This window comes from Lactuca serriola, chromosome 5 (genome assembly GCF_051521515.1).
Source record: "Lactuca serriola cultivar US96UC23 chromosome 5, Lser_US96UC23_V15, whole genome shotgun sequence".
NCBI lineage: Eukaryota > Viridiplantae > Streptophyta > Magnoliopsida > Asterales > Asteraceae > Lactuca > Lactuca serriola.
This window is the reverse complement of record NC_136412.1, coordinates 265,946,586-266,018,674: the sequence shown is the minus strand read 5'-3', so window position 1 is coordinate 266,018,674 and position 72,089 is coordinate 265,946,586. Positions and strand designations below refer to the sequence as shown.

The following is a 72,089-nucleotide window of genomic DNA, read 5'->3' as shown; positions in this document are numbered from 1 at the left end:
TAGTAAGAAACAAAAGTAAAAGACTGATATGACTTAGTTAGGATACATACTTGGATAAGGTACTAAAGCGTTTTAGTATGGAAAATTCCAAGAAAGGGGAGTTGCCAATCCAAAGCAATACCAAGTTGAGTAAGACTCAATGCCCAAGTACGGAGGCAGAAGTAGCTTATATGAGCCGAGTACCTTACGCTTCCACAGTTGGCTCTATCATGTATGCTATGACTTGTACTCGCCCTGATGTGGCCTTCGCTTTGAGTATGGTCAGCAGATATCAAGGGAACCCTGGTAGAGCGCATTGGATTGCTGTCAAGAATATTCTTAAGTACCTACGAAGGACCAAGGAATGGTTTCTAGTCCTCGGTGGGAGTGATGACTTAAGGGTACGAGGGTACAGTGACGCTAGCTTTCAAACATATCGGGATAATTATCGATTGCAGTCGGGTTGGGTCTTTACCCTTAACGGAGGAGCAGTGACTTGGAAAAGTTCCAAGCAGGAGACTGTGGCTGATTCAACGTGTGAATCAGAGTACATTGCAGCAAGTGAAGCGTCGAAAGAGGAAATATGGTTGAAGAACTTCATTGGAGACCTTGGAGATGTGCCATCCATAAAGGAGCCCATGGAGATTTTCTGTGATAATGAAGGAGCGGTTGCCTTAACCAAGGAACCAAGGGATCATGGCAGATCCGGACATATCAACAGAAAATACCATTTCATTAGACATCGAGTAGAAGAGGGACTCCTGATAGTGAAGAGGGTATCGTCAAAAGATAACCCAACAGATCCCTTTACAAAGGGACTGAGCAGGGTTAAGCACTTACAGCACGCTAGGAGCATTGGGCTGAAGGACAATATGAGTTTAGATTAGATAAATAGGAAACGTGTACTGGATATATTGTACTTGACATTTGATGAATGAATAAAGGTGTGTTATTTATAAGTAAAGATACTATCTTGTGTTGATTATTTATCTATTGTTTCAAATTTTGCATGTTTTGATTTCCTGAATGATAAGATTATTCAAACAGTCCACAGTTGCTCATATGTTGGAAGTAGATATGAAAGAAGATTGTCATGAATTTGTTTGTAAATTGTCTAAAAGGTTTTAGACATAGCAAAGGATTGCTACAAAGTTCATGTGTGCTTATGAAATATGATTTGAGCATTGGAATAAACCTGCGCTTGCTGGTATCACTTCATGGAATTTATCACGAGTGATTGCTACAAAGTTCATTTGTTGTTCTTCAAAGAAATCTTCGCACTTCTGTAGCCAAGCCAGGGGGTCGTCCTTGCCATCATAAGTCGGAAACTCCATCTTTGTAAATTTCGGCACCCTAGTTGCTTTATACCCATTGACTTCATCAGTTTCGTCCCATATTTTGAACCCCTGTTCTGGTTCTGTCCTCCTTTGATACATAGGCTCTTGATCAACTTTTCGATTATGTGTTGACGCTTCACCTTTTAAAGGATCCCACTTATATTTGAACTTCGGTTGGTAAGTACTCCTCCATGATTCTGATTCATGTGCCTTCCCTGTGCCGTTAGGGTTTATTCCAAACCCCTTCCCTGCGTTGTTAGGGTTCATCCCAAACTCTCCTCGTCCCCGTCCTACCCCCGTTGAGGATATGAATCCCCTTCCTTCTTGCACGCCCAAATTAATATCATTGCCTCTACCCTGGTTGGGTTCGTTGTTGTCTTCAAATTGTTGTTCACCTTCTTCCTCCACGCTAGCTTCTGATCTGTTTTTAGAGTTTGTCTGTTTTGACAAACCTTCCTCCAGGGACACATATTTAGCTTGTAAGTCTGCAATCGCCCCTTTAATCTCGTTATTGCTCTGTTCCTGTCGAATCATGAATTCCTCCAACTTTTTCATCAAATCTTCTGCAGGAGTTGCCATCACGAGTGGCTCTCATACCAAATTTGTTATGACCCGGGATCTAGATCTCGTGACAGGATCTGTTGTGCTTCCTACAGCCGTGAGTATTACTAACACCTAATCTCCTATTGAGAGGAGACTAGGTTAAACTATTCTAAGATATTAAAAACAATTGACTTCAAGCATAATTTTATTTCATGAACGACTACCCTTTAAATAGGGATAAACCAAGGACTCTAATAAGGAAACAAGATCACCCAAATCGACTCAAATACTAAATGATCCTAATTACCAAATTTAAAAACTGAAACAAGATGATTTCCTAAAATAAGATACTTTCCAGAAATCAAAATACTTATTATCCGTATTATCCGTATGATTCATAACAATTCACTTGTCACAACAGCTGTACATATGGAATTGTAATGGAAGAGATAACATGTGGTGAAAAGGTTTTGCTTAGTGGTGGTACTGATGGCCCTCCAACAACACCGAGTGGCACAAGAAAAGACCGAATAGTATTAGCACAATTAAATGTTACAAGAGACACCACCAAGTTTGTAAATGGAGCATTTGTTGGTGCGAGGGATGTATTTGAGGTCAATTTTTTCTAATCTATAACCATCATTAAGTAAGTGTGTTTACTCTGTTTTGGAATATATCTACCGACATGGAAAGGATTGTATCTTAATTGTAGTTTGATCCGGGGGTGAGAATTGGAAGTGACTTGCAGTTTTTCAGTTGTTATCAAGTATCGTCGACACAATTCATCCAATTAAAGGACGTTGAAGAAGGTGCTGGCAAAGTCCCACCACCGGTGCTTGTTCTTCATGGTCATTTTGGTGGCAGTGTGGGAGATCATCGTAGGTACGATGCCTTCACTCTTGGAGGGCCTTACTCTTTGAGGGGTTACAACAGGGGCAGGATTAGTGCTGCCCGAAGTATCCTTGAGGTATGTACATGTTCCTTTCATGTTATTATTGGGTTAAATACAACAAGTAGCAGCATAATTCTATTGATTTGTTTATAATCTCTCTCTCTCTCTCTCTCTCTCTCTCTCTCTCAATATGCAACATTAGACTTCCCACATCGTCCAAAACTAACTGACCACATTGCCTCACTGCAGCTGGCAACTGAATTGCGCATACCAGTGAAGAAATCATATGTATACGGGTTTGCAGAGATTGGGCTTGATTTGGGGAGCTCAATGGAGGTGCAACGGCGAATTGCTCATGGTTTCTCGTATGGTGTCGGTGCCAAAGTTGGTTTAGTAAGTGCAGAGTATTCTGTTAAGCACAACTCAGGGACTGGTGCCTTGTTTTTCAGGTTTGGAGATAGCTAGGTTTTGATTTGTGGTTTTTGTTAACATGTTATCCGGGATTTGAAATTCTTTTTTTTTTTTTTGGTTTTTGTTTCTATCCCCGGTTTTGCAATCTGGCTACAAGGATCTCATGTTTGAGATGTATCGAGAGTAGAATATCTCTCTCTGATTTTATTTGGACTTATTTGGGATGTATCTACTTACTATTTGCAAACCGACGGCCTGCACCTGAGGGATGAATTATGTGTTGCTTGTTGTATTTAACCCATGAAGCCAAAGGAACTTGCAGTAGCATTTTATTCTTGTTCTGCATTTACTAGACAAAGGCATTAGATTGGGATTAGTCTCAATGGAACAAAAATTCCAACTTTTTGTTGTACCTAAAAGGATTTGCTATTGATTTGTTTGTACAAGAAACGGTAATTGGAACCTAAAAAGTCAATTAGACTCTCTCGCCACAATCGTAACATGCTTGCTTTCTTTAGGTACTAAAACCTAAAAAGTCAATTAGACTCCCTGTCCAAATGTAATTTTTATGAATCAAAATAACTGTCACTAGCGAATTTTCAAACGAATGAAAATCTTATAAAAGGAATAAAATATTTAAAAATAATATAAAACAAAATAGAAATTGTTCATACCCGAAACAAAGGTGCAAATGATAGGTGTGCTCTTATCTATGGGTTAATGTCATTATTACGTAACTAACTTTCGCAAAAGGATGGGTAAGCCGGTATGTATTCATCCACGTGGGCAAATCCAATTATTTTTTTTTTAAATCCATGTGTTTAAATCAACATGACAGTATTTATATATAAACAGTGAATTGCTCTTGATGACTGCTAGCATTTTTTGGGATGAAATATCGTAGGAAAAACAAGACACGAGAGATCAAAATGCTCCGATTCAATCTCCTTTTGTCCATGAACAATGTCAAACCTAATAAAACCTAATCACAATACCATTCTTAGTTTTTTTTTTCCTTCTAAATGCTAATTCCTATCAATCCATAAATACTCGCTGTAAATCAAGATACACCACATACACATACAATTAAGCAGAACAACTGTACAAAACCCACACTATCGATGCATCAAATTCACTTTTGGGATTTATTGCTGCACCATTTGTCTTCTCCAACGACCACTGTTCACCCACCCATAAAACTACAGTCAAACACCATCGCTGCAACTTGTTCCTTCATTCTTATTCCAGATCTCTTTCAAATAACACTTAACTATCGCATTCCATTTTCTTCATGATACTATTAAACAATCAAACAGGTCAAAAAAAGGCTTGCTTTAAATTCATGATTTAGAGAAAAGAGAAAAAACAGGAGAATCAGATTGGAGTTGGGATACGTAAGGCGTGAGAAAAAGGAGGGTGAGTGACCTGAGACTTTTTATTTTATTTTATTTTATTTTATTTTATTTTATTTTATTTTATAAAAACAAAAGGTGTCTTTTCCGGATAATAGTATTATTTAGTTTAATTTGTAGATACAAAAGAGCACAACTTGTTGTTGGTAAAGGATATGAAGATCTTGCACGTGAAGCTTTAAAGCGGCGTAAATCTAATGTAATTGTAAGACTTCATTTTATCTTATTATGGGAAATTTCTTAGATCTATAAATCATAATGTCTTGGGGAGGTGATTCTTCCACATATTTTTTTTATTCATCCACGTAACTTGATAGTTATTTGACAATTATACCCTTTATTAAATATAAACTATATTTAGAAATTTAATTATTTTTAAACCCGACGCTTCTTCTTCCTCACAAACCTCGTTCTTCCACTTTCCTCCTTAATTTGATGTTGCAATCTTCAACCATCTTCGGCCCTATGTGTGTCTGAAGGACCAGAATGCAGTGACCGGAGAGATTTAGTCTTAACACGACTGACTATAAACATTTTTCGTGAAGATTTTGTGTGGCCCTCGAGAACCCGTTGAACTACGCCCTAAATTATTTGGGTGATATACTTGAATCGAGTGTGTTAGGCGTGTTATCTACCTTGACACAGACGCCATTTTAAACTACTGAACATCAATCTGCTAAACAATTGCATCATCGGGGCTCCGAAATAAAGTCCTACAAACTTAACAAACTACTTCACAGACAACTTCTGGTCCAATCCGGAAATGTCACGCACATTCAGGTTACTTGTAAACCAGCGTAATGGTAATGGATCTGAGAAATCGGCGAAAAGGGAAAAACCGTCGGAAAATCCAAATCAGAGAAAAAGGGGGATCTACGAACTGGTTCGTTGCTGCCGGTTCTGCTAGTGTTTGCCGGAAATATTGAACCGATTGATCACCGGTGGAACCAACATAGTTTCGGAAGGAAAATGTGAAGCATAGCTGCTGGTCACTACATTCCAGGTGAATTCATTAGATTGCAGCGAAATGAGGAAGATTTGAGCCTCATGAACGTGTTGTGGGTTGCGTCTTCGTTTGGAAACTGAAACAACCCTAAAAAGCCTAGGAATAATTAAATTAAAATACACTATACAATTAAGTAAAGGGTATAATTGTCAATTATTAATAAAGTCTGTGGATGGATGAAAACAAGCGGTGGAAATATCAGCGCCCTTATAAATAAGGCTATTGCAGCAAATTAGACACTGTTCGCCAAGCAACCTATTCGTTCGTTTTTGTTCTTTATATTCCTTTGTTTTTTTTTTTCTTTGTTCGGTTTTTTCCTTGGCCATTAAGGTATCATCAGATTGATAGATTACAAAAACCTACGTCTCTCTTGAGTCTCCTATCGCTCTGCTCCCGCCATCCATAAACACACGTACTCCTTCATTCCTTAAAAACCATTGTGCAGACACCAAAACCCTCAGTGGCGATGGCAAATCTTTTGTTGAACCCGCCGATGATGATTGCGCATACACTAAAAGCTCCCATGCCGATGGCAAACCTTTTATTGAACGCTGCGCAGACACCAAAAGCCTCCATGGCGACGACGGGAAACCTTTGGATGACCACTCCACTTTTGTTGATCCCTCCGGTGATGATGATTGCCCTAAAATCCACTCAACAACCTCCTCCTCGATTTAAAAGTAGTTTCTCGAGTACTTCTCGCTTGAAAAAGAGTTTCTCATATACTCCACCAACATCCTCCCCCACGCATCCTCTGTCTCTTCGTCGTTCTTCGAACCATGTTGCAGTGCCTATCTCTCCAGTCCTTAAAAAGGTCAACTGGAATATACTATTTATTTTTCTTTTTCATATGCATGCATGCTGCATCTCCTAATCTTATGCAGTCATATACACCATGTTCTTACTCTTAGATTCCGTTTTTTTTTCACGATTTTCCTCAGGAACACAAGGGTTTCGGTGGCAACATGAACTGCGCGGATTTTTGGGGCCTTTTGTCGGGTTGGGATGATGTGGTGCAAACGGATAAAAAGGTTCGTGGACTGATTTTTATTGTTAAATTAATTTCTTCTTCATATATATAGTTGTGGTAAATATTTGTTGCAAGTATATGGGTATTTTGTTTATGTGTGATTTATATGTACGGTAACATTACTGACTATCTACATCATCTGTGAAGTTCGTGTGTCAATGGGCGGCCAAAGACGACAGTACTACTGTTGTTGCAGAGACCGAAGATGGTATGCAACATTTTTTTTAATGCGTGATTACATTACATTGACAACTGGAGTTCATTGCATAATTTTCTTTAGTTACATTACAGACACACAAGACGTGAAAAGAAAAACTCCTAAAACAACAAGGATGTTTGATGGCAAATTGAGTCGAAAGATATTCATGGTTGTAGTCGGAGCTTCTTTTTGTGTATTTGTAGCATTTGTCCTACCAAAACTACACGCATCGCCTTGGGTAGTTGAGTCTGAGCATTTATCCAGAATAATGAAGGATATCTATTTTCGTGTCATCTTCTCCTGTCCAATGACACAGCAGCTTTTATACGAATCAATGAAAGAGTTTTTGGGTGAAATGTTTAATTTTGCCCCTACCTTGCTCAATATCTGGTATCATTGGTATCACCTATACAGTTGGCAAAATATTGGAAAAATTAAAAATAAAAAACCGAGTGCAAAACAATTCATAACTTTCGCTGATGTGGAAGGAGTTGATGCTGCGAAAGCTGAACTTCTCGAGGTAATTTACTAATGTGTCCCCTTGCTTATTAATTATTATGAATTTGGATATGATGAAAGAAAGATTATAAATCCTGCATGCATGTTGAGCTTTTGTAGATTGTCTTATGCATTAAAGGAGATAGTAAATATATGAAACTTGGGGCCAAATTACCACGAGGGGTTTTGCTTGCGGGTCCCCCAGGAACGGGAAAAACATTGTTGGCCCGTGCAGTGGCCGGAGAAGCTGGCGTGGCGTTTTTTTCGATGTCTGCTAGTGAATTTGTTGAGATTTTTCCTGGTAACGGAGCTGCGCGTGTTCGAGATCTTTTCCATGATGCCAGAAAACATTCACCGTCTATTATTTTCATTGATGAGATAGACGCTGTTGGAGGGCAACGTGGAACATCTTTTAATAGTGAACGTGACCAAACTTTAAACCAGGTAAATATAATTTTAATTTAATTCTCATGGTCAAAGTCAAACAATCAAATAGTTGACATAGAATCTGGTCTTTTGATGTATTAGCTTTTAACAGAGATGGATGGGTTTGAGAAGGGTGCAACTGTGGTGGTTATAGCTGCTACTAACAGACCCGAGCTGCTGGATTCTGCTTTGATGAGACCGGGTCGGTTTTCCAGGAAAGTGGTTGTGGATAAACCGGATGAAGATGGAAGGAGAACGATTTTTGCTTTATATTTACAAAGGGAAAATGACTTAAAAGCCCAACGAAGTTTCCAAACCATTCAAAAAACCCCAATCTTGTTTTGATTGTTTGAAAAAACCTAACGAACTTAACATTTTGTCTAAAAAGTCCAACAAAGTTTCAAACCGTACAAAAAATCCCAATTTTGTTTTGTTTAAGTTCGTTGGGTTTTTTTTGAACAGTCAAAACATGATTGGATTTTTTTAAACGTTTTGGAAACTTCGTTGGCCTAACAAGTCACTTTTCCAATACGGTAATAAGTCACGTCATCTGTTTCTCTTATTTGACTTTCAGGAAAGTGTAACTTCGTTGGGCTTTTTAGACAAAATGTTAAGTTTGTTGGGTTTTTTTGAACAGACAAAACATGATTGGGGTTTCTTGAACGGTTTGAAAACTTCATTGGGCTTTTAAGTCATTTTCCCATTTACAAAAGGTACCAATGGAGGAGGACAAACAAGTCATTTGTGACCTTGTTGCTTCACGTACACCAGGGTTAGTTGGGGCTGATCTTGAAAATATAGCTAATGAGGCTGTAATGCTTGCTGCTCGTAGAGGTTTGTGCTAAACTTAACATTTAATTACTTAAGTGTTTAGACATAGCAATGTCTTGATTGTGTTTGGGTATGTTGTTAGGGGGTGATTTTGTGATCAAGGAGGATGTTCTTCAAGCTCTTCAGAGGGCCACAACGAAGATTTGTAATGATGATACTACTACTACTGAAGCTAAGTCACCATATTTGTTTGGACAAATGGCACTAGAAAACGTGTACGCCAGGGGATGTTGATGGAGAATTCTATTTTGATTTTACTATTAGATTTCTCATTCCTAGATTGAAAGTATATAGATCTTTTGGCACTGTGGAGATAGGTTGTCAACAGTGTTAGGCTAAATTTAATTAACCAAATTGACATAAAGTGAATAAAATTATTGCATATGTTTATTTGTTTGGGATGAGACCATATTAATATATATACTTTGAAGGTATAACACTAAGATTGTAAAGGTCGAGATTCTATATACGATAGTTTCCACTTTGCAAAATTGTGATCGTGAGATTCTATCAAAGACAGCATATTTATAATTTTCCGACATTTGGTCTCGTATCTAATGTTGAGTCGTTGAAGCGCAATGGAACATACTGTCACATTAACATTAATAAACACTTAGCACCTAAGAACGCCAAAAAACAATAGCACCCAAGTACACTAAAAATAAACAATTTTGGAAACTCGTTAACAATAGTGCCACCCTTTTGCTCACATTTTACATAAAATCTTAGGTTTTCTTTAACCTTCAACCATTTCTCAACATTAATATATCAAATTAAAATGACTTTCTTATAAACTGAATTCAACCATCAACTACTTTCAGGCCATTGATTTTAGGATAATTTCGTCTATATCTTTTTAAAATTTTAAATTATATGTATATCATTATAGAACCTATAAACTCACGTGTATAATCAAATATTTAATTTAATTATAATTAATCTACTTCAAAAATTAAAAATACTATTTTTAAATTGATATTTTTATTATTAAAAAACTAATTAACTTGTAACATTATAATATTACACTCCTCCCATAAAAATCCCAAGCATATAAATAGATATTTGGATGTAGTCGATCGTAGGTCTCATGGAACTGAAGAACCCGAAAAAGAACAAAATTGTTTAGTGGTGAATAATCGCAAATTGTTTAGAGGTGAATAATCGCAGGTCTGCTAAATCAAGTATAGGAGATGAAATATATTGTTTAGCAATTGATTAAGAATAACAATTTATTATGATGAATATGAAGTGGCAAAAATCAGGTCATGAATAATCATATCGTGAATAAGGAGATCAATTATGGGAAAAAATGCAAATAAATATTTTACTAATTTAATTATAATCTAATTTGAAGATAGTGTTTTTTAATTTTAATATAAATTAATTAGTGTGCTACTACAAAAAGTGTTTTTTTGGGGGTGGGGTACATATAGAATTAGTCATTAACTATAATTAAATTGAGTATTTAAGTATATACGTGAGTTTATAGGTTTCGTACAAATATACATGTAGTTTAAAGTTTAAATAATTATTAAGGTTACAAGGATATAAGTGAAATTCTTCAGAATTTATACATATTGGTAGAGTTGGTATCATGTATGAAGAAATCCATGGGAAATGCATTAATGGTTGATAATTGAATTTTTTACTTCAAGATTTTAGGAAAAAAAACTCATCATTTTTATCTGTTGAAGAATCATAAAAATAAAACTATATTAAATATTTTTATAACGACTGATATACGTACATCCCAGGGATCGAAAAAAACTTAACGTTGGGGAACCCGAAACTCGCACCTGTTTTGACTAATGAATCCTCAGTTGACCGGTGATTGGGAATCCACGAATAAAAATGTGGGGATGAGGATATCCCTAGTCACCGACCCTAGACTGGCCCCAGTATATATTAATATTTAAAAATAATACAAAGAATATATTTATAGTATAATTTAAAGTATATAAAATTTTATCCAAATAACCTAACTCATTACTAATTACTTAGTTAAAATTGTACTTTTACTTATACTTTTATCTACTTTAACCTTGTGTATAGTTTTTTTTTATCTTATATATATATATATATATATATATATATATATATATATATATATATATATATATATATATATATTACCTCAAATATCACTCTGATAATTTTTTCTACTTGATTTTTCATGTATGTATTTAAATTTGGTAGAAAAGTTGTTTATAATTTTTAGAGTTATTGTCACTGTAGCTCAACCATGTTTAATATATTGGTTTAAAAAGTCCCTCATTTTTTTTTGCGTTTTAAGGGTACGTACTTGTATTTTACCGATTTAAAAGGCCATTATGAAAAATGTGAAGGGTCATCCGGTGAACCCCTATTCATAAGGTCACATATGCCACATAATGCCACCTATATTAAAAATAGTCACCTCAATTTCCATGTAGGAATAATTAATTCACCTACTAAAACACTTGAAGAACACTCAACTATGTCTTTCGTCTCATTCTTCTGCTTTTTTTGTTCCTATCCTTTCTTCAAATGTTCTTCTCCTAAATCGCTCAACTCGATCTTTGCAATGATCGTACACATGAAGATCGATCTTCATTTTGCAGGTATTTTTACGAGGTACCTTGTTATCACTTACTCAAATGGAGCGGAGCAAAGGTTTGAGGATGTCGATTTTGCTGGGATGGATAAGAACGACTTTGTGTTGTTTGTTGAAATATTTTCCACTGAAAGATGTGTCAATGTTTATTGCTGCATGCCCAACATTAAGTTTCTTAATGGATTGAGGATAATAGCCAATGATTCCAACTATATGGATTTCATCGAAATAGGGTACGCTTGCGGCTGTGTAGTTACTATATACATAGATCATCTTGGTGTCTATCTTCCTGAATGGCTTAAAGATGAACAAGATGAAGTATGCAGTCATGAAGACAAATTGTCTGGTGTAGGTGAATGTTAGATGCATTTCATGCACCCATTTTGTAACTTTATTTCAAGAAAGTACATTGTATTGTAACATCCCAAAAATACGAGCCAAAAATTTCATTTTTAAAACATACAATTTGCAAAACATTACAAATAAAACATTCACGGATCATGACATTTCATAAAAGATGTTGTTTGTCTGGAAACCATTTAGTAAAACATAATACTATCAGAGTACAAAACCCCAGGCGGATCCCATAGCGCGGAATACAAAGCGTGTGTGTGATGTACCGCTACCGTGCCGGCTCCTTCCCCTTCGAAGAAGAGGTACCTGAAACCAAAACTGAAAACTGTAAGCACGAAGCTTAGTGAGTTCCCCCATCTTACCACATACTATACAATCACATATCATACACACTGCCGGGCAATTCTGGGGTGCTGACTACCCACCGGTCCTAACAACTGTAATGCCCGTAGATCCGGGCTAGTCAAATTAGAGGCAATAGGGGTCGAAAACGACTTTTCGACAAAAGATTATTTAGAATAAATAATCTTAACCAAGTTGTAGAATATCTCTCAAGGTTTCCGTGCATATAATTAAAGAACGCCGAAATCCGAGTTATAACGAAGAAGTTATGGCCCGTCGAAGTTTTAAGGCAAAACCGGCACAACACCGGGAAGCGTAAATAGTAAATTTATGATAGAGCGAGATTTAGCCTTAGCAATCTAAACAAAAGTTTTAGAATATGTTAAACTAAGAGCGTCGATAAAAAGAACGCCCAAATCTGACTTCGTATGAGGAAGTTATGATTTTTCTAAGATTCGGCTTAGCAGTGCACGGCCCGAAACTCGAATTTTAGTTCGAGCGGTTTTTGGCTTACGCGACCTAAATGAGAGTTGAAGATATCATTAATAGGAACTCAACGGTAAAACTATGGACGAAAACGGAGTTCGTATGAAGGAGTTATGAATTCTTCGCGGTCATTTAACAATCTAAACGCCTCCTACTGTTAACTTTGAGATCGGTAAACGAAAGTTGTAGATCTTGATTTTACCTACGCGTGGATATAAAGATCGTCGAAAACGGAGCTCGTATGCGAAAGTTACGGGGTTTAGAAGTCGGCAGGGTGCTGCTGCAAAAGGGGTGACGTGGCTGAATATGGGCCAAGGCTTTCTCCCCAAGGAAAGCCATCAGATGATGACACGTGGCACTGACTCGGCGAGTCAGTGAACCGACTCGGCGAGTCCGTCAGGAATTCACCCTATAAATAGAGGTGTCGGGCATTCACTTCTCTTCATCCCAAACTCACTTTCTCTCTCTAGTTTCTCTCTCTAGCCTCCCAAACCCCCCCCCCCCTAAAGCCTAGGTAAACCCCCTAGCACCCGAAGGAAGCCCTGAGGCTCTCGGATTCCCGAGAAAAAGGGTCTTTCGGCTCGGAAACGCTGCTCTAGCGAAGCCCGGTTTTCGAGAAAACTCGCTGTAAGTGAGCTACGCCTACCCTATCTTTAGCATAGCTTATGTTTCGATATAGTAATGTTATTAGGACTTTAAAATAATTATTTGGGCTATTATTATGAGTTATATTGAGTGTTATTTAACGCTTATATAATAATAATAATAGCTAGACTATAAATTAGTCACGGTTAACGTCAGACTAAACCCTCGTCATATTGATACTAGGTTTTGTCAAGGAAATTGTTTTAAGAGCAACGAAGTGATGTCCGAGTGCCGACTCACCACCTAATCAGGTGAGTGCATAGTCCCTTTCATCTTACACATAGATATGAAGTATTTTATATAAACTACGTGCTATGTGTGCATATTATCTGAATACTTGCTGTCTATGCTGGATGAACGTTTTATACATGTTTTAAAGAATTTAAACTGTATACGTATTTTATATATACGAATATGTTGGGTATGAGATGGGTAGATGAATGATGAGAGATAGAATATGATGAGAGCATACATTGGCAGCTATAGACTTAGTGCCTATGGGACAAACGCCGGTAGCTATGGACTTAGTACCTGTTAGACGTTGGTAGCTATGGATTTAGTACCTATTAGGAATTGGTAGCTATGGACTTAGTACCTATTGAACACTGGTAGCTATGGATTCAGTACCCGATGAGTAGGATATAGCAGCTATGGACTTAGTGCTTTACGAACGAACATCGACAACTATGGATTTAGTGCCAGTCCTATAACCCTGGAAGTAAGGGACTTCGGAATAAATGAATGCAGGATAGATGACTCTTATGTTAAATCCTTAAGAGTAAGAAGATAATGGGGATGGGTAATTGGGTTAATTGTTTGATGATTGAACATAATAATTATATTATTGTGGGTTGAAAACCTTATGTACTCACCAGGTTTCCCAACCTGACCCACTCAGTTTATTTATATCACAGGTGACGATACGAAGTGACATTACACTGAGAGATTTAAAGAGATGTAGACCACTAGTGTAAATAATTGTAAGTTCTGTTTATGCTTATGTTTCTGTATTAACGATGACATCCCAAACGTTTTAAAATGAAATAAATACGTTCCTTCGAAAATGTTTTAATAATGTATTTACCATGTTTTTCTGGGAACAAATTCCGCAACCATTTTATGAAATGAAGTACTCTGAATTTTATAAAGCATAAACAAAATCGGTCTTTTCTGGCCGTGAAAATTGGGGATGTCACAGTTGGTATCAGAGCATTAGTTTAAGCGAACTAGGAATATGGATTTATTTCTAGACTTAAACTTAGAATGCTAAGTGATGATTGTGAGGTGTGAGCACTAGCTTATTTTAGGAATTGTGCCTAAAATGCTTTTATGTGCTAAATGCTTTGTGCATGATATGTTGTTAATTGTTCGGATCTATGGTCTGTTGCCGACCGGATCTGGAAACCTTATGTGTTTAGGATTCTAAACGTACGACTACGATATTAGAACTAGCATGTAAACGTTTCGGAGTGATAAGGATGATTTAAACGTCAAGTAAAGGTCTAAATTCATCTTATTCGGTGTATAGATCGAGATGGTAAGGACCCGTAGCAGAAACATAAACGCAAATGGGAACAGGAACCAACCCCCAGTGGTTCAGCAAATACCTGTTGTAGAAGAAGTTGCGCCTGAGCCAGTCACCATGGCTGGAGTTCAAGCCATGATTCGGGCTATGTTGGTTGAACAAAGGGAAGAAATGAGATGGATGTTGAATAGGGACGAACCTACTATGCCCATTGAGCAACCCGAACTAATTCCCGAGCAATCTGAGGAAGGGAACTACAGCCGCCAAGTGAGTCAAGTTGGGACTCAAGGTGAGCAAACGGATGGCCCGGAAGGGAGAAACAACAAGGATGGGCAGATGTACAAGAATTTCTTGGGTGCGAAACCACCAAGCCTCTCAGGAAGCCCAAAGCCGGTTGAGATTATGGATTGGATCTCCGAGATGGAAATGGTGTTTGAGAGCTGCGACTGTAGCGAGAAACAGAGGACCGTCTTCGCCGTAAGACAACTGAAAACTAGAGTCTTGAGCTGGTGGAAGCTATTGGCAGATACGATGCCACGAGGAGAAGCCATAAGGATGTCATGGGAGGAGTTCCTGGAACAGTTGAAAATGCAGTACTGCTCGGAGATAGATCTGATAGACCTAAACAACGAGTTTCAGAACCTGAAGAAAGGGAAGATGAGTGTTGATGAGTATGCCACCGCATTCACCGAGAGGATGAAGTTATTCCCCTACTTGGTGCCTACTGAACTCTCCAAGATTGATAGGTTTGCTAACGGACTTCCCACTGACTTTGGCCCAATGGTCAAAATGGCAACTACCTTGAAAACAGCTGTTAGGGCAGCTAAGAACGTAGAGGCCCAGATAAGAGAAAAGGGTCTAGAAAAAGATAAGGAAGGAGAGAAGCGGAAGTTTGAAGGATCTTCAAGGTCCAACAAGGAAAGCAAATTCTCAAAGCTTGGAGGAGGAGATGGAGGTGAAGCGAGATGGTGTGATAAATGCAAGAAGAAGCATGGTGGGAAGTGCAACGAAGAAGTGAGTTGTTACAAGTGTGGGAGGACGGGTCACTATTCCAAAGACTGCACACATAATGACAAAGTATGCTATGGATGTGGAGGCAAGGGGCACATGTCCAGAGACTGCCCAAGGAAAAATAAAGCAGCAAGACCAGAAACGCCACCAAGGCCAAGGGCATTTCACATGATCCTCGACGAAGCAGAGAACCATGCAAGGAATCAAGAATGAGGACTTCTTACCCGAAGATCGGATTATGCAGTAGCCATAGTTTCGTATGATGTAGCCTAGTAGAGGCATAGTCTAGGGTAAACTTGAACACCTATGTAATCGTTTCAAGAAATAATATAAAACCTTCATTTTGTTATCTGATGTGTTGAATGATTATGTGATTTGCTGCATAGTGACTTGGGAAACTGCAAGACAATACTTGGGACGAGTATGAGTAGGTGTGAATGGTAGTAGAGGCCTATACTACCGGAAGCACAAGACTCACACTTGGATCAGGGAAAGTCACAAGGTTACCAAGAAGCTAGTAATTGATTTCGTTTTATTCAAGTGTGTTGTTACCATCGTTTCGGTAATGACTAAGAACATTGTTGATATTCTAACCCTAGTGGTCATATCGAATCGAGTCCGACTACGATGAGTATGTTGTGTGGTTCAGAGAACCAAGTTTGATGTAGCGTCCGACTTAAACCAAACTATTGAAATCAAAGCGATCAATAGAAATATCGTGCTCGTTGTTAAAGGAGTTGATAGCTAGAAATGCCAAATGTTAAAGTGTGATTATATCACATTAGAACATGAAGGAAGGCATAGCTTGTTTTAGAATTTAACTCTAAGAGACCTAAGTCTAAGTGTTGCAACATACGATGATAGGTCATTAGAATATGATACATCGATCCATAGTAGTAGTAAAAAGAAATCATCTCAAGTTCGTATCCAGTAAGGATAGAGATTGTGACTTGAAGGACATAATTGGGAGTCTAGCCTGAGGGAGAGAGCAGGTGCACGATCGAATACTCTTACAACCAATGAGTTTAAGAGAGACTTGAAAGAATGTAGAAATTATAATTATTACCTAGGATGAAGAGATGACGTATGGAGTCATTATAAGACCCTGTTTCGTTGATGATTCCGGGACATAATCATCCTAAGGGGGAGATAATTGTAACGCCCGTAGATCCGGGCTAGTCAAATTAGAGGCAATAGGGGTCGAAAACGACTTTTCGACAAAAGATTATTTAGAATAAATAATCTTAACCAAGGTGTAGAATATCTCTCAAGGTTTCCGTGCATATAATTAAAGAACGCCGAAATCCGAGTTATAACGAAGAAGTTATGGCCCGTCGAAGTTTTAAGGCAAAACCGGCACAACACCGGGAAGCGTAAATAGTAAATTTATGATAGAGCGAGATTTAGCCTTAGCAATCTAAACAAAAGTTTTAGAATATGTTAAACTAAGAGCGTCGATAAAAAGAACGCCCAAATCTGACTTCGTATGAGTAAGTTATGATTTTTCTAAAATTCGGCTTAGCAGTGCACGGCCCGAAACTCGTATTTTAGTTCGAGCGGTTTCTGGCTTACGCGACCTAAATGAGAGTTGAAGATATCATTAATAGGAACTCAACGGTAAAAATATGGACGAAAACGGAGTTCGTATGAAGGAGTTACGAATTCTTCGCGGTCATTTAACAGTCTAAACGCCTCCTACTGTTAAATTTGAGATCGGTCAAGAATTAACCGACGGAGTCTAAACGAAAGTTGTAGATATTGATTTTACCTACGCGTGGATATAAAGAACGTCGAAAACGGAGCTCGTATGCGAAAGTTACGGGGTTTAGAAGTCGGCAGGGTGCTGCTGCAAAAGGGGTGACGTGGCTGAATATGGGCCAAGGCTTTCTCCCCAAGGAAAGCCATCAGATGATGACACGTGGCACTGACTCGGCGAGTCAGTGAACCGACTCGGCGAGTCCGTCAGGAATTCACCCTATAAATAGAGGTGTCGGGCATTCACTTCTCTTCATCCCAAACTCACTTTCTCTCTCTAGTTTCTCTCTCTAGCCTCCCAAACCCCCCCCCCCCTAAAGCCTAGGTAAACCCCCTAGCACCCGAAGGAAGCCCTGAGGCTCTCGGATTCCCGAGAAAAAGGGTCTTTCGGCTCGGAAACGCTGCTCTAGCGAAGCCCGGTTTTCGAGAAAACTCGCTGTAAGTGAGCTACGCCTACCCTATCTTTAGCATAGCTTATGTTTCGATATAGTAATGTTATTAGGACTTTAAAATAATTATTTGGGCTATTATTATGAGTTATATTGAGTGTTATTTAACGCTTATATAATAATAATAATAGCTAGACTATAAATTAGTCACGGTTAACGTCAGACTAAACCCTCGTCATATTGATACTAGGTTTTGTCAAGGAAATTGTTTTAAGAGCAACGAAGTGATGTCCGAGTGCCGACTCACCACCTAATCAGGTGAGTGCATAGTCCCTTTCATCTTACACATAGATATGAAGTATTTTATATAAACTACGTGCTATGTGTGCATATTATCTGAATACTTGCTGTCTATGCTGGATGAACGTTTTATACATGTTTTAAAGAATTTAAACTGTATACGTATTTTATATATACGAATATGTTGGGTATGAGATGGGTAGATGAATGATGAGAGATAGAATATGATGAGAGCATACATTGGCAGCTATAGACTTAGTGCCTATGGGACAAACGCCGGTAGCTATGGACTTAGTACCTGTTAGACGTTGGTAGCTATGGATTTAGTACCTGTTAGGAATTGGTAGCTATGGACTTAGTACCTATTGAACACTGGTAGCTATGGATTCAGTACCCGATGAGTAGGATATAGCAGCTATGGACTTAGTGCTTTACGAACGAACATCGACAACTATGGATTTAGTGCCAGTCCTATAACCCTGGAAGTAAGGGACTTCGGAATAAATGAATGCAGGATAGATGACTCTTATGTTAAATCCTTAAGAGTAAGAAGATAATGGGGATGGGTAATTGGGTTAATTGTTTGATGATTGAACATAATAATTATATTATTGTGGGTTGAAAACCTTATGTACTCACCAGGTTTCCCAACCTGACCCACTCAGTTTATTTATATCACAGGTGACGATACGAAGTGACATTACACTGAGAGATTTAAAGAGATGTAGACCACTAGTGTAAATAATTGTAAGTTCTGTTTATGCTTATGTTTCTGTATTAACGATAACATCCCAAACGTTTTAAAATGAAATAAATACGTTCCTTCGAAAATGTTTTAATAATGTATTTACCATGTTTTTCTGGGAACAAATTCCGCAACCATTTTATGAAATAAAGTACTCTGAATTTTATAAAGCATAAACAAAATCGGTCTTTTCTGGCCGTGAAAATTGGGGATGTCACAGGTGGTATCAGAGCATTAGTTTAAGCGAACTAGGAATATGGATTTATTTCTAGACTTAAACTTAGAATGCTAAGTGATGATTGTGAGGTGTGAGCACTAGCTTATTTTAGGAATTGTGCCTAAAATGCTTTTATGTGCTAAATGCTTTGTGCATGATATGTTGTTAATTGTTCGGATCTATGGTCTGTTGCCGACCGGATCTGGAAACCTTATGTGTTTAGGATTCTAAACGTACGACTACGATATTAGAACTAGCATGTAAACGTTTCGGAGTGATAAGGATGATTTAAACGTCAAGTAAAGGTCTAAATTCATCTTATTCGGTGTATAGATCGAGATGGTAAGGACCCGTAGCAGAAACATAAACGCAAATGGGAACAGGAACCAACCCCCAGTGGTTCAGCAAATACCTGTTGTAGAAGAAGTTGCGCCTGAGCCAGTCACCATGGCTGGAGTTCAAGCCATGATTCGGGCTATGTTGGTTGAACAAAGGGAAGAAATGAGATGGATGTTGAATAGGGACGAACCTACTATGCCCATTGAGCAACCCGAACTAATTCCCGAGCAATCTGAGGAAGGGAACTACAGCCGCCAAGTGAGTCAAGTTGGGACTCAAGGTGAGCAAACGGATGGCCCGGAAGGGAGAAACAACAAGGATGGGCAGATGTACAAGAATTTCTTGGGTGCGAAACCACCAAGCCTCTCAGGAAGCCCAAAGCCGGTTGAGATTATGGATTGGATCTCCGAGATGGAAATGGTGTTTGAGAGCTGCGACTGTAGCGAGAAACAGAGGACCGTCTTCGCCGTAAGACAACTGAAAACTAGAGTCTTGAGCTGGTGGAAGCTATTGGCAGATACGATGCCACGAGGAGAAGCCATAAGGATGTCATGGGAGGAGTTCCTGGAACAGTTGAAAATGCAGTACTGCTCGGAGATAGATCTGATAGACCTAAACAACGAGTTTCAGAACCTGAAGAAAGGGAAGATGAGTGTTGATGAGTATGCCACCGCATTCACCGAGAGGATGAAGTTATTCCCCTACTTGGTGCCTACTGAACTCTCCAAGATTGATAGGTTTGCTAACGGACTTCCCACTGACTTTGGCCCAATGGTCAAAATGGCAACTACCTTGAAAACAGCTGTTAGGGCAGCTAAGAACGTAGAGGCCCAGATAAGAGAAAAGGGTCTAGAAAAAGATAAGGAAGGAGAGAAGCGGAAGTTTGAAGGATCTTCAAGGTCCAACAAGGAAAGCAAATTCTCAAAGCTTGGAGGAGGAGATGGAGGTGAAGCGAGATGGTGTGATAAATGCAAGAAGAAGCATGGTGGGAAGTGCAACGAAGAAGTGAGTTGTTACAAGTGTGGGAGGACGGGTCACTATTCCAAAGACTGCACACATAATGACAAAGTATGCTATGGATGTGGAGGCAAGGGGCACATGTCCAGAGACTGCCCAAGGAAAAATAAAGCAGCAAGACCAGAAACGCCACCAAGGCCAAGGGCATTTCACATGATCCTCGACGAAGCAGAGAACCATGCAAGGAATCAAGAATGAGGACTTCTTACCCGAAGATCGGATTATGCAGTAGCCATAGTTTCGTATGATGTAGCCTAGTAGAGGCATAGTCTAGGGTAAACTTGAACACCTATGTAATCGTTTCAAGAAATAATATAAAACCTTCATTTTGTTATCTGATGTGTTGAATGATTATGTGATTTGCTGCATAGTGACTTGGGAAACTGCAAGACAATACTTGGGACGAGTATGAGTAGGTGTGAATGGTAGTAGAGGCCTATACTACCGGAAGCACAAGACTCACACTTGGATCAGGGAAAGTCACAAGGTTACCAAGAAGCTAGTAATTGATTTCGTTTTATTCAAGTGTGTTGTTACCATCGTTTCGGTAATGACTAAGAACATTGTTGATATTCTAACCCTAGTGGTCATATCGAATCGAGTCCGACTACGATGAGTATGTTGTGTGGTTCAGAGAACCAAGTTTGATGTAGCGTCCGACTTAAACCAAACTATTGAAATCAAAGCGATCAATAGAAATATCGTGCTCGTTGTTAAAGGAGTTGATAGCTAGAAATGCCAAATGTTAAAGTGTGATTATATCACATTAGAACATGAAGGAAGGCATAGCTTGTTTTAGAATTTAACTCTAAGAGACCTAAGTCTAAGTGTTGCAACATACGATGATAGGTCATTAGAATATGATACATCGATCCATAGTAGTAGTAAAAAGAAATCATCTCAAGTTCGTATCCAGTAAGGATAGAGATTGTGACTTGAAGGACATAATTGGGAGTCTAGCCTGAGGGAGAGAGCAGGTGCACGATCGAATACTCTTACAACCAATGAGTTTAAGAGAGACTTGAAAGAATGTAGAAATTATAATTATTACCTAGGATGAAGAGATGACGTATGGAGTCATTATAAGACCCTGTTTCGTTGATGATTCCGGGACATAATCATCCTAAGGGGGAGATAATTGTAACGCCCGTAGATCCGGGCTAGTCAAATTAGAGGCAATAGGGGTCGAAAACGACTTTTCGACAAAAGATTATTTAGAATAAATAATCTTAACCAAGGTGTAGAATATCTCTCAAGGTTTCCGTGCATATAATTAAAGAACGCCGAAATCCGAGTTATAACGAAGAAGTTATGGCCCGTCGAAGTTTTAAGGCAAAACCGGCACAACACCGGGAAGCGTAAATAGTAAATTTATGATAGAGCGAGATTTAGCCTTAGCAATCTAAACAAAAGTTTTAGAATATGTTAAACTAAGAGCGTCGATAAAAAGAACGCCCAAATCTGACTTCGTATGAGTAAGTTATGATTTTTCTAAAATTCGGCTTAGCAGTGCACGGCCCGAAACTCGTATTTTAGTTCGAGCGGTTTCTGGCTTACGCGACCTAAATGAGAGTTGAAGATATCATTAATAGGAACTCAACGGTAAAAATATGGACGAAAACGGAGTTCGTATGAAGGAGTTACGAATTCTTCGCGGTCATTTAACAGTCTAAACGCCTCCTACTGTTAAATTTGAGATCGGTCAAGAATTAACCGACGGAGTCTAAACGAAAGTTGTAGATATTGATTTTACCTACGCGTGGATATAAAGAACGTCGAAAACGGAGCTCGTATGCGAAAGTTACGGGGTTTAGAAGTCGGCAGGGTGCTGCTGCAAAAGGGGTGACGTGGCTGAATATGGGCCAAGGCTTTCTCCCCAAGGAAAGCCATCAGATGATGACACGTGGCACTGACTCGGCGAGTCAGTGAACCGACTCGGCGAGTCCGTCAGGAATTCACCCTATAAATAGAGGTGTCGGGCATTCACTTCTCTTCATCCCAAACTCACTTTCTCTCTCTAGTTTCTCTCTCTAGCCTCCCAAACCCCCCCCCCCCCCCTAAAGCCTAGGTAAACCCCCTAGCACCCGAAGGAAGCCCTGAGGCTCTCGGATTCCCGAGAAAAAGGGTCTTTCGGCTCGGAAACGCTGCTCTAGCGAAGCCCGGTTTTCGAGAAAACTCGCTGTAAGTGAGCTACGCCTACCCTATCTTTAGCATAGCTTATGTTTCGATATAGTAATGTTATTAGGACTTTAAAATAATTATTTGGGCTATTATTATGAGTTATATTGAGTGTTATTTAACGCTTATATAATAATAATAATAGCTAGACTATAAATTAGTCACGGTTAACGTCAGACTAAACCCTCGTCATATTGATACTAGGTTTTGTCAAGGAAATTGTTTTAAGAGCAACGAAGTGATGTCCGAGTGCCGACTCACCACCTAATCAGGTGAGTGCATAGTCCCTTTCATCTTACACATAGATATGAAGTATTTTATATAAACTACGTGCTATGTGTGCATATTATCTGAATACTTGCTGTCTATGCTGGATGAACGTTTTATACATGTTTTAAAGAATTTAAACTGTATACGTATTTTATATATACGAATATGTTGGGTATGAGATGGGTAGATGAATGATGAGAGATAGAATATGATGAGAGCATACATTGGCAGCTATAGACTTAGTGCCTATGGGACAAACGCCGGTAGCTATGGACTTAGTACCTGTTAGACGTTGGTAGCTATGGATTTAGTACCTGTTAGGAATTGGTAGCTATGGACTTAGTACCTATTGAACACTGGTAGCTATGGATTCAGTACCCGATGAGTAGGATATAGCAGCTATGGACTTAGTGCTTTACGAACGAACATCGACAACTATGGATTTAGTGCCAGTCCTATAACCCTGGAAGTAAGGGACTTCGGAATAAATGAATGCAGGATAGATGACTCTTATGTTAAATCCTTAAGAGTAAGAAGATAATGGGGATGGGTAATTGGGTTAATTGTTTGATGATTGAACATAATAATTATATTATTGTGGGTTGAAAACCTTATGTACTCACCAGGTTTCCCAACCTGACCCACTCAGTTTATTTATATCACAGGTGACGATACGAAGTGACATTACACTGAGAGATTTAAAGAGATGTAGACCACTAGTGTAAATAATTGTAAGTTCTGTTTATGCTTATGTTTCTGTATTAACGATAACATCCCAAACGTTTTAAAATGAAATAAATACGTTCCTTCGAAAATGTTTTAATAATGTATTTACCATGTTTTTCTGGGAACAAATTCCGCAACCATTTTATGAAATGAAGTACTCTGAATTTTATAAAGCATAAACAAAATCGGTCTTTTCTGGCCGTGAAAATTGGGGATGTCACAATAACCGATCCTCGGGGACTATTTCATCCCCTACTGCTACTATCACATATATCATAACATAACATATTATCAGACATATATGGGGTCTCCGATCTAACCTTTGGTCCTAACGACCGAACTTGGGGACTACTCCCCTCCTACTACCACTATCACATATAACATATCATCACATACTGTCAGACTTTTTTTGGGTGTCTAACCTACCCTTCGGTCCTAACAACCAAACTCTACTACTATCACATATACATATCATGCCAGCATATAACATATCAGGTAATAGCAAACCTAGATGATATCACAAAGACAATCATCTAACATACAACTCCTACTGGTGGGCCAGCATTGTGGCCGTAGACCCACCGCTACTGGAAGGTAACTCACCTCAAAGTAGCTGCTGATCTGCATGGGAACTGACTGTCTTCTGCTGCTGCCGCTCCGAAAATCCTCCGGCTATAATTCCCACAAAACCCTTAGTCAAATACTGCTAACCGACCTCAGGGTAAAATGACCATTTACCCCTTACCAATCAAGATTCAAAGTCAAAGTCAACTGTCATTGGCCCAACTCACCGAGTTGACTTGCCAACTCGCTGAGTCCCTATCCATTTGTCCAACCATAAACCCGTCTCTACTCGTCGAGTTAAGCATTGACTCGATGAGTTCTCCTTCTAAACTAAAGGCCAATAGTCCTTCATCCTACTCACCGAGTTGTATGAACAACACGCCGAGTTTATCTTCATCTGAAGAACACTCTATGCTGAGACTTGCCGAGCTGTATGAACAACTCGGAGAGTCTGTTCTTGAGGCAAGAAGATTTCCTAGAGCTCACCGAGTCATGGCATTGACTCGCCGAGTTACTTCATGAGTGAGTCTGGCTTCCGACCCAGTGAGTCACACCCCATGACTCACTACTCCAACCCACAACATGAAAAAAAGGGGGAAAACTCGGGGACTTGCGACTCGACTCGCCGAGTCGGCCATATGCAAATATTATACACGCGATTCTGCTTGAATCCAACTCATGCCATACATAGATATGGGTTTCTAGGGCCTGATTAACACGTAAAGTTTCCAACATTACGTGTAAATAAACACCTATGAGGGTTTTAGGGCTCAAAATGCACCAAAAGAGTAGATCTAGGGCTTTCATGCAATATGGCTCCATAAAGGCGGTAGATTCAAGCTCCTGGAGCTCAATCATGCCTAGATCTAGAGGCTAAACAACTTATTACCAACCCTAATACACAAACAAGCTTGGGGAAAGGCTCAAGAAGGACTTTCATGGAGATACAAGGGACAATAAGCATGAAAACAGAGGGAAACTGAGTTATACCTCAAGGAAATCACTAAGATAACCCAAATATGCCTGGCCTCCTTCTTCTCTTCTTGATCTATTCTCCTTCCCTCTCCAAATCTTCAAGAAAACACACCAAAACGCTTCAATCTCACAAGGAACAAGGCTTGAACGAAGTATAGAGCTCTGAGGATGAAGGGGACGAGCTTGGGGCGGATAAGAGGGTTTAAATAGGGTGCAAGCCCTTGAAATTTAGGGTTTCATCAGACAGCGGGGACTCGCCGAGTCCAGAATGTAGACTCGCCGAGTCACCAACTTAAACGTGCTCCCAAACCCGTCTCTACTCGGCGAGTCGGGCCTACAACTCGCCGAGTCTAAGGCCAAAATGCAAAATACTTAGATAAGTTTTTACGTACCAGGAACCAGGTGCTACAAATCTCCCCCACTTATTTTAGACTCCGTCCTTGAAGTCTGCTGCTCGATCCTGAAACAGCTCGGGGTAGTGCTCCATCATTTCTTCCACCGGCTCCCAAGTCCATTCCGAACCCTTTCGGTGCTGCCATTGCAACTTTACTAATTCCACCCTCTTGTTCCTCAGATCCTTCGACTTCCGGTCGAGGATTGCGACTAGGCGCTCAATGTAATTCAGGCTGTGATCAACCTGTATATCCTCCAACGTCTGGATGGTCCGCTCGCTCTGACCATCCGTCTGTGGGTGAAAGGCGGTGCTAAAATGCAGACGAGTGCCCAACTCATCATGAAACCTCTTCCAAAACCTGGAAGTGAACTGCACATCTCGATCTGATATCACTGACACTGGCACCCCATGTCGTGCCACTATCTCCCTGATATAGATATCGACTAACTTTTCGGCCGAGACACTCTCCTGAATCGGAATAAAATGGGCGCTCTTGGTCAACCGATCCACGATGACCCAAATTGAATCCACTCCTCGCGCCGTCTAGGGAAGTGTCGTGATAAAATCCATCGTAATATCCTCTCATTTCCATAACGGGATATCCAATGGCTGCATCTTGCCGTGCGGCCTCTGATGCTCGGCCTTGACCTTCCTGCAGTTCAAACATCACTCGACGTACCAAGCCACATCCCACTTCATGCAGGGCCACCAATAGTCTAGAAGAAGATCCTGATACATCTTCGTTGCCCCTGGATGAATAGAGAATTGGGATTTGTGCGCCTCCTCCATCAAGATCTAGTGCATGCCTCCGTGATACGGCACCCACACCCTACGGTGTAGTGTCAGTAACCCTCGGCTATCATAATCGAAGGAGGTGACTTGACCCACTATTTGCTCACTCTTCCGATGTTCCTCCTTCATAGCCTCCTGCTGGGCTTCCCGAATCTGCTCTAACAGTGGTGTCACCACCGTCATCCTCATACACGCATCCCTGATCGGTGCCGCCTTACGGCTAAGCGCATCAGCCACCACGTTGGCCTACCCCAGGTGGTAAAGGATCTCGCAATCATAATCCATCACCACGTCCAACCACCGACATTGCCTCATGTTCAGATTCGGCTGATCCATGAGGTACCTCAAACTCTTGTGGTCCGTGTAAATGGTACATCGAACCCCGTAGAGGTAATGCCGCCAAATCTTGAGGGCGAAGACCACCGCCCCCAACTCTAAATCATGTGTCGGGTAGTTCGCCTCATGAGGCTTCAGCTGCCTCGAGGCATAAGCAATGACATGACCCCTCTGCATCAATACCGCGCCTAAGCCCGACATGGACGCATCATAATATCCCACAAAATCCTCTACGCCCTCGGGCAGGGCTAAGATTGGCGCCTCGCACAATCTCTGTCTCAGAATCTCGAATGCTGCCTGCTGCTCAGGCCCCCATCGAAAGACCACGGCTTTCCTAGTCAACTGTTTCAGGGGTAGGGCTATCTTGGAGAAATCCTGAATGAATCTCCGATAGTAGCCTGCTAATCCTAGGAAATTCCGAATCTTTGATGGAGACTTCGGAACCTCCCATCTCATCACAGCCTCCACCTTGGTCGGGTCTACTGAAATCCCGTTCTGGTTGACGAGGTGCCCAAGAAACTGCACCTCGCGCAACCAAAACTCACATTTGGAGAACTTGGCGTACAAGCTCTCCCTCCTCAAGGTCTCCAAAACCTCTCTCAGATGGTCCTCGCGCTCCTCCTGCATCTTGGAATAAACCAAGAAGTCATCAATGAAAACTATCACAGACCGATCCAGCATCGGTCTACACACGCGGTTCATGAGGTCCATGAACGCGGCAGGAGCATTGGTGAGCCCAAACGGCATCACCACGAACTCATAATGGCCATAACGCGTACGAAACGCGGTCTTTTGTACATCCTCCTCTCTGACCCTCATCTGATGATAACCTGAACACAAATCGATCTTGGAGAACCAAGATGCTCCCTGCAACTGATCAAAGAGGTCATCAATCCTCGGGAGTGGGTAACGGTTCTTCATCGCTACCTTATTCAGCTCCTGGTAATTTATACACATCCGATGTGACCTGTCCTTCTTCTTTACAAACAGGATTAGGGCTCCCCAGGGTGAACTGCTCGGTCGAATAAATCCCTTGTCTAGCAGCTGCTGCAGCTGCATAGACAACTCCTGCATCTCGGGAGGAGCCAACCGATAAGGTGTCTTGGCTATCGGAGCCGCACCAGGAACTAGGTCGATTCTGAACTCTACCTGACACTCCGGAGGTATTCTAGGAAGCTCCTCCGGGAACACATCAGCGTAGTCTCGCACCACTGGAACCTCGCTCATCGTCATCTTACCCGCATCCCGGGTATCCATAACATACGCGGAATATCCCGTGCAACCCTGCTGAAGGTAGCGCCTAGCTCTCACTGCTGAACATACTGTGGGTCCATGTTGTGGCCTTTCGTCGTGGATCACCAACTCTCCCCCACTTGGGGTCCTGATCCGCACTAGATGCTGTGCGCAATCTATCATCGCCCCATTAGGGCTCAACCAATCCATGCCTATAATCACCTTGTTCCCCCGCAATGGGATGGGAACCAAATCCACCAAATAGCGCTCCTCAAATAACCTTAGGACACAATCCCTGAATACTGTCGACGCTCGCACCCATCGATCATCGGCAATCTCTACTTCTAAAGGGCAATCCAACATGCCTGAAGACTCTGTAAACCTCTTGATAAGCGCAAGGGAAACAAAGGATCGGGTGGCACCTGAGTCAAACAACACCTGAACAGGAATACCGTTCACATGGAACGATCCTAATGCATATACACAGAGCACATATCAATATCATAACATCGCAAAAATAAAGTAAAGGGAAAGAATCATACCCGTCACCACATCGGGTGCGGCACGTGCCTCCTCTGTCGTCAGCTGAAATGCCCGGCTCCTCACCACTGGAGCCTCTGTCTTGACCTGCCGGACATCTGTAATCCGAAGGGTAGCTGGAGCTGGCGTCTTAGCCGGCGCTGATGTTGTCAATTGGGGGCAATTGGCCTTCTTGTGGCCCCTCTGGTTGCAGTGGAAACACAACAACTCCGATGTCTGAATCACAGGTGCAGGGGCGGTACAATCCCTGCTGAAATGCTCCGTCTTGCCGCACTTATAGCAGCCCGACGATCCCAACCTACATGCCCCCTCATGAGGCCTGCCGCATTTCTTGCAGCGGCTCGGTCCTGACTGGCCTTTCGGCCTACCATCTGGTCCCTTGGGCTTCTTCCCCGAAGCCCCTCCTGCCTGACCCTCCTCTGTCTTCCTCTTCCGGATGTGCTCCAGATCTATCTCCCTCTCCCTTGCCCTGGTAATCATAGAGTCGAGGGTAGGGCAAGCTGAAAAACTGACATGCTCCCGAATATCAGCTCGTAGCATGTCATGATAGCGGGTCCTCCTCATATCCTCATCACCCGCGTACTGGGGTACCAGCAACGCTCTCTCCTGGAACTTGGCGGTGATCTCTGCCACAGTCTCCGTCGTCTGTCTCATATCCAAGAACTCCCTGGCCAGCTACTGAAGCTAGACAGCCGGCGCAAACTCTGCCTTGAACCTGGTCGCGAAGTCCGACCAAGTCATAGCCTCGACAGCCGAGGCTCCCAATAACTCACCCACGAACTCCCACCAATCCCTAGCTCGATCTTGCAAACACCCTGCTGCAAACCTCACCTTCTACCCCTCAGGGCAGAAGCTAATCATCTGTGCAGACTCAATGTCTACAATCCATCGCCTAGCAGCTATGGGGTCCTTCGCGCCATGAAAATCCGACGCACCACTACCCCGGAAGTCCTTGAAGGACAGTGTGCGAGATCCCGACTGGCCAGATGCCATGTCGCTCCTGAATGCCCTGAGGCGATCTTCCATCAACTCCAATATCCCTTCCTTAATCGACCCGAAGATAATGGGGGTCGACTCAAGGATGGCCCTGGTGATCTCTGACGTGATGAACTCGCGTAGCCCCTCATCTATTGGCTCGGAACCTGATCCCGAACCCGATCCCTCTCCTGAACTGCCAACTGCTGGCCTCGAGCATAGTACCGCCATTCTGAAATACAAAAAATAATAATAATTAGCGATACTGACACCTCTGGAGGGATCACACTTACTACAAGTTCCCTGGTCTTATCTTGGCCTTCCTTAGTTCGGGTACGGATCCTCTGCTTTCAGTAGTACGGGCCCATACTACCTTCCACATCTATCCGTACCCTATCCAAGGACTGCCTCGACTCCACCAGGTCCCTTTCACTACCGCTGATCACTGCTATACTCATCCTAGGCTTGCCCCAGGAAATCTCTAACTCCACCCTACCCGGTCCTCAGTTGCTGAAGGCCTCCTTGTAATGCCAATTAGTCATTACCTAAATACCATCACATGTGGTGAGGCTCAGATAATCCTTCGAGTACAGACTCGGCTCTACACGGTTAGACTCAAACAAAAGCCGCGCAGTAAGGCCAAATCCAGCACTCTAAGATTATTCAACCCTGATCACATGTGACATGGCGTATTCATCTAATGTCTAACTCCCATCACTCAGAGTCCCCACGAAGCACAAAGCAAGCAGCATTCAGACACAAGGAAACAATCTCAGGCAAATCCGTCCTCATAGAGGAAAGCTATACTAGCATACAATGCTAAACACATACTATCAGGCATAACCCTAACAGGCTATCCTACTGCTGTCTATTCTAGCATGAAATTTTTCGTACACTAAAGCACATAAGACAGGCACATAACGCATCACTCCTAGATCCTTAGTCCTATTCTAGCATGTTGTTCTACTGAAACTGATAAACATAACATAAGCTGGTATAGGTACTTTGGGAAATACTTACTTGAGCTCGGCCGGTCGCGCACATCACACACTTCGTTCCTTCTTAAACTCTTTACTTAGCTTCTCGGAAAAAATATTTTCTTCCATAAAATCTTTTAAATCCCTTGATTTGAGTTCAGACACCCCGAAAAGGGCTCTGATACCAACTTATAACATCCCAAAAATACGAGCCAAAAATTTCATTTTTAAAACATACAATTTACAAAACATTAGAAATAAAACATTCATGGATCATGACATTTCATAAAAGATGTTGTTTGTCTGGAAACCATTTAGTAAAACATAATACTATCAGAGTACAAAACCCCAGGAGGATCCCATAGCGTGGAATACAAAGCGTGTGTGTGATGTACCACTATCGTGCCGGCTCCTTCACCTTCGAAGAAGAGGTACCTGAAACCAAAACTGAAAACTATAAGCACGAAGCTTAGTGAGTTCCCCCATCTTACCACATACCATACAATCAAATATCATACACACTGCCGGGCAATTCTGGGGTGTCGGACCTACCCGTGTCAAGCCGTTCTGGGGTGCTGACTACCCATGTCAAGCCATTCTGGGGTGCTGACTACCTATCGGTCCTAACAACCGATCCTCGGGGACTATTTCACCCCTACTGCTACTATCACATATATCATAACATAACATATTATCAGACATATCTGGGGTGTCCGATCTACCCTTTGGTCCTAACGACCGAACTTGGGGACTACTCCCCTCCTACTACCACTATCACATATAACATATCATGCCAGCGCATAAACATATCATCACATACTGTCAGACTTATCTGGGGTGTCTGACCTACCCTTCGGTCCTAACAACCGAACTCTACTACTATCACATATACATATCATGCCAACATATAACATATCAGGTAGTAGCAAACTTATATGATATCACAAAGATAATCATCTAACATACAACTCCTACTGGTGGGCCGGCATTGTGGCCGTAGACCCACCGCTACTGGAAGGTAACTCACCTCAAAGTAGCTGCTGATCTGCGTGGGAACTGACTGTCTTCTGCTGCTGCCGCTCCGGAAATCCTCCGGCTGTAATTCCCACAAAACCCTTAGTCAAATACTGCTAACCGACCTCAGGGTAAAATGACCATTTACCCCTTACCAATCAAGAGTCAAAGTCAAAGTCAACTGCCAGTTGGCCCGACTCGCCGAGTTGACTTGCCAACTCGCCAAGTCCCTATCCCTTTGTCCGACCATAAACCCGTCTCTACTCGTCGAGTTAAGCATTGACTCGACGAGTTCTCCCTCTAAACTAAAGGCCAATAGTCCTTCATCCTACTCGTCGAGTTTATCTTCATCCGAAGAACACTCTATGCTGAGACTCGCCGAGCTGTATGAACAACTCGCCGAGTCTGTTCTTGAGGCAAGAAGATTGCCTTGAGCTCGCCGATTCATGGCATTGACTCGCCGAGTTACTTCATGAGTGAGTCTGGCTTCCGACCCACTGAGTCACACCCCATGACTCACTACTCCAACCCGCAACATGAAAAATAGGGAAAACTCACGGACTCGCGACTCGACTCGCCGAGTCAGCCACATGCAAATACTATACATGCGATTATGCTTGAATCCAACTCATGCCATACATAGATCTGGGCTTCTAGGGCCTGATTAACACGTAAAGTTTCCAACTTTACGTGTAAATAAACACCCATGAGGGTTTTAGGGCTCAAAATGCACCAAAAGAGTAGATCTAGGGCTTTCATGCAATATGGCTCCATAAAGGTAGTAGATCCAAGCTCCTGGAGCTCAATCATGCCTAGATCTAGAGGCTAAATAACTTATTACCAACCCTAATACACAAACAAGCTTGGGGAAAGGCTCAAGAAGGACTTTCATGGAGCTACAAGGGACAATAAGCATGAAAACAGAGGGAAACTGAGTTATACCTCAAGGAAATCACTGAGATAACCCAAATATGTCTGGCCTCCTTCTTCTCTTCTTGATCTATTCTCCTTCCCTCTCCAAATCTTCAAGAAAACACACCAAAATGCTTCAATATCACAAGGAACAAGGCTTGAACGAAGTATAGAGCTCTAAGGGTGAAGGGGACGATCTTGGGGCGGATAAGAGAGTTTAAATAGGGTGCAAGCCCTTGAAATTTAAGGTTTCATCAGACAGCAGGGACTCGCCGAGTCCAGAATGTGGACTCGCCGAGTCGCCAACTTAAATGTGCTCCCAAACCTGTCTCTACTCGGCGAGTCGGGCCTACAACTTGTCGAGTCTAAGGCCAAAATGCAAAATACTTAGTTAAGTTTTTACGTACCAGGAACCAGGTGCTACATGTATATAGGCTTAAACTCATGCATTTTGCATGTTTTTCGAGATTTTCCATGATACAATTTCACTCGCACACTTTTGTGATATTTCAGGGACTTTTGGAGGTGGGATCTCGCTTAAGGAGGTGAATAAAAGATGTGGACAAGATTTCAGGACTTACGGAGCACCAGGAATGAAGATATTCAAGAAATGAAGATTTTGGCAATTGAGGGATTTACACGACCGTGTAAACGTAAGGCATAAGTTTACGCATGCCGCGGATTTGAATCTACAAACACAGTTTGAGCATTCTGTTTTTTGCGTTTATGCGGGCCGCATAAACGACAATGTTAATTTACGTGGGCTGTGTAAAGGTGGTTGTGGGTTAAAAAGTAGTTTTTCTTCTCTCTTAAAAGGTGTCACCGATTTCATACTTTGGTCTGTCGATTTTTGGAGCAGAGAAGGCGATTTTCTTGAGGATTTTGGAGTTGATTAACACTTCGGAACATTTGATTTCATTTTGTAAGAACTTTAATTTCATTTTCGAGATTTGTGATCTTGTTCTAGTCATGAGTGGCTAAAACCCTAGTTTCTCAAACTTTATGTCTTGACTTCTTAGTTGTGATTTCAATCTTGTGACTTGATGTTTTCTTTAAATTTCTATCTAGTGGATTTGATTTCATCTCAATCGAATGTTTGATTTAATTGTGGTTCTTATTGGCCATTTGAATTAGGGTTACGTCATTCAAGTTATCTAATTGCAAAATCCGTAATTGTTTTGTGAATTGGACTAAGTAACAAGCACTAAATTGATTCCATTGAATAAATTTAGTGTAAATCTTATACACACTCTTACATTCCCGAGCTTGTGAGGAGTATTGGGTGTTGTTGGGAACATTTACATAAATTTTAATGGAATCTTTCAACCTAACTCTATGACAATCATCAATTTCTGGTCAAGTCAAAGTCAAATAAAGTCAACAAGTCAAACCGGTCAACTCAATTAACCCTTGTATATTAGGGTTTACCTTATGTTTACTATTGTACAACGCACCATCTTAATACAAAGCATCACTTAGAAGTTTCACGTGTTCAGAAAACCTACACCCAAATTAGGGTAAGTGATGAAACTACGTAGTAAAACACTATCCCATACCCCTCGGGGGCATATAACATTCATAACAAGCCTTAACGGGGTTTACACACCTTGCATAACGAAGCTAAACATCGAAAAAGGTCTCAAACAAAGTCTCTCTCAAATCTCTCTCGCTCTATCTCTCGCTACCACAAATCTCTCTAAGTATGTGAAATCTCTTCCAAATCTCTTCAAGTATGTGAAATCTCTCCCAAATCTCTCTAAGTATGTGAAATCTCTCCCAAATCTCTCTAAGTATGTGAAATCTCTCCCAAATCTCTCTAAGTATGTGAAATCTCTCCTAAATCTCTCTAAGTATGTGAAATATCTCCTAAATCTCTCTAAGTATATGAAATCTCTCCCAAATCTCTCTAAGTATGTGAAATCTCTCCAAGTATGTGAAATCTCTCCCAAATCTCTCTCAACTTTTTATAATAACTTGGGGCATCCCGACCCGCGAATTAGACGAAAACGGAAGTCTACGCGAAAAACAGCCTTAGGGAGCCGAAACCTCTTAAGGAGCCGAACCCTCTTAGAGGCGAAACCCTAAGAAGCGAAACCCCAAGAAGCCTCCTGGACCGAACTGCTGAAGGACCGAAGCCGAAGACTAGGAGGACCGAACCTCGCATAGGACCGAACCTGAACTCACCCATTGGTCCAAGATGCTACCTTCGGGTCCGAAGCTACCTTCGCTCCATTTCGCTTCCCTCCCCAGGCTCGCATGCGAAGCTGCCCAAAGACCGAACCTCTGGCCCAGACTTCGGATTTTCGCAACTTTTACCCGGTTTTCAATACTTTTAGCGTTTTAAGCCTGTTTTTCGTGATTTTAACACGGGATTTTCTCCCAAACTCATATTTTAGCATATAAGACCCTAAATATTCATATTTTAATCACATTTTGAGGAAAATCATTGCCTAAGAATAAAATCTATTTGATGAGATATTTAGGTGGAGTGTTGACTTATCCTTTGGACAAGGACATAAGCAACCTCCTCATACCTTCATAGTACAACCCCCAGTCACTATTTACCCATACCTAGTCAATCATTGTCCTTTTTACAGTCTTTTTTCAACCATAATCTTGAACAAAAGCTGGAGAAATCTTTATCTCTCCTCCCACTTTATTCACCCTTTCTCAAGGAGAACAAACACATTCTCTCTCACTTCCTCTCACCAATAATTCAAGATTCAAGCTAATTTTTGAGTTCTTCATCCACCTTTGGTAAGTAAATTTCATCATTCACTTGATTTTCATACATCCGTTCATTCAAATCATGGGTTCCTTACACGAATATCCTCATAATTATCGCTAGATCTTCGAATCTTAAAGCATCTCCCAAGTGTTCTTGACTTGGAAACTTCTTCTATTCATCATCCATCCTAAGAAATCACTCAAGGTGAGTTCATACCCCCTATCTTTTCATGTTTTTCTTAAGTCTTAAGGGGGGAATACAAGTTAAAACACCAAGAACACAACTAAACTCATCTAACAACTTTCATCAGAAAAGTTTAACTCCATTCACGGACTGTTTTGGTCAACTTAAACATTTTAGTTTTCAAAACTGTGTTAGGTGCAAATATTTCAGGTTTATACCTTTAAAATGACTACTTGCACATCCCCATACGATTTTTCTACAATTTATGGTGAATTTTACAAAACTTTCTATCATTGTAGCTACGATTTTGGACCAGTATGTGAATATGGACATTTTCACACAAGTTAGAAGTCACTAAAAATCATAATAAAATTTATGAATTAACTAGACACATTTTCTAAACTCTCAGAATTTATGGATTCTGATTTCGACTTTTCATCATTTTTCTATAATTTTCCTAAGAACAGGAACATTAAAGCTAAAACTAGAAAAATAGTTAACAAATTCATTTACACTTTGTAACTTGTTGAGCAAGGTGTGTACTTTTATGTAAATACATGATGCTATATTACATGTTATTTCACCTTAGTAAAAGGTATATATCAGTAAACAAAAGGGTTTTTACCTTTACAAATATAGTAGTTAACTATAACAAACAAAGTTATAACAATTACATTTAAACGTTTTGATAAACTATAATAGGTGTAGTTTATGTGTCCATTAATACAACAAACACATTTCGTAAGGTTTTGTAGAAGTTGACGCATCAGCACTATGATTTTGGAAAAGTCTTTGATGAACCGCCAATAAAAACCTGCATGACCAAGAAAAGAACGCACTTCCTGAACATTTGTCGGGTATGGTAAGCTCTTAATAACATCGATATTTGCCTTGTCAACTTCTAAACCTTTTTGTGACACTACATGTCCAAGTATCAAGCCCTTGTCAACCATAAAATGACATTTTTCATAATTAAGGACTAGGTTTGTGCCAATGCACCTTTGTAAGATTTTGGTGAGATTTTGCAAACATTCATCAAAAGAATTTCCATAAACAGTAAAAGCGTCCATGAAAACCTCTATGATATTTTCAACATATTCTGAAAATATGCTCACCATACATCTTTGGAAAGTCGTGGGTGCATTGCACAAGCCGAAGGGCATGTGTCTATACACAAAGGTGCAAAAGGGCATGTGAATGTAGTTTTCTCTTGGTCTTCCGAGGCAACCGAAATTTGATGAAACCCAGAAAAACCATCAATGCAACAATAGTGAGATTTTCCGGCCAATCTTTCCAGCATTTGATCATCGATGAATAGCAAAGGGAAATGGTCTTTGCAGGTGGAAGCATTCAACTTCCTATAATCGATACAATCCCTCCACCCGTTTTGCACACGGGTGAGTACCAAATCCCCTTCGGAGTTTTTAACAACTGTGACTCTGGCTTCTTTCGGGACAACTTGCACAGGACTTACCCATTTACTATCAGAAATGGGATAGATTACACTTACATTCAATAGCTTCATGATCTTCTTTTTCACCACCTCCATCATAGGTGGATTCAATCTCCTTTGGGCTTCGCGGGTTAGCTTAAAGTCCTCTTTCATCAATATTTTATGCATGCATAATGATGGGCTCAACCCCTTTATGTCTGCAATGACCCAAATCTCATGATATGAAAAATAGGAAAAACTGCCAAAAGGCAGTTTTTAGGTCGAACACGGCTTGTGTCAATATAGAACAAATCAACACGAGTCGTGTTCAGTGTAGTCAACAGCTCCCTTTTCTGGTCAACACGGATGGTGCTCCTTTTGCAGTGTGAATCCAACACGCCCTGTGTACCCCTCTGACTCCAATTTCAAACTTCATTTTTTCAACTTTTCCACTCTTCGCCCGATCATCCCGAAATCTTCACCAATGCATCCCGGCACCTCCCAAAGTGCGTCCCAACCTCCAGTTTACTTAAAAAGACATGAAAGTGTGCAAATAAGGTTGTTCTAGAGACTAACATGAATATGATGAAATGCAAGAAAAATGAAGAACAATTATGCTAAATAGATGTATGAAAATGGACTAAAAGGTGTGCAAAAAAGTGCACAAATTACACCTAACAATACGTGTTATACATGAAGGATTATTACGACGTAAAAATCATAACAAGCGCATTTAGAAAAGCTTTTCATTGTTATACTATCTTCAAAAGATACGAGATAAAAATCAAAACAAGCGCATTTAGAAATTAGAAAAGCTTATCATTGTTATATTATCTTCAAAGGATATACGAAACTTCTTGGGAAATCTCTAAAAAACATAATATTTTACCCTAATTTATGAAAAGAATCTCAAACTAAATTTTTTTATGGAAAAATAAGAATTACCGGTAAAAATAACGATTGGATCCAATTTTCTCGGTTGAACAATTTCATTATGTATCCGGTTTTGTTAAAGTCTCATTATTTTACTATAATTTACGAATAAGTCTCAAATTAAAATTAAGTAATGATTTGACAATTTTATCTATGTAGGATACATATTACCGATTTTATTTCTAAACTCGACGCCTAGTCATTAAATACACTGATGAGATTGATATGTTGGGTTATATAATATTATGTTTACCATAAAACTTGATATCCTTATGTATTGTATATTTTTTGGAATATAAAATTCATCCAACGAAGACTTCAATAATTACATAAACTAGCAACAACTCGTCATTTTTAAGTTTATAAAATTTTTCAAATTGTCAGTCTAGTCTTATGTAACTCAATATATTCATCCCATCAGTTCATTTCCCGCATTTTCTTTTGCGGAAATACACATTTTACCGTTTTTATTATTAAACTAAATACATAATAATAAATGAGCCCATGAGATTGGTATTAAATTTTATGGTAATCATAGTATTATATAATCAATCGTATCCATCTTATTAGTTCATTTAATAACTAGGCGTTAAGGTCAGCAATGAAACCAATAAAATATATATTAAATGGAGAAAATAATCAAATCATTATTTAATTTTAATTTGATATTTATTCGTAAATTATGGTAAAATAATGAAACTGGATAATTATATGAAACCAATAAACTCGGAAAATTTGATCAAAACATTTATCAGTAATTCATCTTTTTTAATAAATAAATTTTAGTTTGAATTTTTTTTAAATTAATATATGATTTTCTGTCGGATATGATTTTCTTTGATTAAGAAAATTTTACTTTATAACTTTTTATTTGACCTAGTGATTTGGAAAGTAAATCCCACCTTACGATATTTCATTATTTCCCGATCCTTATGATATTTCATTATTTCCCGATGGATATTTTGGTGCACTCAAAAGGTTATCTAACCGAAGAATGTAACGGCCTCTTCCGGCCACCGCGTCCTCCCTCGTCCTCGTGCGTATTTTATAAACTACAGCAAATCCAACGCTCTTAGATATGCAGGAGTTAATTTGCGCAACGTCTTCGGTTTCTTTCAACTCCCTTCCTTCCTCACCCTTCAATCACACATTCTATGATACTACTCGATTCACTTTCAGATTCCTGAAGAACAAACACATCGCCTCATTTCCTTGTATGCGAGCTCAACAGGTAGATTATCTATGATCTTTCCAACTTCTTGCGTTCTTTTCTTATTACTGTTAATTAACCTCAAATGCCATTGTTTCGTGAGGGTAACGATCAGGGGGATGGGTGACCATGTACTCGTGCCCTAAACTATTTCGCGCCCTAATTAGAGAATGAAATCTGATTGATAGACCTTTACACAACACCCAAACTTCAAAATTCTTTGAAACATCAAATTGATTATAGTAGAACTTCATTTTTTTTTACTGATTTGTAGTCTGAAGCTACTGATGGATCTGCCATCAATATTGCATCGGATGATTCCAAAGTTGATGCACTCGATATTAAGGAATCAAAGGTTAAAAATTCCCAAATCGACATAGCTGCTACACAAGGGATAAAAATTAGAAGACGACCACCAACAGGGCCTCCATTACATCATGTTGGTCCTTTTGAGTTCAGGTTACAGAACGAAGGTAATACTCCCCGCAACATACTTGAGGAAATTGTATGGAACAAGGACACCGAGGTTGCCCAGGTCTGGTTTTTTCTTTACTCTTATACACAGTTTTTCATACTACATTTCTCTTCTCATTCCCTAACAAGGATCAGTTTTCAGATGAGAGAGAAAAAGCCTCTGGGTTCACTGAAGAAAGCTACTGACATCGCTGCTCCTCCTAGAGACTTTATAGGAGCTCTTAAGGCATCATACGCAAAAACAGGAATGCCTGCTTTAATTGCTGAAGTGAAAAAGGCTTCACCCAGTAGAGGAGTTCTAAGAGAAGATTTTGATCCTGTAAGTTGCCACTTCCATGATGTAATTACCACTATATACTTAGTGCTTAGTTAGTGTAATTATTTGATTAATGAATATACAATTCTTGTTGTGACAGGTTGAAATTGCAAAAGCCTATGAGAAAGGTGGAGCAGCGTGTCTGAGTGTTTTAACAGATGCGAAATATTTTCAGGTACAATCTTTTTGATTGATTATTCAATTTAATTAATCATATAATAATTTTGTTTGTCAATTCAGGGAAGCTTTGAAAATCTAGTGGCGATACGTAATGCTGGAGTAAAGGTATAGTTTTCCTTATCTTTTCACACATCATTTCAGTTTAATTGATTAATTATTATTATTATTATTATTTATCTGCATTCTACAGTGTCCTCTATTATGCAAAGAATTCATTGTAGATGCATGGCAACTCTATTATGCACGTGCAAAAGGTGCTGATGCTGTTCTGTTAATCGCTGCTATTTTACAAGATCTTGACATCAAATATATGACAAAGATTTGTAAGATGATTGGGTTGACAGTGCTTGTGGAGGTTTGAAGTTTTTTATTTATTCAAATGATTTTCAGTTTGGAGTAATTAAATAAATCATTTTGGGTTTTTTAAGGTGCATGATGAGAATGAAATGGATCGAGTGCTTGAAATCGATGGGATTCAATTAATTGGTATCAATAATCGTAACCTCGGTAAGCAATTTTTTTTTTCATATATCATAATCTTTTTATCCTTTTTCAAGTCTTATGGTATGTTTGTAGAAACGTTTGAGGTTGATATCAGTAACACAAAGAAATTGCTGGAAGGTGAACGTGGTGAAAAGATTCGCCAAAAAGGCATAATAGTAAGATTATATATGTTGTAACCATTTAGTTTTTTTTTTTTTTTTTTTTTTTTTTTAAGAATTTGATAAGAGGAATGAATGATTTTTGATGTTTGAATTCTGTCAGGTGGTGGGGGAGTCTGGATTGTTCACTCCTGCTGATGTGGCGTATGTACAAGAAGCCGGTGTTAAAGCAGTAAGTGATTTGATTATGTATTTGGTGCCCTAAATTGTTTGATATCAAACTTGATGCATTGATGCACTTTTGTAGATCTTGGTAGGGGAGTCTCTTGTGAAACAAGAAGATCCCACGAAAGGAATTGCTCTACTTTTTGGAAAAGACATTTCGGCATAACTCTTGAGACATCAAAATGTGGTTTAAGGGGTTTTAATCAAGATATATAATTACAAAATCGACTAAAATTTTGTTCAAGTTTTATGCAATATTGATATGAAATATGAAGTTGGGAGTTCATTTTTTTGATCATTGGCATTTGTTGCTATTATGTTATATTGAATGAACTTTAACTACATGGTGTTGTAAATTGTAAAAAGAGGCCGTGGTTACTATTAATTGTTCATCATTATGGTACAGAAATTGTTTGTTATTATGGAATTTTGACACACATATTTTGCTTTTTATTGTGAATGTCATTGCGTATTGATGACAAATTTTCACCAACACTTATATTGTTCTGAAACGATTAAAATATTTGGGCCTGAGTCTGGTCCAAAAGCCAATTAAAAATTTCCGACCCGTTTATAGAAAGCTAAACTGGTCACTGGTCTAATTATGCTAATTTTAGAAAGAACCAGTTATCCAAAACTTGTTAAAAAATTCTGGATTTTAGCCATTTTGTCTGAATCTTGAGTATCGAGCATGCGGAGAATAACAATTGGGGCAAACTGAAGATGGGCTGAACTTTATGGACTCGTAAGAAAGTTTTTTAAAATATACTTTAAAGCCCATGAGTCTTGAAAGTGAGAAGTTTAACCTTATCGAAGTTATAGGTTGAGGCATGAACTTAAAAGGATGCTTTGACCATGATTTTTTGTTCTGGAATCACATAAAACTTAATTGATTATGTAAAAATTATTGTGACACTTACGCTTTATGAACCTTTAACAACCACCAAGTCTCCAGATTAGTAAAAATTATTTTCGGGTCATAAATATGTACCCCTCTCACAGGCTCACAGTAAAATATACTTCAACTATATTTGGAATTAAGAAAACCATTTGGAGATAATTATATATAATTTTACCAATCGTTACGAAATGTATAGAAAAAAATTGGATTAATTTTATTCTTGGGCAATGAACTATGATATTTGTCCTATCTTAAAGTTATTAAAATCTGCAGTCACATACTCACATATGATCCTCAAAGTAAACTTTTTGTTTGAAATTTGTTAGCTACCTGCTTCTTTCCAATATGTTACAAAAGATGTGGAGTTCAAAGGCGTCCATTTGGCATCCATATCAATATATATAGTTATCTACTTATTTTATTTTTAATTATCGATATTATTTTGTTAATGACATTGATGAAATAGAAAAGTAAAACATATGCTTCTTCTCTTATTGTGGTTCGAGCTTTCACCGTCTTCATTATCTTGTTCCAAAATAGGGATGAGCGTGGTCCTGAACCTGTATCGAACTCGTTGGTACCGCTTCTTTTTGTGTCACTCTGGTGGACCAAAACCGAACTCATAAGCTTGAAATCAGGATTGGTATTGGGACCGGTTGGGATCAGGTAAATGATACCAACACCACTTATAACGGTTTTAGGAGTTCATCTTGTTAGACCATATAGTACAAATTTTTTTGCCCATCTTTTTAGCCCACATGGTATGTTAAGTACACATGCATTCAAATCTAAATCAGAAGCAACTATATGGAGATATAGGAATGAAGTTTTTAATTGGATAGAAGGGATGAGGATTTCTTTGGAGAAAAAAGAAGCAATGGAGGTGATTGTTATTTCAATTTGGTGGACTATATGGAAATATAGGAATGATTTCGTCTTTGGAAGCAAAAAGTTCAAGAAGAATATATTGATGAACTTTTTTATAGATCAAGCCTTTAATTGGTTTGTTCATAGAAACAATAAAGCTATAATTACTTGGGTTGATTACTTGATTGGTTTCAAAATCCAATCAATGTCATTATTTTGTAATTGGTTTATTGTTTTTTTTTTCTAGCTTTGGGCTAGCAGTTAATATTAAGCATTAAGCCTTTCAAAAAAAAAATCAGAAGCAAACTCTTTGCTCGGATGAATCACAAAAACTTACATAACTTTCGTAAATGCATGCCATGCTTTTGCTTGAAGTTTTTGTACGACAAAGAAAGATGTAGAAATGTAGATTCTTAGGTAAGGATTTGTTAGTTATTACATGATATGAAAATGGGGAAGTACAAATCTAGATTCTTCCAATACGTTTGTCCCTAGTTCTCATATGATATGCAAATCATCAAGTACAATTGTACAAATTGGTATTCGGTTCCAAGTTGGGTCTAACACTACATATCATTTCCATGTAAATTAAAGAACCGATATTGTACTTTTAGGTTATGAGAAAGTGGTCACCATCAACCCATCAAAAAAATGTTGTTACATCTGTGCCACGTTAGCTTCACCACCAACCCACTAGACATTGGAAATAGTTATCACCAGAAAATATTCTTTTTTTTTTCTATTTTATTTGTTTAAACATTAAATAATTAAAAAACATAATTTATAACATAAATAAATATTTTACATTAATTAAAACAATGTTACATTAATTAAAAAAACATAGAAAATAAAAGCTAAATTTCTAAAAAAAACATAAAAAAAACATAGAAAATTAAACCTAAATTACTAAAAAACCATTAAAAAAACATAGAATTTAGTTGCGATATTTTTCGAAATCTTACTGTTGAATTTTTGAAAAAACGTTTAAATTTCCGAGTCAAGATCCGGTTGCGGCTTCGTGTTTAAAATTTAAAGATAGGAATATAAAAGTCCATGGTGAAATTTGCAAATTTTAAAAATCTTTTTTAAGAAGGAAATTAAGGATAGGGTTTGTTCTGCCTTTTGACCCAAACTCAAGGGATCATAGTTGCCAATTGTTGAAAAATATGTTGTCACTTTCGTGATTAAAGAGACCGTTGCCAAGCCTTCTTCTTTTTCATTGGGTGTCTTGCTCCGTGCCTCCGTCTCACCCACCACGCCACAACCAACCCACTGAAATCAGGGATGATGTTCACGTGGGTTGGCCAGCCACATAGGAGTTCAGGTCTTTTATCCTTTCATACCGGATAGCCTTACACATAAATGGTTTATTTTTTGGATCAATATTCCAATATGTCTGTGTCTGTTGCCTTTACAAGTTTTTTTTCAACATACCTTTCTTTATAGCCTTTAACAAGGATGTTCACACGGTATCACAGGTTGGAAACAATGAGAAATATGAAATTTTTTTATGAAAATTGCTAAATGTTTATATGTTTTCTAAATGTTTTTTCAAATTTTCTTTTTCTTTTGAAATAATGTTAAAGGGTTATTTGATAGTTGCATGTTACACACAATAAAATGCATATTAGAAGCTACATGACCAAACAAAAACTTCTAATTGTGATATCAAAAAATCTAAATTTGACCGAGTTAGACTTGACATCTATTCAATAAAAAAAACATATCAATCAACCCTTAAATATTCATATCATAACATATTACACAAATAAGAAAAAGTATAACAAAAACTTGAAAACATTTAATATAAGCGTACTATAAAAATGGAAAATGATTTATACACAACAATTTATGATGTATATAATTATAAAATACAATATTTTAAAACACAAAATGTTATGCATTAAAAAAAAATGTTCGAATTAGAGAACACGTTAGATTTTCAGGAAATTTCAAAAGTGTAAATTGCAAAATTCATTTACAATGTTACACAAATAAATCAATAAAAAGTACTCATAAGGCCATATATATGAATTAGACATTTTGAAATTCGTAATTGACTTACTGCTAAAATAGCTACGGCCCTATGGGTTTTGGTTTGCAAATACATTGCGTTATAGCGGATACAAAAGGTGAAATTCGAGTGTAATATTCTAGCTAGGATTCATGTTCATTTATCCACTCTCAAGTAAATTAAAAATGTCGATCTCTCTCGTTCTTTCTCTTTTCATATTTTCTGCATTACCTTTTACACTTTTACAGGTCATCTATGATCATTTTTTTGCCGCTTTTTTTAGTTGTGCCTCCTGCAGTGACAACAATAACCAATAATAAGACAGTCGGCAGCCACAGCCTGCTCTTTATTCTACATTGATCTCATCTTCACTGATCTGCAGGTCGCTGCCAGAATCTACGTCAAAAATCAAACGGTAACACAAATCAAAATCCCTTCGATTTCATCGATCGTGATTTCTATAAGTCATTACGTACCTCCAATACTCTCTTCTAGTATCCAAAACCTGTTTCCTCAACATGCTACTCAAATTATTCGGCTCCCGTACCAACAAACCTAACCCTAGCTTTGAGGGAATTGTCGTAGGAGAAAAGCCGTTGATCTTGCAGATTATTCATGCCGGAGGTGTGGTTGAACGACACTACATGGCATTCCCAGCGTCTTCAATCATTGACAAGTATCCCAATTTCGTTTTGGCTCGTCCAGAGATATTCCGGCAGCCCTGGGACTCCATTGTTCCGCCGGAGGAGATTCTCGTCCCTGGACAAAAGTACTTTCTTGTTCCTCTCCGGACAGTGAAAAAACTCCGTCGCCGACTCAGGAATCCGATTCCGACCAGTTATGAGATTTCTAACTCAAATAGTTTGATTTGTCAAGACAAGAATACTCCTTCTATCAAATCTTCATTGCTTGTCAAACCTAAACCTATATCATGTAATCGTCGTGTTCGTTACAAGGGGATCGACTCCAAAACCCCAAATGCCAAAGGATCGAGGAAGAAGATGATTGTGCGCTTTGCCCCCTCACTTACTGTTATCGATGAAACTCAAGGATTCGATGATTAAACTTCTTTTGATACACTAATGTTTTGATTTCCAGTAAGTTTCCACTGATTGACTAATGTGTTTTTTTGTACTTTTACTCATTCTTAAATTACCATTTCCTTCATTTTTGTCCTTTGATTACCTTTCTTAATAAACACCTATTCATTTGAATATTCAGATCAAGAATATATGTGCCTCTTGAAGAAAACGTGGGGTGCATACATATTACATGTCTCTTTTATTTTTATTATTATTATTCTTATAAATTATAATAGTCTACTTTCATGTTCGTGGATTATGTTGATCATCTCATAGTTACTAAATAAGAAAAACAGGAGGAAAAAGTGGCAAAAAATTCCCAAAATTTGAGGTGTAGGAAAGAGGGATTATAGTCACCATAGAATCTCAACAAAAAAAGGAAAGATAGGGGGAATTGTATGTTGGAGGAAATCAAAACTCCCAAAAGATGTTCGTCCTTTTCATCTTCATAGTTATCTTCACTATCGTCATCATATCCATTAACAAGAAAACGTGGATAGATAAACAAGCTCCTGCCATTATCAAAAAAGGTAAACAAACTCTTCCGCTTTATGTTTTTCTGTTTCTTTTTCTTTTTGTTTTTTTCCGATGAATCATCAAGAGATTCAGATCCTATTTGTTTGATCTGATGTTTTCTTCTAGATACTAGTGAACCTGTGTTCGAATCTTTAAACACACAAGATTCTTCCGGCGAAGATATGTCAAAACCACCACCAAAACAACCCAAGATTGATCTAAATGAACTATCTCTAGAAGATGACATGAACAACGCAAGAATCGAAGCATTATCATCCAATCCATCTTCTCCACGTGCCAGAAAATCCTCCGCCATGAAGATCAGTTGCCTGTGTGCTCCGACCAACCACCCTGGCTCCTTCAGGTGTCGCTACCACCGGAACAGTGTCTCAGTCGGCTCCAACCTTTCTGAATTAGCCTACCGGAAAACTGCCTCCGTCGGTGCAAACCTTTCAGATTTAGGAAACACAACCACCAACATGAAGAAATCGAGACGACCTAGAGAATGCTGATAAAATTCTTATCGATTCATTATCTGTAAAAACTAAACTAACATGTACTTTCATTCAAATATATAATTATTATTATATATAATTCAAACTGGAACAAAGCTTTTCCGTTTCTCAGATGCATATGACACCGGAAACCATGGAGTTAATATGTACAAAACTCAAAACTGACTATACTCCTCTAACAAATCTAAACTCGATCACGATATCACGATCACATCGGACAGGTGTTTTCTTCGGATTCTAAAGGCGCCATCATGTGGTTTCGACAAAGAGGGCAAGTGGTGTTCCAGTATTTTAACCATTTCTCGAGGCATGATTTATGGAAAACGTGTCCACAGGAGAGGTGGTTTATCTCTGCGTCTGGTTTGAATTCAATCAAGCAAACGGAACATTCTTGTTTGGTGAGGGGAGAAGAGAGGAGGGAGTCGTACCGGAGTGTTGGTGTCCGGCTTCTGAACTCCTCCATGTAACTCGTTGATGGTGTTCCACGGCATTCCGGTGACTCTGTGAAGTTTTGATCGGAAACATCCTCCCACCCCGGGAAATGGATTCCGACGAGATTAAGGATGGAACGAAGGATCTCCTTCATGAAAGATATCGACATGGCGGTTTTCACCAGAATTACACATAGGATTCCGGCATCGGAAGGGTTTGAGTATGGTGACAGACCCATATTGGTGCTTGAACCTGTAAATACCACACAAAAATTAATCGATTTCGACAAAAGAAATCATACAAATTTTCATTCAATTGCTATTCGACCTCTTTTAATATGGGGAAAAGGGGGAAGAATGAACTAAGTGTTTTATAACCTAATTTCTTATGAGCAGTTCGCATAAGATCTTAATCACCACAGTTTTCATTTCAATTTTATGAATCTAGAGTACAATTTTTTTTGGAAGATAGATAGATAAGAATTCAGATTGTGAAGAACAAAGAATAAAAACATCCCCAAAAACGATGTTCAGATCATGTAATGGAAACTTCATGAATCAAAAACCTAAAACCAGATTCAACTTCCATTGCTAAAACAATATAACAGATAAATAAGAAAAATAATAGATATCTACGCAGAGATCTAGAAGTACTGAAGAAAGAGAAAGAGATTACTTACGTTGAAGCAGGGGGTAGGCTGAAGATGAAATGGTTAATTGAAATCGTTGAAGTTGAATGGGAAATTGAGGTGGGTTTTAAGAGTAGGGAGTTAGAAAAAGGACAGTACTGGGGCTTTAATGGCGGAGGATGGTGGCACCGGCACACCGCTAGTTAGAAAGAGGAGGTGGTGTTAGAGTGAATCCACTGCTTCAGTTGAGAATATATACTCCCCAGTCCCCATCTTTCCATTAAAGTTAATTTAGCTATATGCTTTATTCATATTCAAAATAAAAGATAACTTTCAATATATTATTGAACTTAAAGTATTTATCGACAAAAAATAAAAAGTAAAAGGAATTTGTTTTTCAAAAAAAAAATATATCTTGTAAACAAATTACGTAGATAACATTTTTTTTTTCAGATAAACAATATTTTATTGATTTTATTACACAAAAAAATAAATAGCACAATATAGACGGTTGATGCCTAATTCATTCCAAAGCCAATATATAGGATAAATATTCATATACGATGTTTGAATATTAGGCCTGATATGTAAAATTCGGCACATTAACTGCTAGTTATAATCATAAACATGTAAAATAATCTTTCAATTCTTAGGGCGTGTTTGGAAAAGTATCAATTTTTAGGGCGTGTTTGGCAAAAGTAGCGGTTAACTAAAAGCGGATAGCGGTTAACTGGTAACGGATAGCGTGTAGCGAGTAGCTGGTAGCAGGAAGCTGTAGTTTTTATTTGTTAGATGAATGTTTGGCAAAAATAGTTGAAGCTTTTGAAAATATATAAAATTACATAAAAGGATATTTGATTAAAAATAAATAAATATTAAAAATAAATATATAAATATATGAAGTAGCTTTTAGAATCGGAACGTTTTGTTAAAACTAAAAGTTAAACGTTTGTACTGTCAAACGAAGTTTTTTGTTTAAGTTAGAGCGTTTTGTCAAAAGCTAAAAGCTAGAAGCTTCCAAAAACTCTATGCCAAACACGCCCTTAGTATTAAACTTGCTATTCTTAGTTTAAAACCTAGGATAAACGATGTATAAAATAAATATATATTTATCTACTCTAATAAATGAAGATCCATTTTGCCAAATGTCAATCTCTCATAAGTTTTGACACTTGTCATTTTGTGGTATTTTTTAAATAAATAATATTCATATGTCAATTTCTAGGTTTTTTTTTTAATTTTTAAAATTAAAAAGTCACATAATACATATAGCTATATAAGTTGAGTATTAAATATAATCTTAAATTGCAATAAATATGCTTTTTTTCCTTCGTTATTTTAAAATTTAATTTTAAAAAATAATTAATGTTTATATTTTGATATATTTTGATATTTAATATTTTTTAATTAACTCATGTAATACATGAGTCTGACATCTAATTAAAACAATATATTGAAGTGTTTATGTTAAGGTTATAAATATCAAAATCTTGTATAAGATCGTTTTCACACCATAAATCGTAATTGTTATATCGAATCGAGATCGAAAGATTCTACAAAAAAAAAAAAAAAAGTTACAACTTTAAACATAAAAGAAAGGTTTTTTCATTTATTAGTATTAGGGATGAGCATATGGACCGGGGAACCGGCCGGAACTGGAACCGGCACCGGAACCGGAACCCGATGGAACCGGTCGGGCCGGGACCGGGACGTTATTTTTGTGGATTTTTGGAACCGGGAACCGGTAGGAATCGGAACCAATTTAACCGGAACCGGTAGAACCGGCAAAAACCGGAACCGTATGATGCTATTTTTCAAGGAGCGGTTCCAACATTTGAAGACACGACAAGAACCGGTAGGAGCCGGGCCGGTTCGGTTCTTGATTTTGGCCGAAGTCGGTTCCCCGGTCCGGTCCGGTTCGGGCCGGTTCCGGCCGGTTCGGTCCTTTTGCTCATCCCTAATTAGTATAGAAATTATGGGAAAAAAGAGAAAATTTCGGGAAAAGAAATATGCTTCGGTTTCTACAAAGCTATGAGCAATCTTCTTCTTTCTTCTTTGCTTACACATGGGGTAGGAATTAAAAGTGCAACTGTATTGTTTGCCTAAATCTGCAAAGCTATGAACAATCTTCTTCTTTCATCTTCTTCACGAAATTCTGCTTTTTGAAACAAAGTTTCAAAATACAAACGATCCTACAATCTTTCTCAAAAATCAGAAAACTCGTTCTTCATCTCTCTCTGCTCGAAAATCAAATTTCGTGTTATGGACTTGTGGTTTCGAAATCAGAAGGAGAAGGACAAAAGATATGGATTAAGGTATTTCTAATTACTTGACTTATGGACTTTCATTTCATGTTCTTCACTCCTCTCTTCATGTGTTCTTTTTTTTTTCTCCTTGATTTTTTTATTTCTAATTTCCGAAAGAACAAGACTAGAGTTCTGAAAATCAGAGGAACAAGAACATTGAGCACATCAGTTTTGAAAATCAGAGGGAAATGCATTCAAGTAGTCGAATTTTGAGCTTTGAAGGTGCAAGCAAATCAAGTTCTATTTTTTTCGTTTCTAGTAAGTTTCTAATAAGTTTTGAATGAGCACAGCAGTTTCTGTTTCATTTATGATTAAGTTTTAAGATGTAAATCAGTTTTTGTTTCGTTTCTGTCTTTCTGTTTGAGTTTTGATTTGATATCAATTTTGTTTTTTATATAGTTTTGATACTCTTTCTTGCTGATTTAAAGTGACGAAAATTATAATGTACCCTTTATTCGTTTCCAATCTATTTTTGATGTGTTTCTGATTTGTTATCCGATAAATTTCTGATATGTTGCTGATAAATTTCTAATTTGGTATCTAATAAGTTTTTGTTGTTCTCTTTAAAGTTTTCATACCTTTATTGCTTAAGTTTCAACATATAGAACCAAGATTCCAAGAATAAATATTAGGTAGAAGGCTCTTTTCAAGTAAAAAGCCAATTTTTTTTTTGTGTATTATTTTGAATGTAATTTTAATTTTATGTATATGCAATGGAAAATTAAAGTTTATATTTTTTTGCTTAAATTTTAGGATCCTTCAAATCTTAAGGCCTATTTTTTTTTTAAATCGCACAGGGCCTCCAGAATCTCGGGGCCGACCCTGGGTCTAGGATATGTATATTTGGAATACAGTCATTTCTACATAATTCTACAAGGTATTTGTTTGGAATATGGTCCTTCATAGATAAGTCCTAATAACCATAAAATGTAAATTTGGACTTTATGAGATAGAGAATGGTTGAGAATAGATGCATAATAAGTTGTTGCATTATTCATTAATTAACCTTTTGGGAGTTTGATATGATTTTGTAAATTTTTGTGAATCAATATTTAACCCTTTCGGATAAATTTGAAACTATGAGTTATATAATGCCTTTTTTTGTTTTGGTTTGGTTCCTTAAAACCATTATTGATTTGGTTTGGGATACATATTATGAGCTAATAAAATTATGAAAAGTTAACGAACTATGTAAAGTCTTTTAAAAATATCATTAAACTAAAAAAGACATAAAAAATTAACAAACTATTATTTTTGTTTTTTAAAATAACATTGTGATCGGGAGCAAAGGCTATTGCTGGTAACAATGATATTTTAAAAATAAAAGTTAAATTTTGTTATCTCTTGAGTCTTGACAATGTTTTTTTACTTTAAAAATATTTGTAAATAAGTTTAGATATAGTTAATTATCCAATTATTACATTAACCCTAAAAATAAACTTAGAATGATAACCATATATACTTTCTTCGAGTGTGATCTAACATCAATCATGTTTATTATCCTTGAGTCGACGTGTGGAGTGAAAACGACCAATACATTGTGAGATGAAAAAGACATGTCTAAGACAATATACGATCTATCACTATAGCATCCGAAGTTATAGGTTACTTGGTTCTTTAAATAAGTTTTTGTAGCAATAGGAATCGTACACAGCTAATTGATTAATGATCACTATCTTATATGTTCATGTGGGATCGATATATAATAAGTTTCTTAGAGCAAGTGGCCATTAATCTAAAGAAGCTATGAGTTCTTTCTTTTTCAAAAATTTTGCATGTAAATCTTACGAGAAATGCTTTTATATGGGAACTTGACATCCACAAAACATGGGTGTTAGCTTTTACGTATCGAATCACATGTATCTTTTTGGTTCATAAAAGTGAATACGAACCAATCAAGATAAAAAGACTCGAGTATTGGTACTATACCTTAGTTTTGTGAAATATTAACACTTTGGGTTTTATTGCATATATTTGAGAAAAATTAACGAAAAAAAATGTTTCTCGATTTTTCCTAATAAATAAAAAACTTTCGAGTTCAAATGCGACATTTAAGTATACGTGCCTCATAACTTACTATAAATCTTCCCTAATAAATAAAGATCTTTTTGCCAAATGTCACATTGTCATTTATTTTGTCAAATGTAATTTTGTGGTTATTTTAAATTAACTTATTCCACATGTTATTTTATGAGTTTTTATTTTATTAAATTCTAAATAATATTTAAATGCAATAATAAATGCATATCAATTTCATTAATGAACTTTCCTTCTAATTTCAAAATTATTAAATTAAAGATTCATTAATTTTCTTTATTTATTTATCTAAATTATTTGTTTAAATTTACAAGAGAAAAAAAACATTTTAATTTTTATAATTCAATATTTTATCACTTTTCTTATAAATCCATACTTCTCAAATGTTTAGAATTTTGTATTTATTTTTTCTTTTAAATTAACTCATGTAATACATGGGTCTCACACCTAATATTCCATTAAACAAAGTACAAATAGTTTTATGTTTCAAATATGATTTCTCCGTCCTTTAAAAAAAAACTTATTAGTATTTAAAAAGAAAGAATCTTATCCAATATTGGTTTGTTGATATTTAGTTGGAATTTTGAGATCCATTTTTGTACCAAAAAGATGTGATTATGAGATCCTTGGTATTTGGATGGTGATGACTTATTACACATGTCCATGGCTCTAGAAACGTCGTAATTCAATTATTTATCATTAGTCACAAGTCACAACTCTTTAAAGGACCTACCTTATTTATTCAATATTAATGTAATCGTTAGAAAACGCGACCATCTTTGATTTTATACTTATGGAATCTTTCTCGTGGTTTTACAGCAGGAGTAGGAGCAATAAGCTTTTCTTTTTGGAAATGAGACTTTCCTAACTAGGATTCCGGACCAGCTTTCATGTACCGAATAATCTAAGTCTTCGTTGCAAACATGAGGTTATGTATTATGTCCTTAAGTCACTGCAGACGAATATAGGTCAATAGATTATCCGTCTTATTTTTCATGTCTTATCAAGTCACTACAACCCAAGTGGTTAACAAAAACAATAAGTTAAAATGAGGTTCTTTTGAAACCGAAACTTTAACGTCATAAAAATTATAGAAGATTTTACATATATTATTTTTGAATATTATAATATCATAAATATTTAATATAATTTTTAAGTATCATATCTATTTTTTTATAAAATTTTAAAATATCAAAGTCATCTAAATCATATTTTTAATATTTGTAAATATTTAATAATTATTTTAAATTTTTATTTTTATCAGTTAACTATTATACTTATTTTATAAATCTAAGTTTAAAATATTAGTCTTCTAAATTTCCCACTTTGATGTACATGTGATGTAACATTCCAAAAATCATAGAAATTTAAATTTTTCAAAAACAACAGATTAACCATAAAGTGTTTACAAAAAACACACACACACACACATACACACATTGTTTCATAAGTATAATCATAATTAGAGTATCCTAATATTCAATTGTTGAATTAGGTGTCTAAGTCCATAACTATAATTGGTATAAACTTGAATTGGTAGTAGCATAATCATTTTGGGTTGCTTTCACTCTTGCAACTTGACAAGATAAATTTTAGAGAAAAGTTGAATTTATAATTTGGAACAATAAATTGATAAAATGATTTATTTATATGTTATGAAAATAATATATTAATTAGAAATCATGTTATTTAATTGATATTTAATCAGAAATTAATTTAGGAATTAAAGGAATTAATTAAAAGTACAGTGGCTGTTTTGCAAATCTTGGACTCCTTGTATGGGAGTGGACGAAAATTATAAGGAGGCCTTATAAGTTTTCGTCCAAGGCTTCTTATTAGGGAGTCCATGGGTTGTTTAAGCCGTAAGCAGGAAATTAGAGTTTCCACCTGCAAACCCTGGCTTTTGGGACTAAGCAACCACAAGTATATAAGGAGGGTAACCCCTCGGATTTCTGACCCCATGCTATTAACCCTAGAAGAGCTGAAATTCTAGTGTGCCTCCTTCCCTCTCGTTCTCATCCTATTTGCAAAGAATGTTTGTAAGCCATTAGAGGTGTCACATTTGAGGCACTTGCTTTCAATAGCTAAAGATATAAAAGGACTAATTGTTATTACTACATAACAAGTAAGATACACATCAAAACCCTATTTTGTATAGATTTCGAATTATATACTAGCTTCCTAGGGTTTTCTCTTTTGTATTCAAGTTTCATGTTTAACTAATGAAAACCTGGATCCTTAATTATTAGGTTGCAGGAAGACATGGGATTTGTAGTTATGCTCAAATCTTATCAGTGGTATCAGAGCCTAGGATGTTTTTCAGTTGAACCTAATGCAATTGTGAATCGTTCAAAGGAGAATAGAGTAGAATCGTCATTTTGTTCATAGAACTCGATGAGTTCATGTTTGGAACTCGACGAGTTGGCCCAACTTGACGATTGCATTGCACAGACTCGACGAGTTGGCCTGTCAAATCCCTGATTTTCATTTTTGATAATCTTGGCTTGATTAGGATTATTACCTTAATTCATTTTTCTGCCTAAAATTGAATCTTTATTATAGGTAATTGTATATCCTTATCAAATTTAATGATTTGGTTTAAACTCTCATTAATAAGTATAATGAAGTAAATAAAGTAACTAAATGTTTTCATAAAATTCCTAATCTTAGTTACTTTAAAAAATGTGAATTTGATGTTAATCCATGAAATTGCACATTGCACTTTATACAAGTCGTTAGTGGAGTGTGTGTGGTTAACCGACACACTAATATGGACTAATAAAGGGTGGCAATGGGTAGCTCGTAAATTATCATTGATTGATGGAGCGTGTGTGGTTAACTGGCACATTGATTAGGTGGTAAATGACATTGAGAGTACCAAACTAATTTGCATGGTTATTCACACCTTGTTTGTGATCCTTGGTATCCCAGTCACAAAATGAAAAGGGCATAATCGAGATTAAACATGTCATTGAATAGTTCAATGAATCTCAAAAGATCTAGGAATTTCAATTCAAAAACCTAACTCATTTAAATTTCGTTTTTCATGGTGAAATTGGTAAATCATCATTTACCTACCTTTAAATAATTTGCATTTGGATTACGACATCCCTCTTCTGAATTGTAAATTATTTAGTTGCATCCTAGTCTTAATATTTCATTTGGGTGTTATATTAAGGATTCCTTATCTAATCAAAATTTTGTCTTTCTTCTTTTGTAGATGTCAACTTCCAACAACGCTTCTGGTTACTCCAACAATAACTCCGCAAACACTTTTTCGCTCTTGAGCATTTGTGCGAAGGTCACATTCGATGGCTCCAACTTTAATGATTGGATGTGTAACATTAGGATGGCCTTGCAATTCGAGGACAAGGAATATGTCCTCGACAAAGAGCTGAATGAGATAGATGAAACAAAAGCTACTCCTGAAGAAATAGCTGAGTATAGGGCCCATTGCAAAGACGCGACCAAAGTGTCGTGTATTATGGTGGCAACTATGACTCCTGAGTTACAGCGGTTTTATAAGGACTACTGGTCATATGATATGTGCAAGGATTTGATAGAGAAGTACCATCAAAGAGCACGTCAAGAAAGGTATGAGATAGTCAAGTCATTCATAACCACCAAGATGAAGGACAGAGAGTCCATCACAACCCACCTGCAACGCATGCAACGCTATGTTGATCGTTTGCTGAAACTTAATGTGAACTTCGATGAGGAGTTGGCTATTGACATAGTCTTGCACTCTTTACCTCCTTGTTATGATCAGTTCAATATGAATTATCATTTGAACAAATAGGAAGTCACATTGAGTCAACTTTAAGGCTTGCTGAGAACCGTTGAGAGTGGATTGAAAACAAAGAGTATTGACTCCACTCCTACTGTTGTTGCTCCCGTCTTGGCTATTGGGTTTAAATACTTTATATCCAGAATCTTATCACCATTTGGCATCATTTTAAGGTAAAAAGCTCTGAACTTGATGATGATTTGTTTAAGATCTTGTTAGCCTTGTAGTTGTGAAAATTTTGGTCCCATTAGCTTGGCATTTTGAGTATGGGTTACCCTAAGTCATTTGAGATGTCCTTTTAACCCATGCATGTGTTAGATGGTCTTATTGAGTTAAGAACATATTTTTGACATAAAGCACCTTATAGCCATGCAAAGTCATAAAGTTAGAAACTTTATGACTTAGGACATTATTTTGGGCTTGGATCTAAGTTTTAGACAGAAGGGCTTAATGAAATAAGCTCTTAATGAGGTTTTGGGACTGGGCAGCGTACGATGGGTGATATTTCCATATCTATACACATTTTAGGCAATATTTTAATGCATTTTGATTAATATTTTGGTTATTTGCAAAGATATATGGTACTTATGAGATTAAATTATGTTTTGCAGCCAAAAGGAACATTCTTGAAGATAAAGGGACAAAAGCGACAACAAACAAAACTTTGGAGGATTGAAGAATTAAAAGAAGAAAATCCATGCGAAAAGCCCAAATCACGATGTGACCATGGCTTACACGACGTGGAGTGAGTGTTCTAGAAGATAAGTGCACGAGAAGTCAGATTCGTTGCCCGATAAGGATTCATCTTAAATCACGACGTGAAATCCTTGTTCATGACATGAATTACAATAATTCCCAAAACTATATATATTCATTCACTTTCATAATTCAAAGGGGCTTAGAGGGTTTTGAGAAAGGATTCTGGAGGAAAATAGTTCATAGAAACTGAATCAAAAGCATTCAAGGAGGAAGCTGATTGAAGATCTAGAGATTGAAGATTATAATCATCACTTTAGTTTGGTACATTTAATCATGTCTTTATTTATTGAATTTGAGTATGTCTTTTCAACCATGAGTAGCTGAATCTAGCTGCTTCTGTTTAGCTATGTGAAGCTTAAACTCTATGGATTAGTTTAATTAATTATGGATTTTAATAGTTGGTTATGTGCTTGTGTTTTATTATTACTACCTAGCATGTTAATATTTGATACTTTAATTGCTCGAATTCATGTTCCGTGTAGCTTAGTGACTATTAAATTACATGAACTTGACACCTAGTGATTTAGTGACCATTAAATTGCTAGAGGTAGGATCGACCAAGTGTTAGATAAGTAATTAAAGTAATTAAATTTAGTTGTGCTGGAGAACATAAATTATAACCATAATTGTGTTTGTTAAATAAATCTTACATAGCCCCATTTGTAATCCATAACTGATTCTGTGTTTGATTGTGTGTGATCATACATAGTTTTACATGAATTAGTGAAATATTAATAAATTTGGACTTAAATTACTAATAATATAAAATTTGGTAGCCAACTTTAATAATCCATAATTAGTAGCTAACCATAGAGGGGAAATGGATTCGAACTAAACAAAAGTGTTTTTAGTAATTGATTGAATTTGATAATTAAGTGATTAAGTTTTTCTGAACTTGCAAAATTAGATAAAAAAAACAATTAACTTTTGGTTGTTTTAGATTAATTTTTAGTAGTTAAATTAATCAATTAATTATGTTCCATGTGTTCAATACCCGACTATTAGTGTTATATTATTTGCGAAAATGTACATTGTCTTAAGTCGTAATAGTTAGTTAGATAATTGGTAAAACTAGTAGGTATAATAAGCTCTTAATGAGGTTTTGGGATTGGGCAGCATACGATAGGCGTACCTGGAGGTATGTTGCACGTACGTTGTCAACGCCCCGCTTTTGGTCAACATCCGAGTACATTGGTCGTACTCTCGGTACGTTGGGCGTACTCTGTTTGGAAGAAATATTGACTTTTGAACATTGACCGTTGACTTTGACTTTGACCAGTGTTGATTAAGTTTGACTTAAGGGTGTTTTGGGTATTTTGAGCTATAGTTAAGCCTTGGTCAATATCTGTTGAATAGGTGACCTGTAGAGCCAGTATTCAGAACAATGTATTGTTCAATTATTCGTCAGATAGTGGGGTGAGTTTCTTCTTACTGTACCGTGGGTCGAAGGCACCACAGTTGGCCCACTAGATTATATATCCTGGTTAGGATAGTATCATGCTATTTTTTGGTTAATTAGTAGATCCGCATGATTATCTGTATTTGTTGGTTTTGTGTTTATGTTTATCTATTGCATATGTCGACACATTGTGTTGGGTTGAGGTTGTACTGCTTTGTGCAGTAGCCAACAAACCCATGAGCATTCCAAATATAAGTTGAGGGCCTGATTAGCATGCCAAACTCATACTGAGGGCCCAGGAGCATTCCAGATATGAGCTGAGGGCCGAATTGGCATGTCATACTCATACTGAGGGCTCAGGGGGTAATCAAGTCTTTCTAGTTGTGGACCCGGTATATGATGTTATATATATATATATATATATATATATATATATATGTGTGTGTGTGTGTGTATGTGTGTGTGCTGTTACTTTGGGGGAACTCACTATGCTTTGGCTTATAATTTTTAGCTTATCGTTTCAGGTACTTCAGAGGATCGTGGAAAGGCAAAGGCGTGATCGTACACAACTTCTTGTTTTATGTCATTGGGTGTTGGGAAAACTCTAATTTGAAATAATGCTTTTTAAAACAATGACTATTTTGTAAACAATGTTAATTAATGGTTGGTTTTTGAAAAAAATTAAATTGATTGTGATTTTTGAGTGTTACAATTAGCAAAAGCCAAGTGTGGGGTATTTTGATATGTAATAAATTATACATATTTTAAAGGCTATATTTTATGCTTTTCTGCACACTTTATAGATGTTTGATGCTAAAATGTTATAAATTTGTAATTTTCATATTAAAAAGACTAAATGATAAAATGAAAGATATTAAAGCATGTTCTCGAATAAAACTCGTTGCTTGAATACTAATCAGAATTTAATTAAATACATTTCCAGAAAAATAGAAGATTTCGAAGATATTTGAGAATATCTAAAACTCGCGTCGCGAGAAATAAGTAGCGCTGCGAAATAAGTCGGTAGCACATTACCATAAATTAAGCCATGATTTCGTCTTTTGGAAGAAAGGAGAATAAACCTAGAGTTTGCAGTCGTTTCAAGTCAATAAAGAGGAGTTATTTTGATAAGCATTTTGGTTTGTATTATGTTGAATTCCTTACTTCTTATTAGATATGTGGTTTTGATTTTGGGCTAAGTCCTTATATTTTTTAAGAGATGTAGACAATCAACAATTATGCTTTAATTAATTGAAAGGATTTGTTATAGTTGTTTAATTTATTATGTTAATGCTTAAAAAAAAGATCATTACGTATTGATAATAATTTTGTTAAGTTTATATATAATCAAGTACATAATTTATGATTAGGTTTAGATTTTGTATCTTAAATCACATTGTTTATTAACTTGTCCAAGATGAAAAATTGAGTTAAGAGTGTATGATATGGTGACTAGTGGAAGGCTATGTTCCTAGGTTAAACATAATAAAGTTAAGATTAGTATGTGTGATTGATCCAATACTTGGACAATTTGAGAATTTATCACTAACCCTAGAACTGATCATACATGTTAAGCCATTGTTTAATATGAATGAATAGACTAAATCTAGGAAAGCTATCATTGTTGGTAGATAACTTAGAGTCATAGAATTAATGGTATTGACATTAAGTTAATCAACTTAGGAATCGGTGAATAATTATCAAATTTCCATTGCACTTCATATGGATTAACCATATTTCTATAGTGATTCGAAAATCTAATCAAAAGTATATTTTAATTAATAGCATTTTACTTATTTCAAATTACTTTGCTTTACTTATTTTATTTAGTAAACCTCGATTCCCCTTGCGTTTGACACCATTACCTACTTCAAATAATATTATTCTTGATCAAATACACTGTTTGGTGCTAGTAGTTGGTTCAGTTTGTTAGTATTTATAAATTTAAAACTAGATTTGTAGTTTGAATTAGGTTATTTTAATAGACTATTCAACGCATATCACCATGATTCTTGTCTTTTATTGATCCATGGTTTTTGTAGAACTCAATGTCTTATCTCTTATAAATGAGCTAAGCATATTGATATTGAATATCATTTTTCTCGTGATCTTGATTCTTCTGTAATCTATATACTTGATTTGTTCCAACTAAGCTTCGTCTGACGACATCTTCAACACAATTCTTCTAGGTCCTCTACTTGAACATTTATAAGCCAAAACTAATGTTGTCCAGCCACCTTTTTCCTTAAGGGGCATGGGTATTAACAACATATCTTGAAAATTATAATATAGTTATGTATGTCTAGTATAATCAAAAAGTTAGTTAACATGTATCTATATTTTCATAGTTTCTTGTACACCATTGTATTATATATAATCAACAATACACTTTCCATAATGTAAAGTGAATTTCTCAAACCTTAAAGTTTCATAGTATGGCTTGTTGATTATGTGGTGAAGATGATAGAATGAGACCTTGAAGGAACATGAAGAGGGGGTTTGGTTTAAGGAAACTCTTTGTCGGAGGAGGGTGTAGGGATGATAAAAAGGAAGATATTTGGTGGTATAGGGATTTGGGGCACACTTAGCCTTATAACATTTTATAAATTAATAAGTAATAACAATTAATAGATAAACATAATATAGCCATCTTGAGCGGTTAGGGATGAAAAACACAATTAAATAAAGTTATATGAATGCTCCGAATGAAAAATAGTTACACAACAATAAATTTTTACATATGAATGCTTCGAATGAAAAATAGTTACACAACAATAAATTTTTACATAACTCAAGGACGATGAATGTAACTTGGTCATTCAAAAATTCTATTATCATCACAAAACATATTTTTAAAATCATGTTTAAAATATTATTTATGTATAAAATTCAAAAAGTAGACAATGGAATGTTTTTAAATAGATTAATTTAACTTAGGAATGTCAAAAAGTCTTATAGGACCCCGAACACATGAGACCTCGATCCTATATGGGGATATTTTTTAATAAAAAATCAGAGGCGGGGGCAAGCTTAACTCTCGTTTTAATTTTAGGGGTAGGGACGGGGACGACGTTTGACAGTGTCTTCCCAAACCCCTTATGGAGTCCTCGTTAATATATAATATATAGTTATATGTTAATTATATAAATGTAATAAATAATAATAATGTTTTTGAGCTTTCAAAATTCAAAAAAAAAATTATGTTTTTAAGTTGTTAATATAATATTTTTGATATGTGATAAGTTTTTAATATGTAAAATTATAACCCAATAAAAAATATCATAAAATCAACCAGGAGGGACATGGATAATCTAATATGCCCCATTGACATCCATTTTAACTAATGTTATAAAATATACTTTTCTTCACTTATTATTTGACCAACCCGGCTTATTTATTTGATCTTCTCTAGTGTGTATCCATTCAATCATCACCTGACACCTAATGGTCTAGTGGTTTGGAAAGATTACATGATAAACACTTTTTTTTAGTGACGCAAATTTAAATCCCACCTAAAACAAATAAAGGTTAGCCAAATGTGGGATGCGACGCGGTTTGAAAATGGCACTTAGACAATTCTTATTACTTAGACTATTCTAAGTAATCCAATTATTATTAACAAACTAATTTTTTTCTTCTACATCTATAACTCAATTAAATCCAATTTTTTTATTTCCATTAGCAATTCAATTCAATTCAACTTTTGTATTTAAAATAAAAAACTATATTATTTACATCATTTTGTAGAGATAAATTAATCACGTATTTTGATATATTTTATTTAATTTTTTACTTAAATAAAATACAGTTATTATTAAAATTAGATTTAATTATTTTGATATATTTTATTTAATTTTTTACTTAAATAAAATACAGTTATTATTAAAATTAGATTTAATTAGAAAATTTTATTTAACTCCACTAATAAATGATAGACGCATGGGTTTGTTTGATTTTAAAAAGTGTCGATCCTTTGTGAGCTTAGGTTATTCCTAGGGCCTATATCACCAAAAATCATTTAGTTTTCATTTTTTTTTAATTAAAAAATAGTGAGAAGTTCGTACATATCACCTTAATGGGGTAGTCTCTTAGCTCGATTGCTAAATACGATCTCCCTTTCCATAACATCGGGGAAGCCACTAATGTTGGTGAACAAACCTTAATGCGCACCCATTCATCAATGTTTTTTTTGTTATTTCAACTATAGGGCATTATTGAGAACCGTTGATATTCAATTTTTAGAAATATGTGTTATAATTGTTTTTTCAATATTCTCTCTTTATCCAAAGGTTATTTCCTTGTAAAATCATAAGACAAAAGGATAAAATATAGAAAAAGTTAAACAGATCTAACCAAGAAAATGGGGAATTATTGATTGGGAATTAAAAGGTGAAAGGTACCCATTAGTTTCCTAGGTGTTGCCTTTTGTCATACCAAAACAAGAGAAGCTTGATTGAATGATAATATGTGTAAGCCAAAATGCTCACAAACACTTATCAGAAACGAAAGATTGTAAAGGCTACCAACAAGGCATACGGTCTTGGTTCACCTCAAAATCAATGGTCCATTGATTGAATATGACTCTTACAAAACAACAATTTCCTTGCTCTTTCATAAGCACAAGAAATCAAAAACAAAATCAAGAAAGTTACACAAAAAATCTATCAACATTTTCGTTGTTATTGGAAGTTTTTAAAAGCTAACCAAAATTCTTTTTGTTTATATCATTAACTTATATGATAAATAAATCAATTCAATTCATACAATGATTTTTGTTGTTTTATTATCTATTATAAACGACACGTTTTTATGGCATTAAAGCCCTAAACGACTGTTTTTGTGTTTTTTTTTAGAAAACTGATAGTAACATATGTTTGGACTTATATGTGTAAATGTATAATAGTATTAAAATCTATTTCTTATGTCATACGAAATGGAATTAATATCCTTTCGAGATACAATTAAGAATTCCATCGTTGGATAAAATAAATACAATTAAAATTTTCATCGTGGATACAATAATTTAGACAAAAATTAAAATCTTTTAAAAAAAATTATGCCAGATAAATACAAAATAACAAATAAAAATATTAATATCAAAAAAAAAATGTCAAAATCATGTAAAAGGTAAGCAGAAAAGACAAAAAGAATAAGGCCATGAGTCATTAAATGGGTAGATGGACCCAGAAGCCCATGTCACCAACACATAGACGCCTATGGCCCCTTCACGTGCCTTGGCCAGGTCATGTCGTCTTCCGCCACCTGTCTGGTTTTGGCCTCACTTTCCCTAGTTGCCCCGGACCCTTTCGCTGACACGTAGAGACGCTTAAATACTCCGGTCCAGTTTTTTGTCTAAGTTTTTAGGTCGATTATTTGTTTCATGGAATCTGGACCGTTTCTTGGTGTGTTGACTCCTTTTTTTAGATAAAAAGACTTCTTTGAAGTTTGGACACTTTATTTTAAATAAGTACTTGTACTGGTTTGGTGGATTCTAGTGACTACACTATGCACAAAATTCAAAAACAACAATATAAAATTCTGTTAATAAACTTTAATATGAAGTAAGATTTTAATCGATATATTGTGTATTTGTACAACGGACCTACATGCACAACTTTGTATTAGACAAGAAAAAACATCTCAAACACTACAGGTTCGAATTATAATCTTTTAATTTTGATATCAAATAATATGAATCCAAACGAGTAAGACTCAATTTAATTTTAGACCCAGTAAAAAGAATATCAAATACCCTCTTAGATGAAAGATCTATTCTTATCTTTTCCGTGTGCAATATGTTATATTCTTTTATCTATTTAGATGGGCTAAGGGTGATAATTTTTGACAAGACACTAAGATAAAAAAAGGTTTGGAGGTGAGTTTTTATATTTGTCAACCTCGCAACATGCACACCTGTGTGTTTATTATACAGTTCGTGTTCGGTTTGCAAATCTAATATATGTCAATTGTAGTACAACATATTATCTCGTCTTGTAGTGCGTCTATCCTCACCGATTTTGATATATATATATATATATATATATATATATATATATATATATATATATATATATATATATATATATATATATATATATATATATATATAAACACATGTGAAATATGAAATTGAAAACAAGTTTAAGGTTTTGTTTCTCTCTCTAAATACGAAAACGAATAAAGAACCAAGAACCCATGTAAAACATGATTAATGGATTTAAACAAGTTTAGGGATTCGATTTTGATTTGGTTTCTCTCTCTGAACACGGACCAAGAACCCATGTATCAGACTTTGATTTCGTTTTTGATCGAGTTTCTAAGTTTAATTTCATATTTCATTTAGGGTCATTAACCCTTATTACAAAAGTAATATAATCAAGACTAAACTGCAAATTTGGTCCTCGTGTTTATCAAATTTGGTCCTCGTGTTTATCAAAAAAGTGTGGATGCAGTCCAAAAAGTTTCCAACTTGTACCACCAGTCCAAAATCACAAAGTTTCCGCGGATATGGTCCCCGAACAATTTGAAATGACTCTTTTACCCTTTTCATTTGGTTTTTGCATTTTTTTTTTCAAACCATTTTAAATACTTTATTAAAATAAAAATAGAAAGAATAGAATTAGGCCTATCCATCCTACACCCATCGATGCCCCTCATATATATATATATATATATATATATATATATATATATATATATATATATATATATATATATATATATATATGTCCCATCATTTTCATCCTTCTAGTCTCTAACACAGATCTGTTAATCGCCTCGTTTTTTTTAACTTCATCCCGATTGGTCCCTTTGCGATAATGATGATTGTTTATTTGGAAATCTATGAAGAATACGAAGGATGTAGATGTAATTTTTGTCCCTGGTAAATCCTACGATCTACCATGGTTTCTTTTCATGAATCTCCCAAATCATCGCCTTCTACGTCTTCTGATTAATGTCATTTCTCGGTGTATAGTAGCGATCAGGAGAATTGCATCGATTGGCATGCTTATCAGAGGATTCGAATGAGAGTGACCTGAATCAGGAGCAGAACTTGGAATTAGAGCCTTGCGTCGGGTTTTTACAATGGGATAGTTTCGCTGAGAAATAGATAAAAAGCTTGAGAGATAGTGACTTTTTATAATTTCTTCACCATTGTCATCTCACCTCCTACATGCCCTTCTTCACAATAATCGTCACTAAACATACTCTATGATGGATATATTGAGGCAACTGAAGAAAAGCTCGAGACATTGTGACGAGCCCTAATTTCTGACCTGTTCTTAAGGGCCCTAATTTCATTGATGGTGGTGGTCTGGAATTGCTGAATAAATCGTACCCACAACCATCATCTTGACAGTTCGACAACCTTCACCATTGGCGATTTGATGTAGCCAAAACACCACAATGGTCGTTCATACACATGGGTTGAAAATCAATCCATACATATGGGTTGTTTTTAGAGATTGATTTGACCGATCGTTCATACAATTGAGGTTTTTGAGAGATCGATTCTCTATGTGTGTGGGTTTTGTCGGAGAGATCAAGAGATGTGTATATGTGTGTTATGGCGTGTTGGTTCAGAGAGAGAGAGAGAGAGAGAGAGAGAGAGAGAGAGAGAGAGAGAGAGAGAGAGAGAAGTCAAAGAGAGACAAGGGAATAGGGTTGGCTGATTTCCTTTTTTTCTTATTTTTAAATTAAAACAATGTTAAAGTAAATATAAAAATTGGTAAAAATAAATTAAAAGGGCAAAATTGTTCTTTTAGTTTTTTCAAGGACCAAAACCACAAAACATATTTAATTTTGGGACCAAAATCAAGGAAAATCCTTCATTTTGGACCTTGTATGTAAATCGAAAACTTTTTGGACTCTATCCACATTTTTTATGAAATCACAAGGCCCAATTTTGCAGTTTTGTCTAAAGTAATTCTACATCCCACGTCCTTGGTCAATAAATAGCATGGTTTGTAAGTGACGCCTATATAAATAGAAGACTATATTGTATATTTTGATTATTTACCGAATGTTTTATTAAATACAATTATTTTTAAGAGTTAAATACAATTATTTTTAAGAGTTAAGCCAGACCTTGTTTGACCGTTTATACTATAATACAATAATACCAAGCTTCTATTTTGGTAGTCGAGACCCGTTCAAGATCACAGGCCCAGTTTTATATAATCGTTCGAACATTTGATTATTTGGGCCAAATATTCTGGGCTATCTATGTATCTTTGGTTAATTGGGTTTTAGCTTCTATAGAGTACGAAAACATTACCCCAACTATCAACTAGTAAATAGAAAACACCATCATTAAAAAAAACATTATAAACAATAAAATCTATCTTTTTGTCATTTTCTTAAGATTTTTGTTACATGTCATTATGTGAGATTTTTGAATTACTTAAATTCCATATGTCATTATGTGGTATTTTCATTTTTTGTTAATAAAAAATTAATCAATCACACTAATTAGCACCTCTATTATTATAAATGTAAAATATTATTATATTAAATATATAGATTAACACTATAATTAATGAAACATTTATTATTTAAGGTAAATATATTTTTCTTCATAAAATGAAGTTAATACTAAATAGTTTGTTTTTTCTACCACTAAAAACATTTATTATGATTTTTTTGCTACATAATTAAAATAATGAATTATTATAAAGCAATATTATCAAAATTGATATATAATAAAATATATTTTGTTAAACTTTGAAATGAAGTAGACATTAAAACTATTTAATGTTTACACCATGGTATAAATCTTTTATTTTATAATGAACGGTGTAGAACACGGGTCTCACACCTAGTTAAGAAATATTCAAGCAACATAATTAACAAGAAACGACCGAATAGATCTAGATCGACGGAGGTTTCCGAAAACCGTTAAGAAATATAGAATTGGTTTTGGAAGAAGAAGATCGACGGAGGTTTCCGGAAACGAGGAACGAATGAATAGGTCTAGATCTGTTTATCATGTTTGTCGTATTCCGGTAGCGGTGGTTAGATCGGTAGTGGTGAGACATAGATCGAAGCAAGGGTTTGCAAGGGTTTGTAGAGGAGGTGGCGGCGCTGGAGTTTACATACAGATGGTGGCATCGTCTTGCTTCCCATTTTCATCATCATTCTTGCTTCACCACACACATACTTGAAATAAACTTGAGCCACCAACGGAGGAAACTTAAAGACGGTGACAAACGACCCTAGGGTTCCGAAGTCGACGACGGCGATAATAGAGACAGTCAAGGATTCGGCGGATACATTGGAAATCTAAATGACACGGATCGTAGATCCGACGTCTAATGTTCAGATCTTCGTCGTCGGTGGTGGTTTGGATGGTACGACAAGAGGTTCATAACAGTACAAGGGAGAAAAAGAGAGAGATGGCCATAGTAGCAACAAAAAGCAAGAAGAATAGTGGTCTTCGGCGGTTCGGATCTCAATTTTTTTTTTCTCCGGTGAAGTCGGCGCTGGATAGTTCTAGGGTGACGGTGTCGGCGGTGATTTTGGTGGTCAGACGACGGTGTTGCTCCGGCAGCCAATGGTAGTTTCTTTTGAAATAATGAAGAGAGAGATATGATGTTTATATGTGTTATAAAAAACATGTGAGTGTAATAGGGTTATATATTTCTTTTCTTTTTGGTTTAATTTTTATATAGAAAATACAAATTTAATAAAAGAAAATTAGAAAAAGAAAATAACAAGGGCAAATATGTCATTTTAGATATTTTCAAAACAAATTGCACCAAACTCGCAATAAAATGAAAACTTTGGACTTCTGGTGCTAGTCCAAACCTTTTTGGACTAAAGTAGCAATTTTCGACATACCATAGGGATCCTTTTTGCAGTTTTGTCTAAATTAAATAGATTAAGCAATAAATAAATAAAAAATAATATCTGAACATAAAAAAATGTTCTAAAATATAACGATGAAAGTAGATAAAATTTAAAAATATTAAAAAGTTTGAAATTAGCAAACCAAAAGTATAGTTGGTTTCCTACATAAAATTTCTTACTTCAATAAGTATTTAAAAGCTAACTCAGATAGTAAAAAGAAAATTGTAAATTTAGCCAAATACATTAATTACTTTGTGGAAAATAACAAAAAAAAAAAAAATCAAAATTGCATTTTTAGCCATTAAATCGCAGATAGGTATAATTCATTTGCGATTTTTAGTCATGCCATCTGTGAACGTACAAGTGGCTAAAGCACAGACATGCTTTAGCCACTTGTACGTTCGCAGGTGGTTTTTTTTTCACTGTATATATACCCATTTTTCCAGCCTAAAATCGCAGATGCACAATGTAATTAAACATGCATCAAGTAAAGTCCAAATCCAGCCAACAACTACACAAAATGGAATAGAATTGTCAACTCATATATAAGAGAGAAAGTTTCTCTAAAAAAGATAATGAAAAATAAAGAAAAAAAAAACATTTTTATACAAAATAGCTACGAAATCGCAGATGGACCGTTCCATCTGCGAACATACAAATGCTTAAAGCACACATGTGCTTTAGGCACTTGTACGTTCGCAGATGGAATTATGAAATTGCAAATGGGCTTAATCCATCTGCGATTTTAAAGGCTAATTTTGTAATTTGGTTTTTTTTTTTTTTTTTTTTTTTTTTTTTTTTTTTTTTTTGTGTGTGTGTGTGATTATTTTTCACAAAGTAATTAGTGTATTTAGCTAAATTTACAATTATTTCAATAGTAAAATGTTTACCACACCACCATTAAAGATGGGTATATATTTTTTTATAATTTTCAAATATTTACACATCAAATCTAAAATCGTAAAATGATTACAATTATCTAATACTAACACAACAAATATAAATTCGTAAGCTAATAGACTTCTCTATTTTATCTTCATTTTTTAAGATACAAGCATAAATAAAAGAGAAAACATCAGAAAGGTCCATATTAATTATATATTTTTATCAAAGCTTCAATATAAAACTGATATTTTTCTAAAAAAAATTGTCCATAATTTTAATAGGTTTCTATCTAACTTCAGTCCCTCGACCTAATTCCATATGTTAAAGTCACACCACTACACCAGCCCATTAAAGTTTAAACCCACCACCCCTCGTCTTCAACGCCGGTTCATACATGCACCTTCAAACTCCAACCTCACTGAAAAGTGAAAACTTCTCCAGCTCACAGTGTTAATGGCTTCTGGAAACTTTCCAATTAACACCACTACACCAATCTTTATTCATCATCTTTATTGCGTTGATGAATGAACAAATATATGTTCATCGCTACCTGGTGGGTTTCTTCATCTCCTCTCTAATCCCCAATGTACTTAATAATAATAATAACGATAATATTAACCTCATTTTCAAATTTTCATATTTTCAGAAAATAACCAACATTCCAAAATTGAGTTATTCGAAAATTGAAGAAGTCAAATGTGATCCAGGGCGATTTCTGTTTTTGGGTTTTGAAACCCATTGGGTTTAGTTTTCGTATTCATGAGTAGGTTTCTTCGGTTTTTTTGTTCGACAAGGGTTGATTGGTTTTGAGTTTAAACCTGTGGGTTTTATGTTTAACCCATTTTCCAACAAATCTTTATAAATACAAAAAAATAAGGACAAACCAGATTGTAACATATGGTAAGCACTAAGCAGGTAGCTAAATCATATTATAATATTACTGTTATTATAAATATAAAACAGTAAGCACTAAACAGGTAAACATATACTTTGCTAAACCATCATTTACAATCAATAGATTATGACTTTAAGAAACAGCATGTAAGCACTAAACAGCAGGTAAGCACTTCAAATATATATATATATATATATATATATATATATATATATATATATATATATATATATATATATATATATATATATATATATATATATAAAATCAAGATCAAATAAGAAAGAAATATTTGATAGGAAGATAATAAATTTTTTATATACAAATCTCCATATTCTAATAAAAGAATAGTTTTATTCTACTTTTGATACATGTCATCATATTAGGCCTTATAATTAATGTATATTTTATTTTTTCTTTTGTCACGTGTCATCATATTATGTCTTCTAATTAATACATGTCACTTGTCAACCTATTAATTATCTATTTCAAATTTCAAATTTTAAATTTTCCACTATAATTACATTAAATTAATAACATTAAAATAAAATTAACACAAATTATAAAGTGATATAATTTTACATATTTATTTAAATCAATGATTATAATATTATATAATTAAAAAAATCTCTTAATTAATAATTTATTTAAAATAAGTGATTAATAATTTTGAGTTTTTTTTACTATTATAGTTTAATTAAATTTGTAACCGTGGTTCTCACGGGTTATAAATTAGTATTTTTAACAAACAAACAAAATGAATTATTAAATGATTCAAAAGTAAGATGATTCAATATATATATATATATATATATATATATATATATATATATATATATATATATAAAGGGGCGTAGGGTTTCTATTTTTCTATATTTTATTTTTTCAATAAAAGGAGTATTTTGTATATATCTTTTTTAAACATCAAAATATTGTATCTATCCAATCTAATTTTTAAATATCATATTTACTATTAATAATCTTTCAAAATTTAATATTTGCTTAAATCCTTGTTTTGAACATTTTTTAATCATTTTAAATCCATATTTTTTTTTTATCAATTGACTCTTATATTCTTTTATAAATTCAAGTTTAAATATCATATATACCTTTAATAATCTTTCAAAATATCACATTTACCCAAATGATGACATTCATTGCAATACCAAACCACAACTACTACTTATCAAGCAACACATTCAACATTATGAAACAAAAAAAAATGATTCATAGTTGCTCAGGTATAAACATTATTTTATAAAACAAAACTTTGGAGAGATAGGAGAGATAAAAGTGATGTGCAGATTTAACTTCTGAATGGGTTTACAATGCCAATACGAGAGCGGGTAGCCATCATATAAGTTCGAGTATGAGGAATGTCGTTGTTTTAAGCCGAGGTCTCAGTGTAAGGGGAGGGTTCTTGGTTTGGGAAGTAGATGGAGATGAGTGAGGAGGTTTTGAGGGGGGTGAGGAGGTTGGGTTGGGAGTGGTGGTCTCGGTATAAGGAAAAAATGAGAGCATCGACATGGAGAAGGATCAGGGATATCATCTAGAAAAGAGTAAGATTCATTTGGTGATACATATTTGAAAAGAAAGATAGTTTCATAAAATATGACATGGCGAGAGATAATAATGGTGTGAGTGTAACACCCTGTTTCGAGTCGTTTCACAATTTGGGGTTGTGACCCGAACATCAATTACTATAAGGCTTCTGGCTTTGGGGAAAGAGAGGTTTAAAACCATTTGGATGTGAGTAATGTAGATTATATGATCCAAGATTTTGGTTTGTGCCTTGGAGTCCAAGGGTATAATGGTGAAAGTGATGGTTCGGTCCTTTCATGACTTAAAAATTTTAGTTTGAGGTGTTTTAAGTCAACAGTAATTAGATAGAGTTGTAGAGATCCTTAATACCTTTTCGTGGATATAAGGATTACCGAAAACGGAGTTGGGACGCAGAAGTTATGACCTTCGGAAGTTAGAATGGTTAAGGGCTTGCCGAGTACGCTGGGCGTACAAGGGATGTGCGTTGGGCGTACTTGGTTGGAGTGATTGTGAAGTTTCCTTTGCATACATTGGGCGTACCAAATATACGGTGGATGTACGTGACCCATACTCAAACCCTAATTTAGGGTCTTAGACCATATTTAAAGCCCTTAAATCATTTATAAACCTCCTTATCTTCAGTCTCCATCCCCTCTAACCCTAAATCTGAAACCCTAGCCCCCATTTGGATAGATTTTGAGCATTGGAGTGATTTTGGTGAATTTTGGTGCCTTTGCAAGAAGAACTCCTTGGAGAAGTGTTGGTTGTCTTGGAGCTTGGAGATCCAAGCATTATTCATCTTGATCTAGCTTCTGGAGTTATAAAGTTTTAATATTGATGGCTTTCTCGTGTAGATATAGGTTGGGATTGTGATTTGTTTTGTTTTGGTCTGATGATTGTGGTTCTTATGAGTAGAAGTTACTCCAGAACCTTTGAACCTCATATTTGGTCCTTGTTGAGGTCATTAAGTCCTAAAAATAGGATCTTGAGGAGTATTATCCTTTCATGCAAGAACTAGTGACCTTTTGATGAAGTTATGAAGCTTAGGTTTTGGTTTGGACCCCATTAAGCCATGCAAAGTCTTAAACTCAGGAACTTTATGTCTTAAGACATCCATTAGAGGTTAGATATGTGTTTGGACGTCTTGGTCTTAAGCATTAAGAACTTAATGTGAGATTTGGTCACTTACAGAGTATATTGGGCGTACGTATGTGTACACTCAGT

General features: G+C 36.3%; 4 protein-coding genes and 1 pseudogene across 5 annotated transcripts; 4 read left to right on the top strand and 1 right to left on the bottom strand.

Annotated features, from left to right (window-relative positions):
* The first annotated feature begins 2,288 nt into the window (after nucleotides 1-2,288).
* On the top strand, nucleotides 2,289-3,489 carry LOC145051611 (protein TOC75, chloroplastic-like). Its single transcript, XM_078999496.1, has 3 exons — nucleotides 2,289-2,473; nucleotides 2,572-2,826; nucleotides 3,001-3,489. Exons 1-3 carry the CDS (start codon nucleotides 2,300-2,302, stop codon nucleotides 3,214-3,216), a joined length of 645 nt encoding a protein of 214 aa, XP_078855622.1. The 5' UTR covers nucleotides 2,289-2,299; the 3' UTR covers nucleotides 3,217-3,489.
* Nucleotides 3,490-6,046: 2,557 nt separating this feature from the next.
* LOC145050466 (uncharacterized) lies at nucleotides 6,047-8,909 on the top strand. Its single transcript, XM_078998711.1, has 7 exons — nucleotides 6,047-6,394; nucleotides 6,522-6,611; nucleotides 6,758-6,818; nucleotides 6,902-7,329; nucleotides 7,428-7,751; nucleotides 7,836-8,567; nucleotides 8,647-8,909. The coding sequence occupies exons 1-6, from the start codon at nucleotides 6,047-6,049 to the stop codon at nucleotides 8,076-8,078; spliced, it is 1,494 nt and encodes a 497-aa protein (XP_078854837.1). The 3' UTR covers nucleotides 8,079-8,567; nucleotides 8,647-8,909.
* Nucleotides 8,910-38,403: 29,494 nt separating this feature from the next.
* On the top strand, nucleotides 38,404-40,870 carry LOC145054213 (indole-3-glycerol phosphate synthase, chloroplastic-like). The gene is made up of 10 exons (XM_079002354.1): nucleotides 38,404-38,675; nucleotides 38,929-39,189; nucleotides 39,271-39,447; nucleotides 39,545-39,619; nucleotides 39,685-39,729; nucleotides 39,815-39,979; nucleotides 40,053-40,131; nucleotides 40,201-40,283; nucleotides 40,390-40,458; nucleotides 40,534-40,870. The coding sequence occupies exons 1-10, from the start codon at nucleotides 38,523-38,525 to the stop codon at nucleotides 40,615-40,617; spliced, it is 1,191 nt and encodes a 396-aa protein (XP_078858480.1). The 5' UTR covers nucleotides 38,404-38,522; the 3' UTR covers nucleotides 40,618-40,870.
* A 3,587-nt stretch (nucleotides 40,871-44,457) lies between these two features.
* Nucleotides 44,458-46,431, top strand: LOC145054210 (uncharacterized). Its single transcript, XM_079002353.1, has 2 exons — nucleotides 44,458-45,845; nucleotides 45,958-46,431. The coding sequence occupies exons 1-2, from the start codon at nucleotides 45,743-45,745 to the stop codon at nucleotides 46,341-46,343; spliced, it is 489 nt and encodes a 162-aa protein (XP_078858479.1). The 5' UTR covers nucleotides 44,458-45,742; the 3' UTR covers nucleotides 46,344-46,431.
* LOC145054212 (putative E3 ubiquitin-protein ligase XERICO pseudogene) lies at nucleotides 46,392-47,674 on the bottom strand (annotated as a pseudogene). Its single transcript, XR_013684724.1, has 2 exons — nucleotides 47,458-47,674; nucleotides 46,392-47,030 (listed from the first exon to the last, which is right to left on the bottom strand). The product of XR_013684724.1 is annotated as a putative E3 ubiquitin-protein ligase XERICO pseudogene (transcript).
* Nucleotides 47,675-72,089: the final 24,415 nt, after the last annotated feature.

Coding starts and splice junctions, on each gene's coding strand:
- LOC145051611 (XM_078999496.1), top strand. CDS start 2,300: ATGGAAGAGATAACATGTGGTGAAAAGGTTTTGCTTAGTGGTGGTACT. Junction 2,474..2,571: donor GTGCGAGGGATGTATTTGAG/GTCAATTTTTTC, acceptor TCTTAATTGTAG/TTTGATCCGGGGGTGAGAAT. Junction 2,827..3,000: donor CTGCCCGAAGTATCCTTGAG/GTATGTACATGT, acceptor GCCTCACTGCAG/CTGGCAACTGAATTGCGCAT.
- LOC145054213 (XM_079002354.1), top strand. CDS start 38,523: ATGCAGGAGTTAATTTGCGCAACGTCTTCGGTTTCTTTCAACTCCCTT. Junction 39,190..39,270: donor AGGACACCGAGGTTGCCCAG/GTCTGGTTTTTT, acceptor ATCAGTTTTCAG/ATGAGAGAGAAAAAGCCTCT. Junction 40,284..40,389: donor TTCGCCAAAAAGGCATAATA/GTAAGATTATAT, acceptor GAATTCTGTCAG/GTGGTGGGGGAGTCTGGATT.
- LOC145050466 (XM_078998711.1), top strand. CDS start 6,047: ATGGCAAATCTTTTGTTGAACCCGCCGATGATGATTGCGCATACACTA. Junction 7,330..7,427: donor CGAAAGCTGAACTTCTCGAG/GTAATTTACTAA, acceptor GAGCTTTTGTAG/ATTGTCTTATGCATTAAAGG. Junction 7,752..7,835: donor GTGACCAAACTTTAAACCAG/GTAAATATAATT, acceptor TTGATGTATTAG/CTTTTAACAGAGATGGATGG.
- LOC145054210 (XM_079002353.1), top strand. CDS start 45,743: ATGTTCGTCCTTTTCATCTTCATAGTTATCTTCACTATCGTCATCATA. Junction 45,846..45,957: donor TCCTGCCATTATCAAAAAAG/GTAAACAAACTC, acceptor GTTTTCTTCTAG/ATACTAGTGAACCTGTGTTC.